Below are 69,987 nucleotides of genomic sequence, written 5' to 3'. Positions count from 1 at the left end.
CAAAAATTTGACTAACATAAAGCAAGAACTTTTCCAATAAGGCACCTCTAAGAAGCTCATAACAAGAAACGGAAAACAGGGGAAAAAAAAAGCCAATGGCTTACATCTAAACTGGTTGATTTGATCGATTCCAAAATCTTGACATCACAGAGATCCACATTAGTCCCCTGCTTCAGTTGTTCTAGAAGAGCTGGTGGAACTAAAGACAGGGTGGGGAAAGAAAACAAAAGGTAATGTATTAACATATCAACAATTTGTATGCGAGAACAGCATGAACAAATACAATTACTCAAACAAAATCAGGTCCCCTATTTACTGGATTCCGTTCTCAGTTCTTATGCCCAGAATAATGTATTTCTCCATTTAGTTTGATGAGGCATGCGGAATGAAAAGAAATGTTCCAACTCATCAACATTTTACTCTCTATGTCAGACTAGCCTTACAAATTTTATTAAACTCAAAGTATTGACAACAATCTTAGAACCCTACCACGGTAACTCCTGAATTCGTCCAATTGGGGACTGAGCAGTATTGCACAGGTTATAATGTCTTACATGCAGTATATTATATGAGCACAGACCTAGCATCATGGCAATACTGCTAAACCCCTTACCATATAATTATCCTACATACGCTCTTCTTGATCAGGTTTTCTAGCAAAGCTGAGAAAAATTGCCTAAATCTCTAATAAGAATACTCCTAAGACCAAATAAGGTAAATAATTGATCTTGAATGAACACAAGATTGAATATGTAAATATGACTTATAAAATTTGTCAATATAGTGTTTATACAAGTCTATGATCTCCTACCTGTCACTTCAGAAGTTGAGTCATCTGAATTTCCTTGTGTCCCTTCTCCATTTTGAGTACCCTGTTGTCCGTATCTCTTGAATGATTGATTACGATCAATTTTTCTTAAATATTCTATCTCCAACAACTCCCCTCCTGTCTTTGTTTCATTTTTAGTGTTCCCTTCCCAAAAACCAAAATCAAATGAAGTTTTGAGTGCACTGAGGCACCGCATAACTGGCACCAAAGATCCCTGCAAATGATCTCAAACCATCAATTGATTGACAGATGCTGATACTACACACTGGTACTGGTCAATCCAGCCAGCACAATTCTGCATAAAACCAGTACTTAACAGTAGACTTGGTCAGAAAGATCAGCACAATATGGTTTATAATGAACAGAACATGATCAGTTGGTAGATAAACTTTCTATTCAAACCCACAACCCTGCATGCAACTAATCTAAAGCCAAGTTGGCCACCAGATGCTTTGCTGCAATTTTAGAAGATGTTAACAAAGGGAAGAGGATGCTTATTTTTAATGTACCAGGTTACACGAGCTTCATGAATTTAGACCGAAATAACCAATGACAGGATGCACGAGATAAATTTAAAAATAAAATAGTAAAATAAAATTTAGATAAAATACCTGCTCTAGGTCCAGAAGCTCAAACGGAGGGAATCCTAACTCCTCCACAGCCACCAGAAACCTTTTGACATTTGCAAAACCAGGGTCTGAACTCCCTCCCTAAAGCAGGACAAAAGCCGTTCATATGAGGAAGATAGCATATAAGACCATATAGGTCAACTTAAAGAAATGAAATATTTTGACAATCATAAAGCAGTAAAACATTATACAACAGCATGTTTACAAGCCAAAGAAAGAAAGAAAGAAAAAACAGTAATCCTACCATTTCAACTGAACCAGGACACAGCTTATTTAAAATTCTGCATAAAACAGTGCCATCAATTAAGCAGGCTCTGATTTCCTCCTCAGAAGCATCCGTCGGCAATCTTAAATAAGGAACGATATAATTTAACCATTCCACCAGAGCTAATATCTCGTTACCTAAGCAAAATAAAGTTCAAAGGTAAATCATGGAGAAGCAGGATCTCAAAATGGAACCAGTAGCAAGCACATACTCCAGAGAGAGGAAAAGAGTATTACCATCAATTGTGCTGCCGGAGCTTTCCACTAGTTTAGCATCTTTACTATAAGTCCCATTTGAGATTTCGCATCTCCCATTTCCATCTTTCTGTGATTCTGACCCCTCATTTTCATCTTTTTGCAGCTCTGACCCCCCATTTCCATTTCTTTGTGACTCTGACTGGATGCTCATCATAAAATCTGTAGGAATGCCTTGTTCCTCGTTATCAATCACAGACGCAGAGCTACAAGGACAAAACGAATATACATTAGTCAATGAATCTACATTATGAGTAAGGAACAAAACCTCAAGAGTGAAGACAAACACAATAAGGAAGTTTGTTATTGAGAGAGAACATGCAGGCTTGCGCATGTGTGCTGCACGCCTATTATATAAGCATCAAAAGCACCATGCCACACTTGAAAAGCCATTAGTTCATAACTTCATGCCATTATACGCATTAGAGCATTGGCATTCAAACTAAGTAATCAAAGCATTTAATCCGTATCAAAATCAAGCTTATACCAAATACAGCCATTTATTAATTGCTGCCATATTCAACCAATACAGTAAGTATTCCATTACTCATTCATTCTCGTCCTCGGCAACATTACCTATATACCATTTATGAACACATTTCAGCTACATCCTACTGCAATTGGCTTCACCTAAGCCTCCAAATGTACTCTTTTTAGCTTCCTGAGGTTCCGTAAATTAAATAAAACACGAAAAGAGAAAAGATCCTTTTCTTCAGATACACTTCATCTAAGAAGAAACTCACACTACTTCTGCTCCTTCTCCTTCTCTTCCAAACTCAAAAAACTACTAATAATTCTTTACTCTCTTTTTTCCTACCTTACCTGACCTCCTTTCTACCTTATCCAAGCCTCAATCTTCACAAACCTAAATCATCAACCTTCCGAAAAATCGGAAAAAAAAAATCCTAACCACCGCAAAACTGACACAAACCAGCTCAAATCCTCCTAAGTTTTCCGATTCAACACAATTTCAAGCTGCATTGCCAATTCCTCAGCGGAATTCACAGACGCGGAGACGGAGAGAGGCAAATCGGCAACCAGATCGGGAAACATAAACCCTAGCTTTCTAACAACACACACAACCACACACAACCAAAATGCAGGGAAGAATTTACTGACCTGGTTTTGAAACAACACAAGCAACCAGAGAAGGAGCTTCGGGGTGGCCGGAGGAATCGAAATTCCTCCGAAATGTTGGAAATGCCGGACTTATCAAGACCCGATCCGTTGTAACGAAATTTCACAACGAAGATTAAATGTTTTATTTTCTCGCTGGAGTTCGGTTTTTTGTCCAATCTGTGAGGGTTTCGAAAATAGGGGGAGTGAAAGGAAAGATGTGACGTTGTTAGTTGGGAATTGGCCTTGGGGGAGTGAATATTGTTTTTTTTTTTTTTGGTTATTTTGGTTTGGGAAATAGGGGCTTGGAGTTTTGGGTATTTACGGATTCGTCCCTCCTCTGGTTTCGGAGTGTAGTTCCCGCCTTGTTATTTTTGTCTTTGTTGTTAGCTTCCGCCTTCCGGATTTTGATTTTGAATTCAATAATTCCAAAATTAGGCTTCTCCGGCCAACCAATACCAGTGTGGGACGCATTTAATTGGCTGTTAAATTGGGAAAAGTGTGTGACCCTCACCACGGGTTAACGGGTACGGCCAGCGAGTGGATGTGGACGTGCTGTGACGTCAGCAGTTCAGCGTAATGACGGCAATGATTTATTCCTTTCTTAGAAATTAATTCTTGACTGGCTCATTAACTCATTATTATAGTCCTATGAAGAAGACAGAAGACAGTAGGGTTTTCGTTAAAACTTCAGTGAAATTGAAACGGTTTCAAGCTTTGATCATTTTGTTGTTATTTTTGTTATGAGTTTTTTTTTTTTTTTTTTTAAGTTTTAAGGCACTTGTTTTTCTTTGATTTGTGATCTTGTTATTTTGCTCACATTGTTGGTTTATAGTTGATAATAACTATTTGGGCTAAAGATTGTTTAGTATCCTGTGGTTTGAACCCAACTTTGATTCAGTCCCTCGACTTTCAATTTCATCAAAAACACTCTTGCATTATCAAATCTCATCTAATAGCTTGGTCATTCCGTCAATTGGAGCCCTTGACTCGCTGACGATGCATGCCATGTCAGATCATGTGGGCCCCACCTATCTGGAAAAATTTCAAAACTACCCCTACCTCTCTCCCCGCTCCAGAAAAACTCTGCTTGCCCCTGCCCAAGCCCAGGCCACAGAGAGAGAACCACCACCTCTTCTGCAATGGCCGCCACTCCGTCTCCGACCTCCTGCTATCCCAAACGTCGAACGTTCTCTACACCTGCATCTCCACCCTCATACCCATAAGACTTGACTCCTCCAACTTCACCATCTGGAAGTTTCTGATGACCTCTATATTCAAAGCTCACAATCTCCTAGGCTATGTTAACGACTCCATCATGTCGTTGGAAAAGTTCATCTCGAACGACGCCGGAGAATCGACGGTCGCGATCAACCCGAGCTACGAGACCTGGATGGCGCACAATGTCTTCGTGATGGTGTTGATCCACGCCACTCTCTCTAACTCAGCTCTCTCCCACATCATTGGCTGCGACACGGCCAGAGAGCTCTAGTTGAAGCTGGAGGAGAATTGCTCGTCTCTGTTGAACTTCCACATCATCGGCCCCAACCCCAGAAAGCCTATCGAGCCCTCCCACCTTTCCTCCCCACAACAACCCCTCTTCCCTACGCCGCAGCAACCCCAACCAGCCTCCTCCGCCGAAAGCCCCAACCTTTCTCCCAAACCCGACCCGACCCCCAATTTCAGCTTCATGGACGAGAGCGGGAACCCGCTTTTGGTGATCCGGGCCATGATTGCAGTTCGATTTCTGGAGAGAGTGTCGTTTATGCTGGTGGAGTAATCAGAGCTGCAAAAGCAGCTCGAGACCAACGCCAAGGCCTCGCGGGAAGGGAAGGAAGTGCTACGCGAGGTGGGAGAAGAGAACGGGGGGATTCTAGCGTTGGAGATGGCATGGATGGTGGGAATAACAATGGAGGAGGGTTTGTGGGTAGAAGTGGGTCGTGGGTGGTTGGGCCGGAGCCGTACATGGGCAAGTTACCGCCATTGTTTCCAGGGATAGGTCCGAGAGGTGGAAGGATGATAGGAATGCTGAGAGGGATGATTAGGTCTCCAATGCATAGGCCTAATATAGGGAAAAATGGTGAAATAGTGGTTAGTCCCAATAGGAGAGGAAGAGATGAAGAAACTTCCACATAATTTCGAGACAAATATGCAGAAACAAAGAGAATATGCAAAGTTTCGAGCCAAAGCCGAGTTCTTCTGGAGGGGTGAGAGAGGCAGGGGCATTTTTGGAATTTGCCTGATAGGTGGGGGTCACATGATCTGACATGGCATGTCTCATCAGCGAGATAACGGATCCAATTGATAGATTATTGACGGAATAACCTATTAGATGAGATTTGATAATGCAGAGGTGTTTTTGATTAAATTGAAAGTCGAGAGACTGAATCGATGTTGGGCTTAAACCACACTAAACAGTATTTAGACCTAAATATTTTTATTTAGTGGAAGTTGGATTGTAGTCTAGCTTATTAAGTTTCCTAGGCTGCCAACTTCACAACTCACATTGTCTTGTTTTGTCACAAATATTGATATAGTGATTGATGTAGTACTTCAATGACAAGTTCAAAATATTGATATAGTCATTGTCCTTGAAAAACAAAAAATAAATAAGAAAAAAAAAAGTCTTTCTCTTAAAAACTTATTTTTGAGTCACTCAACAAAAGTTAGATCAGGCCCTAGGTTCAAATTTGTTATTGAAGTTGGCTCATTAAAAGGATAGATCATATCACAGAATAAAAAAAGTGACGCTCTCTCCAAGGGTTGTTGAGCACAGAGAAGCGCGCCGTCAATCATTGTGGAGCTCGACGGTCGTGTGGCCTTGGCATGTCGCTTTGTGTTCGTTTTTGGTAGAGATTGAAGTGTGTTTTTTGCACGGTTTCCAGTTTTGGGCTAGAATCTCTTTTGGTTTGGGTGGCCGGTTCGATCTGATTGGTGTGGGGAGCAGAGTTGATCTGCAAATATGAGATACAGATCGAGGTTGTGCGGGTCTGGATGAGCTTCTACCGTATTCCAACCGATACGGCACCAAACTTGATACTCTCTGACGTTTCTTCACAGGAGGTGTGGTCAAGGAGAGACAGAGGCCGAGGAGCAGGCAAGCTTGATCGAATCTGTGATGCGGTGGTGGACAGGGCGGCTACCAGAGACGGAGGCCGAGGCTTAGGCTAAGGCGGTCTGGCAACTGAAGCCTAGGGTTTCTTTCTACCTTGTTGGTTTGGGTTTGGGCTTAGGCCTTCGGGCTTGGGCTCAAGCTTGGGTTGCTAGGCTTAAATCTATGGGAGTTAGCTCTTTTTAAAAAAATTTGTCATTGGGGTTAAGCTTATGTGAGAGTGAATGGACTTCTATGAGTCTTTTATGACGTTTTTGGTTTCTTGCTTGTACCATAATTGCGTGATTGGCAAGAGATGACTAGTTGAATGATTTCCTTTCCGTAAGGAGCGAGGTTTATTCGTTCTTAGATAGGCTTGCTTAAAAGCGAGCGTCCCTGAAATTTTAATTATCTGCTTTAGCTTATATAGGTTTGTTCGGATTTTTTTGCCGAGTCTTACTTATGTAAGTTATGATAAACTCTAGCATTTGGCTGTTGATGTAATGAATTCAACTTCTATTTAAAAAATTAAAAAAAATTAAGGGAAAATGTCCATTTACCCAAATTTGAGATACACTAACCCCACTTACCCAAACATCTTATAAGATTGCCCACTTACTCAACAAATTATTTATTTTTTTGCCATAATACTCAATTAAGTTTTTTTTATTGTTTTTTGTTTATTTTTGAGACAATTTTGCCCTCCTCTCTTTGTCACTTAGAGAGATAAGTCATTAGAGACTTCACGTGACTCTGGTTACAGATAGCCGGACCCCGGTCAAAGATCGCCGGAAACCTCGCCTAATATCCCTAAAGAAGTCCTCGGAGAATATTATTTCCCCCAAATAATATGTTTATTGCCCTAAACCCGCATTCAAAATGAGGACTTGGATATTTGTGTTGCAGTACTACCACCCAGAAACGATTCAAAATGATAGAACAATTGCAGAACAAAGCTTGGTACTGGGTTTTTCTGCTTGTGAACACAAAGGAGGAGAAGCCATAACAACACAATTGACTAACGCAAGCCTCAGCTAATAATCTTGTCAAATCACTGCGAAATACCATGGGAAGGGTGTCAGGACCCGTGGTCTTGGATTACGCAAGCTCCTCTGACCCGATTTACCGGGCAAGCTCTTCCACATACAGCTCTGATGATTCTAGAAGGCTACGTTGAAGGTGGAGACGACGAGGTGCTTAAATGCTCGTCGCGGAGGTCGTAGTAGGTCAAGGAACCGAGTTCGGGTTTGAACTAAACGTCGAAGTCCATAACTGAAATCGGATTTTGGAGGGTAGAGAGAAAGAGAGAGAGAAAGAGTGTGTGTGGCGCTAACGTAATTTTATAATTAAGTTGAGCCTAAATGTGTCTTTTCGCACTTAAATGGGGGTGAATGGGAACACTAATATTTTAGTGGGGTAAGTGGGTTTGGGTTTGTGTTTGTGTTGACTCAAATTTGGGCTTTTAGTCAAAACCCCAAAATTAAAAGGAAAAGGGGGGGGGGGGGCAAAAGGCCCAAGTAGACTAGCCCAAACGTATAATTTTGTTTGGATAAAGCCCAAATATATAATTTCCTAAATGCACCCAGCAAAATTCTAAGTATACCCAGTAACCCATCAAATTTTAGATTTTTATTAAAATTTCTAAATACACCCAGCCATTTTCCCCATAATACCCTCAATCTCTCATCTTCACAAACCCAACAAACTCTTCTAAATACTCCCAACCACTCTTATTTGTTCGTGATTTGTGTATTACCCATAAAGAAAGATGGAGAAAGAACTAACATATGGAGAAAGAACAAATGTATGACCTATGTGGTGGGAATCGAAATGGATAACTAGTTTGACTCCCCTTAATGAAGCCAAGTATAGGTTTAAGCTTATTATGTATAATTTAGGGCTGGGCGCGGTGCGGTTCGGGTCGGTTTGGACCTGAAACCGCAACCACACCGCATTATTCGGTAGGTCCATTTTACAAACCGCAACCGCATTTATATTGTTTGGACTGCATTTTCGGTTGCACCATTTTATCGGTGCGGTACGGTTCGGTTTGCACCCAAAACCGCATATTAAAACATGTAACCAATACCTGGAAATTTAAAAACCTGTAGACTTGAAAAAATAAGTGGTGCGAAAGAGAGGTAAAATTGACAGGCTAATACAAAGCATTTCCCAAAGTTCAAATTAACCAAATGCTGAATCTAAGAATGGGAGTGATCAAACTATCAAAGTGCCAAATTACAGACCATTCCTCAAGTCTAAATTTCTGCATTGCAGAAACTGAGAAAATAAAATGGCAGTCCAACAAGCAAGCAAATGCCAAACAAAACACTTCAAAATTCCTCCAAGCAATCCAGCTCCTTCACTTCATTCCTCAGTGTCACTATCAGCACCTCCATCTATCCATCAAATTTCGAAAAAATTTCGCAAACTGCAGACACTAATTTTAGATATGTGAGTTCTGTAACAGAAAAAATTGAAACTCAATCAAGTGAATCAACAACAAAACTGCAGTTCAGTACTAAAAATAAGAAAGCAACAAAGTAGCAAACTAGTTGAACACAAAGAACTTAATCAACAACTTAATAGGGGACGACATTCTTTGCTTGAGAAAAGAAATTGGCCAGATACATACATCGTAGGGGACGTATTCAGTCCTTGTTTAATTATGGGACAAGCAGTTCAGAGAAAGGATGTCCTTGTTTAATTATGGGACCAGCATATATGAAATATATAAATCTTCTTAGTTATAGATATAATCTATTGGTATATGGATTGTTCTTGTTAATTTCAGAGCTAGTGATCATGCACATCTTAACTAATCAACCCACGCACTGAATATATTGTCTTCTTTTTATAATGCAGGACACATGCATGTGCAGGTGATCAATAATCAGTAAGATCAACACTTTAATATTGCACGAAGTAGTTCCCAGATATATATAAATACGCATATAAAGTTGTATATGAACTTCGATCCAGAAGAACAGCAGGCTTTTTAAACCTACGATGTATGTATCTGGCCACTTTCTTTTCTCTGCTATTAAGATGTATGTATCTTTCGTTCGTCATCACACTCCCATAGTCTCAGACTCTCATCAAGCTGAAAAACAAGGACTGAAAAACCAAGGACTGAATTCGTCATCACACTCCCATAATTAAACACAAAGACTGAAACCAAAACAAACAAAAAAATCGAGGGAGACAGAGAAGAGAGAAGGGAACTCGATCCTTACCGGTGATTGGCTTCACCCAGTGAGAAGCACCGACAGCTGCTGTCGTGTGAACTCGAAGAAGCTTGCACCAAGCTGCTGTCGTGTGAGAGATGAGAGAAACTAGGAGCTGCTGTCCTGTGAGAGATGAGGTATGGCTGGGAGCTGCCGTCGTGTGAGAGATGAGAGAAACTGGGAGCGGCCGAGAGATGGAGATGGAGAGAGAAGAGAACAAAGCAAAAACGCAAAAATGAAGGAAGCGGCTGAGAGATGGAGAGAGAAGAGAACGCACAAAGCTAGGGTTAGTACCAAATAATATAAAAAATTATTAAAAATAATTATATAAATATATATCGGTTCGGTTCGGTAAATGCAGGCGGTTCGAAGTCGTAAACCGAACCCGCACCGCATATAAGCGGTTCGGTGCGGTTCTCTTCAAAAACGACGTCGTTTTGAACCGGTTCGGTTACCGAACCGGATTTTCCGGTGCGGTTCGGTCGGTAACCGCTTCTCTGCTAGTTTCTGCCCAGTCCTAGTATAATTTGACTTATTTTTGATTTGGAGTTCTTCACTAGCCTAAGAACAATCTTGTTATAGTAAATACCCTTCCTTTTTCTAAACAAACCTCACAATGTACAAGATACATAACCCTTGTGAGTTATGAAGCTTTGTCTCCTTCAATACTGTTGTGTCATCATCAAGATCATTGGAATCGTCAACTTCGTAGGAGATCAATGGAGAATCAAATAAGTCCTTCATTTCTGTACATTTATTAAATCCAATACTTTATAAGAGAGGAAGATAAGTATGAGCGAGCAAGTTGGGGGAAACTGGGGACACTTGAATTATAACAATTTCTCTTTGTTTTTTCAAGTTTCTCTCACCAAAAATCCAAGTCCAGAGCTATGTTTTGTATGCATACTTACCAGCATGCTAAAATAGGAATGTAAAAGCTCTTTCCATTCGGGAGTAATTAAGGAAAAGAAAGCTCTTTTAATTCTTGAGTAATCAATGGGCGAAGAAGAGTTTTGTTGGGTTTATGAAGACTGTTAAAGGAAAAACATATTATGTGTCTTCTTCAAAGTGACTGACGGAGAGGGAATCAAGGAATCAGCGATTACCATCAATCAGCATGGATTACTAATCAATCAGTATTTAATGTGATTGATATTTCCGTTATAATTCTATCCCTATATAAAGGGACTATGAAATGAAATGAGTAGACCAATTCCAATTGTATTTTACTTTTAAACGTTATCAGCACGCTTAGAGCAAATAAGCCAAGAGAAAAGAAAACTTTAGCTTTGAAAAAAAAAACCCCAAAACCCAAGAGATTTTTATTTTTTTATTTTTTTCATTTCTGCCGCCACCAATAAAAAAAATTCCTCTAGGTCGGCCCTGCCCAGACCGGCCGAGCACCCCGCCTGCGCAGATCCCACACCTACCCCAGCAACCCAGAGCTGCGCAGATCCCACACCGATCTCGTCTAGCTGCTGACTCGATCCCGCCCGCGTCTACGCTGCCACACACAACATCACCCTGCCTTCAGTTTTCGTCATCGCTGCTTCTAGCCCAGCGCCATCGGCCCCTCCAGATCCTTCTTCCAGCCCCACATATCCTTCTTCCTCCCACAAGCCTTCACCGGAGCCTCATCTGCAACACTGATCCCAACCGCTTGCGGCACCGCCTCCGCCTTGCACTAGAGCCTTACCTGCTCCCCTTCACCGGAGCCTCATCTGCAACACCGATCTACACACATGCCCAGCCTCCATCCTTCGGCCCAAAAGAAGAACAGAGAACCAAAAGAAGAAGAAGACGCGAAGAAAAAAAAGAGAGGTAGAAGAGAAAAAAAAAAAAAACTTGTGACCCGGCCCAAAGAAAAGAGCCCGGCCAACAAAAAAACAAAACAAAACAAAAACAAAAAGAAGCAAGCTTGCCGCCCAGAGAAAAAAAAAAAAAGCAATTCCTAACCGGCCCTGCGACCCATAAAAGAAAAGAAAAGAAAAAGCAGGCAACGAAAAAGAAAAAGAAAAAAACAAAGGCCCCATGGCCCACTGTTGAAAAAAGAGAGGAAGCAGCCCAGTTTTTCTCAAGCCTAAAAACATCGCTACCCACGTCTGCATCAACACGCGCGTGCGCTAGGATTGTTTTGTTTTCTCGAAATCAAGTATGTTTTTATTTTTGGCTGCCTTATTTATATTTCACTTTCCATATATGTATTATATATATTCGTGGAATCTAAAGCATGCATATTCATTTATGTCTACTATTTTTAAGCATGTTTTATACTTTATTGTTTATGTTTTTAGTATATTTTGTTATTGAGCATGTTTAGTTAGATGATTTTGATCATTTCAAGCACGCCTTGTTATTTATGTTTTATATGATTATCTTTAAGCATGATTTATAAATATGTTTAGCATGTTTTATATTTTATTGCTTATGTTTTTATCATGAAATTTAAAGCATGTTTCGTTATTTTTTTTTATTTTACTCATGATATATTATTGCTAATTATTATGTGTAGTATATAATTTGTTGTATATTTGTGAAATTTGAGCATGCCATGTAGTTTATTTTTTATATATGCATAGATTGTTGCTCAAGAAATCATAGAGCACGATGATATCGAACCACGCTCTGTTGCAAAATGTCAACAAAGAGCAAATTGGCCTAAATGGAAAGAAGCAATCCAGGCAGAATTAGATTATCTGACAAAGAGACAGGTATTTGGTCCAGTAGTGCTAACCCTACCAAGTGTAAAGCCTGTAGGACATAAATGAGTATTTGTCAGAAAGCGTAATGAGAAGAATGAAGTCCTGAGGTACAAGGCTTGCCTTGTGGCTCAAGGTTTCTCACAACTCCCTGGAATTGACTACGAGGAGACATACTTTCCCGTAATAGACGTTATAACGTTCCGCTACTTAGTTAGTTTGGTAGTTTCCGAAGGATTGGAAATTTAGCTCATGGATGTGGTTACTGCATATCTCTATGGGGATCTAGATTCAGAGATATATATGAAAGTATTTGATGGCCTTACATTACCCAAGTCAAGTGACTATAAACCACGGAGTGCTTTTGCAATTAAGTTGAAACGCTCACTTTACGGATTGCAACAATCTGGGCGGATGTGGTATATCCGTCTAAGTGACTACTTGATTGGGAAAGAATATAAGAACGATGAATTGTGCTTCTGCGTATTCATAAAGAAAACAAGTTCCTGATTTGCAATTGTAGCTGTATATGTCGATGATACGAACATAATCGGTACTTTTGATGAAATAAGAGAAACCGTGAGCTACTTGAAATCCGAATTTGAGATGAAGGATCTTGGGAAAACTCGATTCTGTTTAGGCCTTGAACTAGAACACCGAGTTTGTGGAATACTAATCCACTAGTCTGCATATGTCCAAAAGTCAGGCGATTTAACATAGACAAAGCGCATCCTAATAGCACTCCTATGATCGGTTGAAAGTTTGGATGCAAGTAAAGATCCATTTCGTCCAAAGGAAGATGATGAAAAGGTGTTGAGAGCTGAAATTCCCTATCTAAGTGCAATAGGCGCATTATTGTACTTAGCCCCCAATGTACTCGACCAAACATTGCATTCTCAGTGAACTTGTTAGCTAGATTTAGCTCAGCAACAATGCAGCGTCACTGGAATGGTATCAAGAACATTTTTCGATACCTAAAATGAACCATTGACTTTAGACTATTCTTTCCCTACAGAGAGACAACAGGAACCGCATATGGAATTGCAATCCTTAAAGAAAATGTTGATGGCTAAAATGCCACTCACTACACTAAAATGCCAAATGAAGTTTTGGTCGATTTTGCTGATGCTGGATAACTCTCTGACCCACATAAAGGTCGTTCCCAAACTAGTTATGTATTTACCATTGGGAACACTGTGATATCTTGGAGATCAACCAAGCAAACCCTTGTGACTACCTCCTCGAACCACTCATAGATCATTACTCTACATGATGTGGTTCGTGAGTGTATCTAGTTAAGAGAATAAGAGCTATCATTACACATATTTGAGGGACTAGTGGTTTGAGTTCTACCACTAAAGAGCCTACTTGCATTTATGAAGATAATGCAGCTTGCATCGAACAGATGAAGCTAGAATATATCAAGGGTGATAATACAAAACACATATCGCTAAAGTTTTCCTACAATCAGCAACAATAGACCCTCCTTAAGATTCAAGTGAATCAAGTAAGGTCTAAGGAGAATGTGGCAGATTTGTTCATCAAATCACTGCCTAAGGCTATATTTGAGAAACATGTGAAAAGCATAGGAATGCGAAGACTTTCCAAGCTCTCTTGATTAATGTAAAGATCAGGCGGAGGTGTAGACATAATGGGGAGTCTAACACACACATGTCATCCTCAAATGTAAAAAGTGCGTTGTGCTATTTTCCTTCGACTAAGGTGTATTTTTTGTCCCACAGATTTTTTATTGTTATTTGGCAAGGTTTTTAGTGAAGCAACAACTCATGCACCATTTCGTCTTTAACTTGGCACAAGGGGGAGTGCTAAAGGAAAAACATATTATGTGCCTTCGTCAAAGCGACTGACGAAGATGGAATCAAGGAATCAGCGATTACCATCAATCAACAATGATTACGGATAAATCAGTATTTAATGAAATTGATATTTCCGTTGTAATTCTATCCCTATATAAAAAGACTATGAAATGAAATGAGTAGACCAATTCCAATTGCATTTTACTTTTACAAAGACGAGGATATTGTGGGAAAAATGGCTGGGTGTATTTAGAAGTTTTAATAAAAACTAAAAAATTATAGAAAATACTTCAGTACATTCATGTATTGATACATCAAGTAGACTAGGTTCAATACAAATGTAGACTACCTCGGTACAAAGGTAGACTAACTCCATGCATGTCTACCCATGTACTGAGCTAGTCTACCTTTGTATTGAACCTAGTCTACTTGATGTATTGGTACATTAATGTACTGTAAACGATCCCAAATTTATTGGATATAACAAATTTACTGTGTATACTTAAATTTTGATATGTTTCACTACTAAATCAGATGGAATGGGGATTCTGGAATGGATTATGTTTTGTTCGAGTAGGTTGTCTTCAACTCTGTTTGATCTCTTTATCTTTCTTTTGTGGAGTGTGTGGAAACAAAGGAATACTAGAGTTTGGGAAGGTAAAGCTAGGAATGTGGGGGATGTTGGTTTATTTTCCACTTCCAGGCTACAAGATTATATCTATCATAATTCTTGTAATCTTGATCGTGGTAGAGGAGCTGATAGGGAGGTTCGTTGGTATAGTCCTCCAATTGGATGTATCAGAATAAATATAGATAGGGCATTTGTGACTGCTTCTGGAGCAGGTGCCATTGGTTTGGTCTTGCGATACAGTTCAGGAAACTTTCTTGTAAGTAAAGAAAGGCCAGTATGGGGGTCGCTCTCAGCCGGCATGCCGAACTTCTCGCGTGCAAGGAGGCATTGGAGCTTATAATTGAGCAGTCCTTGCAGCCTGCAATTGTGGAGACAGATTCTTTGGTTATTAAACAGCAGCTATCTAGTTCTGGAGTTAACTTGTCTAGACTGGGGAGTATATATGAAGACCTAGGAGTGTTGTTGGAAGCATTGCCTAATGTTCGGATAGTGCATACAAGAAGAGATGCAAATAAGGCAGCTCATCTAATAGCTGCACAAGCATCTGCTACGGGCCAAGCTCTCTTTTATTCTTCTGTTCCTTCTTTTCTTCATGAGGTTATTACTCATGAACTTTGTAATCACTAGCTACTTCTTTTTAATAAAGTTTGACACCGTTCATCTCAAAAAAAAAAAAAAAAATATATATATATATATATATGCAGTTTTTTTTTTGTTTCCAAGTCTACTACATATGAGTATCATGAATTTGATTCTCAATAATTTAGCATGCATGGAATCGAGCATTCTTATCAATCTAGTTTCAAAAATGTATTAACTATCCAAATGATATGGGCAAACAAGAGCAAGTGAAAACCGTTGAAATTTTTTTCAAGAAATCTTGTGATGTATTGTTTTGTTTCGCTCCAATTTCATCATCAGTAGTTCACAAATCTCAACAATTGGCATATGAATATTGACTTGGTCAAGTCCTCAATGACAATCAATTTCCCATTGGCATTTGAGTATGTTCAACCCAACAAGTGAAAAACAATTGAAACATTCTTTGGGTGTCATTGTATTAACTTTAATGATGATTGATGACCATGTGATTTACCGAAACTCTCACATTGAGGAATTGATGATGCTAGTGTAATATGACATTCTTTGGGTCTCGTTTTTTTTTTTTTCAACTGCAGCAATGCAATAGGTAGTCTATCTTGTATAAGAAAAAAAATAGGTAATCTCTTACCAAATATTTATCTCAATTTATTTCAGCAAAAAAAAAAGATATGTACCTTTCAAAAAAAAAGGATATGTATTTAATGAAAAGATATTGTGTATTGTGAATGAAGATAGTTTAAGAAGTTTAGAGTTGTGTTTCTAGTAAAATATTAAAATAAACAAATTAATAGATTATGTATTAAGTAAGAGATGTGTATCTATAATTTAGCAATTTGTGAATAAAATTTCTCTAAGAAAGGCCATTGATTTCGTATTTCATTTTTATTTTTCGTTTCGGCTTTAAATTTAAAGAAACCCTTCCGCAACCCTAGAACCTCACGCAATTCGAAAGCTGCCGCAAACTGTTTCTGCTCTCTCTCTCTGTCTCTCTAATGGCAACCGAAGCACCGGAGCAAGTCCCCGCCGACGAAATCAAATCGATGTCGATCGCTGACTCTGAGTCGCAAGACCAGCCCGCAAGCTCGTCCACTCCATCTGTCCCGTAAGACTCTCATCGCCTTCTTCTCTGTTCTTTCATCTTCTCTATCATTCTTGTTAACTTCAACTCATTGCGAAACTGTGTTTGTGATTATGGTGAAGATTGAGTTTGGATGAGAGGTTCAAGCTACTTAGGGGCATCGCAGAGGAGTGTATCCACGAAGAAGAGCTCAAGAATTTGCTGGCTAAGAAGGCCGATCCGATCTGCTACGACGGCTTTGAGCCCTCCGGGAGAATGCATATCGCTCAGGTAATTGAGCTTTGGAGCTTTCAGTTTACGAATGAGAATTTGTTTTGTTAAGGGATTGGAATCGAAATGTTTGTGTTTATGAGGTGCAAATGCGTTGTTGTGTAGGGAGTTTTGAAGGCAATTAATGTGAACAAGATGATTGACGGAGGCTGCAAAGTGAAGATATGGATTGCCGATTGGTTTGCGCAGCTAAACAATAAGATGGGGGGTGATTTGAAGAAGATTGAGACTGTGGGGAAGTATTTTATTGAGATATGGAGGTCTGTGGGGATGAATCTGGACAGTGGGAAAGTTGAGTTTCTGTGGTCTTCGAAGGAGATCAATGCCAGGTCACATGAGTACTGGCCGCTTGTAATGGACATTGCCAGGAAAAACAAGCTTCCGAGGATCATTAGGTATCTAAAATTTTGGATTACTATTGTACCAGATCTGGTGAATTTCGATATTTAATGTACTGTGCTTCTAATGTTCAGGTGTGGTCAAATTATGGGTCGAACGGATCATGAAGAGTTAACTGCTGCCCAGATCTTCTACCCGTGTATGCAATGTGCAGATATTTTCTTCCTGCAGGTGCTTACTATTTTACTTTTGGATTTGCATTGGGGGATATTTTTTGGCATTGCCTTGTGTTTGAGACTGAATGTAGGTTTCGCTTCATCACTTTCTGAATGTTTTATGGATTAGGAAGAAGTCATGCTGGTTTTAGGGAGTAAAACATATGTTAGTTCCACTTATTGGACGATATTTCAGTATATGCACTTCAGTTCTTGCACTCATTTTTAAAAGCTTACATAAATCAATAAAAACTGCAAAGGGCAAGAAGCTCATAAAGCCAATTAGAGGAGGCCAACTTGGCTGTCTGACATGGTACTGAATTATCTATTAGCTAGTTATTTGTTTTTCTGATCTGACATCTGAACATAGCACTTATATAAGGAACACTGCTTGGTATTTGTTATACGGCTCAAATATAAACCATTATATGATTTTCGGAGCTTTAAAGGTAGGATTAACCTACTCTTAGGTTCACCCCTGGTAACATATCTTGAACAACTAATCCAGCAGGTATTAGACTTCCAGTTTGCTAACTTGGTTTTATAGGAGAACTGTTGTTAATAAAACTAAAAGGGAGATGCTTAGTTTAATGAGATATGTCGAGTTGTCCACTCATACACACTGTATACAGTGTTCAGATTCTCTTGTGTAATTTGTTCATTTCTTCGAGTATTGTTGTCCTACCATCTATTTAGTCCTCACTAGGGTTTGGATTGCCACAACCACCTACATTAGCGTGGAATTAGTATTAACATTGCAAGTTTGTGCTGCTTCAAGACTAAGTGTGATTCATTATATTCTATTATTTTCTGATCTTCCATGTATTTTTATGCTTTGATTTTCCAGTCTTAGCATATAACAGTGTTCATCAAATAACAGATAGATGTTTTCTTTGACATAAAAAGAAGAGGAACATATTTATATTGAAATTTAACCAACACTGATGATATGTGAAATCTTTTTTCTTATATAGGCTGACATCTGTCAACTCGGTATGGATCAACGTAAAGTGAATGTGCTTGCACGAGAGTACTGTGATGACATCAAGAAGAAAAACAAGCCCATTATCTTGTCACACCGTAACATCCTAATTCTGTTACAGCTATTGCAATGATGATTTGCTCATGATGAGTAAAAGTAGCAACATGTTTTTTGTTATTATATGCTGTTATATCAGAGTAGTAAGTAGTAACATGTTTTATGCTGTTATATCAGAGTAGTAAGTAGTAACATGTTTTTTGTTATTTTGCTCATGATGATTTGCAGATATGCTACCTGGTTTACAGCAAGGGCAGGACAAAATGTCAAAAAGTGATCTATCCTCCTCCATATTTATGGAAGATGAAGAGGTGGGTTGGTACTAATGTTTACTAAACTTGCATTTTCAGGCAAGTTAGAGTTAATTAACCTCTACTAGTTGCCAATGAAATGGAATGGAAAATATTTATGATTTAAATTTTGGTAGCTATTCTTGTATGCCACTTGAAATGGATTAATTTTAATAATTCAATTTTTGATATTTGTTACTGAATTCTAGGCGGAAGTGAATACAAAGATTAAGAAGGCTTACTGCCCTCCAGAAAAGGTTGAAGGCAATCCCTGTTTGGAATACGTACAGTACCTCATTTTTCCTTGGTTTCATGAGTTCACCGTAGAGCGCAGTGAAAAGAACGGTGGAGATAGGTAAGTCACAGGCTCAAATTAGTTTTAGTCTGGTGGAAGTTCCCCTACCAAATTCAATTTCCCTCACATTCTGCTGAGAGTGCCGTTTTTAAAAACCTATGGTTGTCTTGAGCTATCTTCCATAGTGATATTTTCCTGGATTGGTAACAAATGCTCTGTTTGTGCCATATTCTTCAGGACTTTCACAAAGTTTCAAAATTTAAGTGATGCTTATGCAAAAGGTGAGGTGCATCCTGGAGACCTCAAACCATCTTTGGCAAAAGCATTGAACAGAATACTGGAGGTAGGTTCATATGTTTATGTCATGTGCACTTCAATTTTTCTTTCTCCTGAATTCAGGTTCCAATGCCATACTCTCAAAAAAGTATTGTAGTTTATTTATTAAAAAAAATAATAAAAAACTATCTGATATAGGATCCTTCTCACTAAAAAAAAAAAAAATAAATAAAGAAAACAAAGTTGATCGTTCATTTAAGAGTTTACGCCCTCATTTGTAGGATCAAGATCTTTTGCTATTACAATATATAGTTGACCTGTTGTGTCTGTGTGCACTTGCTAAGGAGCTGAGCAATTTGTACGTGTGCCTTCTTGTTTATTTCTGCTAGGGTTAACTTTGTTTTTCCTTTGTACAGCCTGTACGATCCCATTTCAAGAACGACAAAGCTGCCAAACAGCTATTACAAAGTGTAAAGGTACATTTAGGTTTTACCTTTGGATTAAATATAATGTGCTTGGTACATAATTCTAAATTATAAAATCTGATGTTGCGTCGATATCAGTTTATTGATTGGAAGAAAAAATAAACCTTGTTTTTCTTTGGTTTTGTAGAATTATAGAGTCACCAGGTGATGACAGTAATGGAGCTAGGACTTCTCACCGCGCTCACTTGCAATAGTGGGGTGTAAAGACCCGTGTCTTCAGAGAAGGGGAATTCTTTCCTTTGTGCTCATCTTGAAGCGTTTTTGGTTCAGGGTTTATTGACATTGTAGGGAAAATATACTCTCAGAGAAAAGAATCAATATCCTGTGCTTTTAATTTGATTTCCGTTTCATATACTGAACAAATGACATGTTAACGGAATTTCACATATATCAAACTTTTCTAGTTTCATAGTTTGGTATTTGCTTTTTCTTTTCTTCCAAAGAAGTGTCCAACTGTGTCTGGTGAATAAAGAAAATCTTGGTATCATGTTCAAAAAATAAATAAAAATCTTGGTATAAATATGTGATGTTCCAATTCTTTGTATCTTCTGAAAATTCTTAGTTCAAGAATCAAGTTCTTTGTGTTATTTGAAATTTCGTAGTTCAAGAATCCCTACTTGTTTGAAGGGGCGTGAGCCAATGCTATTGAATCTTTCACATTAGTAATGAGTTTTATACCGGGTGTTATCATTATATAACACAAGAAAGGGAACCAACTCTTGCAAGATAAGACTCCTAGAATGGTTTTATTACATGTTCATGACCTTGAGTATGTATGATTCCAAAGTTGAATGAATCGTTAGAAGTACGTCCCAATTATTATGTATTAACTATTAACTGTTATCAATTGCCACTAATGAAATCATGAACCCCTCAAATTCTCTAGGAGCCTCTTCACTTACCCAAGCACTTAACGTTTCTAGAACACCAAATGCCTCCTCCCTCTATATAAACTCTTGCTTCAGTTTGTTCCTCTACCCATCTCTCTCTCTCTCTCTCTCTCTCTCTCTCTCTCTCTCTATCACAACTTGAAAAATAAAAGAATGGCTTCCAGTTCCAAGCTCTTCCTTCTCATAGCTCTTTTGGCCAAGACCATGCCATTCATGGCCAGTTTTGGTCCTTTAATGAATAACCCGCGAATTGGGTCGTACCCCCGGAACCTTGCAACCAGGTTGAATCTGGTTGGAGAATCATCAAACTGCTGGGACTCTCTGCTTCAGCTCCATGCATGTAGTGGCGAAGTTATCTTGTTTTTCTTCAATGGTGAGACTTACTTGGGCCATACCTGTTGTGAAGCCATTCGGATGATTGAGCATCAGTGTTGGCCTGCCTTGCTCGGCACGCTAGGGTTTACCACGCAAGAGACGGATGTACTCAAAGGTTATTGCGACAAAGCCGATCAAATTCATTCTCCTCCGTCTCCACCATCCCCAGCCACCCTCATTTGATGTTACTTGAAGAATTTGATTTTGTTCGTTTGAAATCATCACTCTATGTTCACTCTTGCTAGCTATGCACTATACTTATGTACTAGGGTGTGTTTGGTTTAAGTTATGCCTAGGATTGAAATGAAACAATAATTTTACCTGAGCTTCAAAGTCTATGCAAACCATTCTAAATACATGTAGTTGTCTAATTTCTATTGTAAATCCTAATTCGTTTCTCAATTCCTCTCTTTCACTACTTGAACTAAACCAAATGGTTGACCACTACATTATGATAATTAATCTGGTAATCCCTTACATATGGGAAAAGAAAGTAAGAAACTATTCATTTTCATTATATTCTTGAACAATCATATCCGAATACAATCTAAATAATAAGATATAGCCTATAGGTTTCAATTTGATACTCTGATTATGACCTGAATTCAAATTCTGGCAGATTGACCAAACCGCTTAACTATATAATACAGATTGGTTGGGTTCCAAACTCCTTTAAAAAAAAAATTAATAATATAATAAAAGGGGAAAAATTAAAATGGAAATCATTTAATTCAAAAGCTTGAGATGGGATTTGAAGTAAATCAAAGCAGTCAAAATACCCAAACTACAGCCATGTATCGAACTCTAGAAACATCAAAAAGAACTTAGAAAACCAATTTACTAAACGTCACAAATTAAAAGTACTTAGAAACACTGAAAAGTACATAGAAAACCAACTTATTAGACATCGCAAAAGTACTTGGCAACATTGAAAGTACTTAGAAAACCAACTTTAGACAATTTGAAAAAGGCATTCTAACCATAGTCAATTAAGCTAGTTGCAGCTCTGATAACCAAGTTCACATACTCAATCAACTACTATCCAGGTTACCCGTCTGAGACTGAGAGCAGAAAAGATGAACTTGAACCTGCGACAGTCCCAATACAGTCCGATTTTGTCCCCATATATCTTTCAACTTTCTCCTCTTCACAAAATCCTCTCTCCACTTTCCGATCAAGACATAGCTAGTGGAGGAGCCCCGTTGTTTCAGAACAAATCGATGGTTGGTTTTTGTGTCCGAGTCATAGACAGTCACAATTAACCCCTGACACTTAACCCTATGGGGAAACTTGTCACCCAAGAAAGGGAATTCAGGGTTGTTTATCAGGTATGATGGCAACAGCAGCCTGCTCAAGTTCAAGAGATCAATCCTGGTCAGCATTTTCTTGAGTATCCAAGGGTTAGACAAACACAAATGAGTTGAAACCCCCCAACAATGCTCTTTCATTAACTGCTTACGAGTATAAAATCTCAAACGATTAGCAATCTTGGCAGCTGTGACCTCATTTCTTTGCTTGGTCAACTCATCCACCATGGTACTTGAAGATGAAGATGGAAGGAATTCATAGAACAAAGGTGTCGATGGTGCTGAAATATGGTCTTCTGGGAACGATTTAGTTGGAGGCAAAGATGACATCCTTTCTTTCTCATTTGTATAGTTCACCTGAGGAGATTTGAACTTATGATCAGTAAGTAAGTTGTGGTATGTGAGCAAAAAGAAAACAGAACGTGCACAAAACATTAATCGCACTTTTTGGATACTTCAGGAAATGCATTTTCTGCTCATTGATACATTAAATATTATTTTTATGTGTTTAACCATGACGAGTACTCTTTATCTCCTTGGCTACATGTAAACCATGTAATTTTACACCCAATTTCACATCGAGTTATTAGGTTAAATTCCATTATTTTTCTTTTCAATCTATGCCCAGTCCACATCATCGAACATTTCTTTCTGAGTAGATTGTCAAATTAATACAATTTTCATCAATTTTTTTGGTTATCATTGTACCCTTTAGTAGCTTGTAGAAAGTCATATGGAAAGAGATTAATCTATATGCCTAGTATTTTAAAAATAATGTGATTTGCGGCTTAATTCGTGCTTTGATATCAAATTTTCATTGAGGACACTTATAAATATATATATATATATATAGCTCTGTGATTTCAAACTATATAGATATTAATTCATTTCCTGTAGACCATAAGAAAGAAGTTCAAATTGTTGTTGTGTATCTATGCATTCGCGACCATATTCTCTTTCTAATTTTTGGCTTTCAAATTTTTTTTTTTTGAATCAGGGAAATATATATTCATCGCAAGCCAAAATAGACCGTTACATACCCTTCCGCTGTCATTAAACATAGACAGACAAGAAGCTAATGGTAGTACCCACAAGTGGTACGTACATATAGTCCTACTCATTATACAATCAAATACGTAGAGATAGCAGAGACCCTCATTTGGTACTACTCCAGAGGCATTAGATATACATAGAGTGCACACCAATGCTTAGTGTCCTAAATACAAGGACTTTATTGTAATTAGACAAGCTAAAAAACATAAATAGAAGCCCAACAGGCCCAGGAAAAGTCAACCCGAGGCCCAAAAAAGTTTGTCAAGCCCAGTTCTCCACCCCTCTTCTTCACTACTCCCTGCGTCGCAACCTTCCACCGCCGCAAAGCAGTCCGTCGCCGGACGACCCACTCTAGCAGCCAGCCGCCATGATGCTCCAAACACCACCACCACCACCCCGCCGTAAACACCCGGTTCACCGCCACGAAGCCACATCGCAACGGATTGGAAGCGCCCAGTCCGACCCCAAAAGAAGTCGGAGCCCAATCCCCAAGCCACCAGCGAATCTTGATGTCGGCATCACCACTGTCAGCTTGCCCGGAACTGGTGTCCTTGGTTGCCCCTCCACAGAGCGTTGATCCGGAGAACTAAGGCAACCAAACCAGCTCAAAAACTCAAGCCGACAATCCCACAGGGCTATGGACTATATTGCATTCATCACCCATCCGGCAACATCACCATGTCGGTGAGGCGACGCCAGAATGTTAGAAATCGATGCAAGTAAATCGATGAAAATTTGAAATCTAGAGTAACACAACAGATAGCAACAATAAATACTTATTAACTAAGTTTCAAAAGACAAAAGTTACCTTTAAAATAGAAAATTTAATTTACCAAAAAGCAAAATGCACATTCATTTAACTCTATAAAATCTTTGAATTCAAAAAAAATCTTTACTCCATGGTTCTAGCAATAATTATGAGTTTAATGAAAACTGCTATAATAATGGGACCAATAAAAAATCTACAATATATTAAGATATTCAAGAAGAAAGTTAATCTTACTAGTTGACTTATGCTTATCAGATTTAAATAATGGTAGTTTGTGTAACTTTTTAGAAAAAAGAAACCCAATATTTGTCTTTTTTTTTTTTATTGGAATAGACCCAATATTTGTCTTAATTGACCATAATTGGGTGTAGATTGATCCTTTTTTTTTATTGAATTTTATAAGAATTGGGTCAATAATGACTTTTTGCATTTTATTTCTTAGTTATAAGTTGGAATGGGGATCTCACCTACGCTGTTGTTTAGACCTATACATGCTTGCTCACCTAAGGGACAGTTTTAAGAGACTGTGAGTGACAAGTGAATCTCAACCACATGTATTAAATATAAAAACAGAAATTATAACAATTTAAAACTGTGCATTTATTTTCAGCCGTCAGATTCACTTGTCCCTCACAGTCCCTTAAAAACTGTCCATTGGATGGGCATGTCTTGAATACATAGATATTAAGTATAAATATGAATAAACAAGTAATAATAATATAATTCAGAATGTACAATAACTAATGAGCTTTTGTCTAATTACAATAAATTTCCTTGTATTAGGAATCAAACGAGTGTAGTTTTGGCTTGTCTATTTGCTATGTTTTTTCATAGCTTATAGGCTCGCTTTTATAGTGAGCGATAAGTTCAAAAGTTCAAATATAGTTGGTCTATTCTATATACACTGTGGCTCCTCCACGAAGCCTTGTTCTGGCCATTTTTATGTGTCAGCGGGTGAGTATGTAATGACCTTCTTGGCATGTGCTATTATCAATGGAATTACCATTATTAAAAAAAAAATGCATAGTCAAACTTGGGACTTTTAGTATTAATACCATTAGACCAACCTTGATTGTGAAGACATATACAAGTTCTTGTAAAAGAGCAACCTCTATCAAAAAAATAAAATAAATAAATAAATAACAACCACTCAGATACATAGCCGCCTCTCTCTCTCGAAGAGGAGACCTAGGGTTTTCCGTTTTCCATCTTTGCGTCTCGTCCGGCGGCTCCTGCCTGAGGCAAGCCTTTGGCCTTGTCGAGGTATGGTGAGTGCAGTCAGACGGGGTTTTTCTTGAGGCTATGGCTTGGCAGGTTTCCGTGGGAGGGTTGCTGCCCTACCGTTCGGCATGGTTTGAGGCGGAGTTCTTGACACTGAACCTCTAATGTGTGGTGGCTGTGGTGTACGGTGGTCGAGCTTCGGCGCTGGTATCCTAGACTCGTCGACGATGAGATTTGGATCTGGTAGGTCGTGATGACGATGAGCATGACGGCGCAAAGCATGCGGCACAGGAGTGGTGGCGTGGTCGTGCCGGCATGGTCGTGGGCCTTGATCGATCGGAAAGCTGCCTCATCACGTGCGTTGCAATTGTCGCGTAGAGGAGATTGGTACTGGGCTTTGGTCTGAACATGCTTATTGGGCTGGAATGGTGACTTTCTTGTGGTCTGCCTTTTTGGGCTTTTCTAATAGTTAGTTTTTACTTTCTAATAATTCCTTATTGTTTAGGAAACTATGCACTTTGGTGTCTGTTGTGGTGCCTATTTGCTATGATATTTTCATAGTTATAGGCTTACTTTTTTTAAGTGAGCGATAAGTTCGAATATAGTTTGGCCTATCCTATGTACCACAGTGGTTTCTCCACGAATCCTTGTTCTGGCCAATGTTATGTATCAGCGGGTGGGTATGTAATGGCTTTCTTGGCATGCGATATTATCAATGGAATTTCTATTATTTCAAAAAAAAAATATATATATATAAAATTGGACCAAATGGTAGTGGGTTTTAGACATGTTACATTGAAATTTAGCTTAACTTTGTTTCCAATTAAAAATAGTCAAATTGACCAAATTATAAATTTGTCCATGACTTGGGACCCCCCATAACTTAATTAGAAAAAAAATTGAAAGTAGTGTCGCATAAAGAAGATAAAAGGGGTTTTGTCCATTTACCCAATTTCTAAGGAATTCTTTCCCACTTACCCCATTAAGTTTTTTTAATTCTCTCTTACCCAATACACTCTAAGAGAGTCTTCCTTAATACCCCATTAAGAATTTTTTTTGTTTTTAATTTTTTTAATACCATTTTACCCCTCACCCCTTTGTTACTTAGAGAAAGAGATAGAGAAAATGGAAGAGAGAGAAACCATAGGAGACTTCGCCGGAGCCCGTCACCGGCCGCCGGAATCGGTCACCGATCGCAGTATTCCGGTCACCTGCTGCCGCCCACAGAAATTTGCTGAAAATCTCACCGGAAAAGTTTTTTTGCCCCCAATAGACATCTATAGCCCCCCAATAGACGCCTATTGCCCCGATAGTCTATTGCCCCCTAATAGACGTCTATTGCCCTCCAATAGACGACTATCAACCATGTATTGCCCCCCAATAGACGACTATCAGCTATGTATTGCCCCCCAATAGACGATTATCAGCCATGTATTGCCCCCCAATAGACGTTTCGATTACCGAAATGGGAACTAATTTTCCTAAAATTACACAAATAAAACTTTGATTAAAGAAAAAATAGAGGAGATTACGTCAATTCAAAACGTCTATTGTCCCCCAATAGACATCTATTGCCCCCCAATAGACATCTATTGCCCCCCAATAGACCTGTATTTCCCTTGGCATAACACCATTTTGTAGCTTGTTACTCCAATAATTTACATTTTATATCATCAAAATTTCTCATTAAAAGGCCAAAAAGAAGAATAGAGAAAAAAAAAAGAAAAAAAAAAAGAAGGACCGGCTTGATTGAGCTGTTTAGAGGTACTTGTCACCGGGGAAGGTGATGAAATTGATTTGGGCACCCTTCTCCCTTCTGTGAAGCCGTGCTCGATCTCACCGGAAAACCGCCTCAGGTGGGCTCACTGGTGAACTTTCGCCGGGGAGGGGGAGATTGATGTCGCCATCAACCCCGTCGGAGCTCCACCACCACCCCCGCCACATCTTCGCTTATTCTCAGCAGATCAGCTGGAGATGCTACTCCTCCGAAACAGAGACAGAAATCCAATTCGTCGCCGATGAAGCTGAGTCAACCAAAAGCAATCTCCAGTGTTCGTCGACCTCAACCACCGAGAACGACGAGTTTGCGCTACGACGGGCAGGGTTGGGCGAGTTCCAATCGGATTTATCCTCTAACTCCGGAGCTTCGACGGCACAGAGAGAGAGAAACCGGAGGGCAAGGACCCAGGGGAGGCAGAAGCCTTCGTCGCCGATGAGGTTGTTATGGACAGCCGAGGAGGTCGATCTCGACCATCACTCACATCCTAGCCTCCGACGACATAGTTCTGGAGAATCTCGCCGGCGTTGAAAAACCGAAGGTATTTTTTGCCGGCGTGCTGGAGAGAGAACCAGCGAGTTGGACAGAGAGTCAGAGAGAGAGGACAATGGCTGTAGTTGTAATTCTTTAATTGAGTTGAGGGCAAATTGGTCATTTAGATTTAGATTGGGTAAGTGGGAACAAAAATCTGTTGCTGGGGTAAGTGGGATAATTTTTACTCATTTTGGGGCTTTGGGTCAAGGACCCAAGATAAAAAATAATAAAATTTCAAGGAGGAATTGACCAAAAATTATGCAAACTTTTAAACTTGAATTGCATATGTTTGAAACCTAGATATCTAATGGTTATAGGGAATTAGGCTAATTTTAAGAAGTGAGGGAGGATTTTTTTTTGGGTTGTGGGGGGGGGGCGGGGGGCGTTGATGAGATTTGGATATGTAAAAAGAAAAAGGCTGGCTTTCTTAAATATTTAAGAAAGCAGAGGGGGAAATGATTACAAAGTATTTAGAAGAACCATTTTCCAAAATCTTTGAGAATTGTGACAAATATAACAAATTTCTGGCCGGCCAGCACATTTGGAAGGTATACTTATATGGTAAGACAATGAAGTGCTTCGTAGGCATGCATGCATGCAGATAGGCCTGGCAACGTGTGGGTATAGTGCGGGTACCGTGTGGGTTCTTAACTGGCCGAATTCTTAACGGGTCGACCCGGTAAGAACGCGTTAGCTTAACGGGTTTTGCGGCGGGTTATCTGTTGGAACCTGTTAAAACCCGTAAACATTTTTTTTTATTTTTATTTTTAACTTTTTATCAAAACAACTAAAACCAATTAAGACTTATGTATATAACCCCGCATTTGCCATTTTCTCTACATGAACTTTTTGGTTTTCTATTTTTTTATTTTCTATCTTTTTAGATTTTTTTATTCTTTCCTTTTTTGACAAAAATAAATTCACAAATAACAAGTATACGACTATCCAACGGTCAGATCCTCACAGATCACCTAGAGGATAATCCTTATCGATTCATATGATGATCCAACGGTCAGATCCTCATAGATCGCCCTTAGGTTCATCCTCTCAAAATTATACGAAGATCCAACAGTCAGATCACCTAGAGGATCATCTTTACCGATTTATACTATGATCCAACGGTCGGATCCTCACGGATAGCCCTTAGGTTCATCCTCTCAAAATTATACGAAGATCCAACGGTCAGATCCTCACGGATCACCTAAAGGATCATCTTTATTGATTTATACAATGATCCAACGGTCAGATCCTCATGGATCGCCCTTAGGTTCATCCTCTCAAAATTATATGAAGATCCAACGGTTAGATAGTCCTAGATCGCCCTTAGAATCATCTTCACAAAATTATATGACGATCCAACGGTCGGATCCTCACGGGTCACCTTTTGAATCATCTTTTCACAATTATACGAAGATCCAATGGTCGGATCCTCACGGATCGCCCTTAGGATCATCCTCTCAAAATTATGTGAAGATCCAATGGTTGAATCGTCCCAGATCGCCTTTAGAATCATCCTCACAAAATTATACAACGATCCAACGGTCGAATCCTTACGGATCTCCTTTTGAATCGTCTTTTGACAATTATACGAAGATCCTACTGTCAGATCCTCATGGGGAATAAGAAAAATTATAAAAATGCTCTGGTTGAAAAAAAAAAAAAAAAAAAAAAGGGGAACCAGTATGGGTAATGGGAAATGGATTTTTGGGAAGGGTTTTGAGTTAACGGGTTCCAATAGGTTCCAACGGGTTTAGCCCGCAAAACCTGTTAATTTGCGGGTTTTTTGCGTACGAGCTTTTTTTAGCCCGGATTAATAAACGGGCGGGTTTGTGCGGGTTTGCGGATTAGGGTTTAAATGCCAGGCCTACATGCAGATAAGGTTTTCATTGGTATGAAATGCTTTGTATTCTCCCCAATTTTTACTATTGATATGAAATGCTTTGCATCCTCCCCAATTTTTACTTTTACTTCAGGTAAAAATTATACTGCCAGTGTAATGTTGAGTGGCATGTGCACCCTGGAAGTGGTTTCTCGTCTACCGCTGGGGTCCCCACATTTTGATACTGAAGATGGCTGTGCAGACTGCAGGGTACGTGCAGCAACCACAGTTTTGTGGCACTTCATCCACAAGTTAATTAAGGGAGTAAGCAGTGGATACTTTGTGGAGGACTGTAATGTTGCTAAAGCGAGTTCTCAAAATTTGACTACCAAACCCTGGATTATAGCTTGAGCGGGACCAATCTCAAGTAACAGTACAGTTAAGTGGCTCTCTTTTGCACTGTTTGTTTTGAAATCTGCCAAAATTACATTTGTACAATACTAGTAACTTATTATCAGTTGGCCATCAAACAATGTGTCGTACTCAATGACATTGGTTTATATTAGAGCAACACTCAATTTTATTGCTTATTACCAGTTTGGTCTGCTAATTTACACTATTACTCATCTTTCATGATGACCTTTTGTTTTTGGCCATCATTATTTGTTGGCATTGGCCTGCAATATTGTAATTTGATGATATTCCTAAACGGCTACACAGTGTTGGTTTTGTTTGAATTCTCTGTTCTGTAACCTCAGTCCCAATCATTGATCAAGAAAAGATAATGGGGATATTCGGCAAGAAGGGCGCATCCAGATTCTCTGCCTCTTCCACAGCAGAACAAGTTACTCAAGGAATTGATGGAACTGGTCTTACTGCCATTGTTACAGGTCATAAATATGCTACTACTCCAATAGCTTAGTATGTCCTTCTCTATTTTCGTTCTTTCTATAGATGAAAAGGCTCAAAAGCTTATGACAGATAAGTTTAGAACAAGAATTCAGCATGATTAATATGTTACTGCCGTATCTTCCCTTGTATGAATTATGTGAAAAAAAATACTAGAAAATCAGTGATTTCAAGTATTTCTGTTGATATTCTGAGTTATATATATTTCTCCTACTATGTAACACAAGACAACACCAATGTGGTCTTGAACAGCTCTCTAGCCTCTGGATGCCTCAAATATGTTTCCTTTCTTCAAAGTTAGGCCGTTAAACTTTTCGGTGTAGTCTCAAAGTTTGTTCAATTTCAGGAGCCTCAAGTGGTATTGGCGTACGTAGAGACAGCGCGTGTTCTTGCATTGCGTGGTGTTCATGTAGTAATGGCAGTAAGGAACATAGATGCTGGTACCAATGTGCAAAGAAGCAATCCTTAAAGGAATCTCCAATGCTAAGATTGATGTCATGGAGTTAGATCTCAGCTCAATGGCATCTGTAAGAAAATTTGCAGAAGAGTATAATTCCAAAGGCCTTCCATCGAATATCCTTATGTAAGATAAGCAATCCTTCCGTATTATCTAATTTCTTTCTTAAAATGATAGTTCCACGGTTCCACCAGGTCTCTTACAGTGAGAAGCTCATGTAGAAACAACTGGGAGTTGTTTAGTTAGTTTATAGCTAATATTATGAAAATAACCAGTAATATACTTCTTTCTTTGTTGGCAGTAACAATGCAGGTGTTATGGTAGATAAATTTAAGCTATCTCAAGCCAACATAGAACTCGATTTTGCAACTAATCATTTAGGTCTGTTACCTACAAATTCTCCCAAGGTTGTTTTCTAAAAGCTGCTACAATGAATCAATACAGTTGTTACTTGAACCATCCAATATATATGCAGGTCATTTTCTTCTCACAAATCTTCTGTTAATGTATCGAGAAAAAGCAGCATAGAGGGGAGAATTGTTAATGTATCATCACTTGGCCATAGATATATATACCGTGAAGGAATTCGTTTTGAAATTATTAATGACAAATTAAGGTAACACTATGCATGGCAGCATGTCTTTGAGGAATGGTCTCTACGCTTTGTGGAATGCTGGTTTAAGATTAGTAATTAAAATGTGTTTCACTTGCTAATTTACAGATACAACAACTATGTTGCTTATGCAGAATCCAAGCTTGCTAACATATTGCATGCTAATGAGCTTACAAGGCGCCTCAAGGTAGTGATTGAGTGCCTTCATATTTTAGAGATGTTTCTGAACTACTTGGTTGAATCGGTAACATTTTTTTTGAACTAATTAAACAGGAAGAAAGGGTTGAGATGACTGCTAATTCTCTTCATCATGAAACCATTCGCACTAATATTATGCATAATGATATCCATGTAAAGTGTAAGCTTCATCTGCTGTTCTTACCTGTCTGAACTGGTGTGGGTTTTCAGTTTTCACTGATTAACTTATTGTTTGGCTTGACACAGGTCTTCTTAAGGTGCTCAGGAAAATATTTATGAGCAAAACTATTCAGCAGGTACTTCTTCAGGTTTCAGAATATATGTAGCATCACTATTTTGAGTGCAATGCTGCATGGACTGATGAACCCTATTCATAATAAACTACATTATAGATAGCATCGCTCGCGATATAGGATCTACATATGTAAAGGGGTCGCACGGCTATTAGGAATGTGATACAATGTGATTCAAACGTTTATTTCTCATTGAACATGGTCGTGGAGGGAGCGGCAACCACATACTTCTTGGCACTGAATCCACAAGTTAAGGGAGTATGTGGCGAATACTATGTGGACTGTAACATCGCCAAACCGAGCTCTCAGGCAGTCAGGCAAATGATGCAGATTTGGCCACGAGACTCTGGGATTTTAGCTTGAGTTTGACCAATCTCAAGTAGTAGTGGAGGTTTAAGTCTTTTTCTGGGCCATGTTGTAGGGAGCTGTAATTCTGCACTATTTGTTATGAAATCAATAGGCAGATCACATGGTTATGCATATAGAATGAACGATTATAACCCTCTTTCTCTTCATCCTCTACAATGGAGTGTACTGTAAATTAGCATAGCAAACTCACAAACTTGGCCCATGCTTTATTCAATTCCAAGAACCGACAAAGCACTTGAATGCTTTTGGCAGAAGTACTTATCCTTGGTCCTCAATTAATGATACTACACCAGCCAACTGCCTTCCATATGTAAGAGCGGTGAGCTCATAAACGCAATTTATTATTACAATTACACATGGCTTCATCTTGCTACGAAGTTTGTCACGTCTACGAATTTACATTACCATCACCAGTGAAGATGACCCTTTTGTTTTCTTTAGCAGAGCAACATCCCAAACGCCATTGTTTAGTGATAATTACCATACCCCAATAAAACTTTGCCAATTAGAGGTCTGCTTTGGTATCTCTGATTTAGTGAGGCAGCCGGAGCTTACCCTTTTCTTGACATTAGTTGTCATTTTTCGAACAGAAAACAGTCTAGTATTTATCACTTTTATGTTGGTTTCGTAAGCAATCTAGCCCTCTCAAACCAAAAAAGCAATCTAGCTCTCTGTGTTCCAATCTCATTAGTATCATTAGTAAAATTATGGGGTTACTTAGCAGGAAAGGGCCATCTGGGTTCTCAGCCTCTTCCACAGCAGAGGAAGTTACTCGAGGGATTGATGGAACTGGTCTCACAGCCATTGTTACAGGTCATTCAAGCTCTATTTTAGTTAAACTTGCCATAGATCGTATGATGAATACTATTATTGCTTAGTTTAATTGCTATGTAATATTTGTTCTAGAAGAAGAAGCTTATTTATATATCCAAAAGATTAAAAGAGAGTAAGATAAAAAATTGAAACAAAGGATCCCATATGATTTAGATGTATAAAGAGAGATCTTGATCAGTCATTTGAAGTGCTTTCTGTAATTCTGTGATATATGGTCTAAAACTGCTTCACCTTTGGGGATGTGCAAGATGTTTGACATTTGTTTTTAATTTTCATGTCAACGGGCCTTCCTAGCTTAGAGTTTGCTTAAGTAAGGTTATTAAACGTTTCGATTTGTAATTTTTGTTTAATTTTCAGGAGCCACAAGTGGTCTTGGTTTAGAGACATCGCGCGTTCTTGCATTGCGTGGTGTCCATGTAGTTATGGCAGTAAGGAACACAAATGCAGGGGAAAATGTCAAAGAAGCAATCCTTAAAGAAATCCCCAATGCTAGAGTAGATGTTATGGAGTTAGATCTCAGCTCATTGGCATCTGTAAGAAAGTTTGCAGAAGAGTATAATTCCTTGGGCCTTTCACTGAACATCCTTATGTAAGATAAGCATATGTCATTGTCATTCATCTTCATTTTTTTGGTTTAGCAAATATCATCTTTACTATTTCAACATATCCTGCAGGTTAGGTTGTGTTTATTGACTTTATTCTACTCTATTTTCCCCTATTTTATGTTTTGTCGGACAAATTTAGACTCTAAATGTGCAACTAATATTATGTCAGATAACAACTCGACTCCAAAAACTTAAAACTGCTAGGAAATGACAACACACTAGTTAATCACCCCTGTACATGCACCGTTGTAGAGTAAAAGCACAAGTATACGTACGTACAGAAATAACATTTGGTTATTGCGAACTTTGACAATAAAGGGAATTAAATCTCTTCTTTGTTGGAAGTAACAATGCAGGGGTTATAACACCATTCAAGCTTTCTCAAGACAACATAGAGCTGCAATTTGCAACTAATCACTTAGGTGTGTTTACTTACAACTAGTCTGAAGTCATTACTTTAGGCCAGTTAATCAGTTTTCTACAGTACTTTCTTATATGAACCTTATTTGTTACTTGAACCATGCAGGGCACTTTCTTCTCACAAATCTTTTGTTGGAGACCATGAAACGCACATTGCGAGAAAGCAAGAGAGAGGGAAGAATTGTAAATTTATCGTCAATGGGCCATCAATATGTGTACCGTGAAGGAATTCGTTTTGATAAAATTAATGATGAATCAAGGTAACATAGTTACAGCACAACAGATGATTCCTTTTTAGGTCATACTTTGCTGATTTAATGAGTTAGGGTAATGCTGATCTTGCCCGATGTTTGATATGTTACGGGGCTAGACTCTCGATCTGGTATCGCACTTTCAAATAAAAAACCGCATTTTCAATGGTCAAATTGACAATCTAATTTTTCCGAAGTAGTATCTGTGTCAATTGACATTTTGTTCCTTCTACTTTCGTACAGCTACTACAGATATTTGGCTTATGGACAATCCAAGCTTGCTAATGTATTACATGCTAATGAGCTTACAAGGCGTCTGAAGGTATTGAATGTTTTCTGGTTAAGAAATGTGCTGATTTCTGAACTTGTGGTTGACTTGGAACTGAACACTAACTAAACAGGCAGAAGGAGTGGAGATCACTGCTAATTCTCTTCATCCGGGATCAATCAAGACCAATATCGTGCGCTTTGATAATGGCATTTTGCATTGTAAGCTTCATCCACTGTGCGTAGTTTAAAACTGTCACTAATTTTTTTAGTGAAATCATCTGCAGCGAAAGCTGTATGTGATCAGTTCCTATGATATGCATGGACACAAATCAGACTAGCTCATGATCATAGTTTTTTTACACTGCAATACTTGTCTGGTTTAATTTCCATTGACCACTTACTTTTCTGTGGCTTGATACAGATATTGTGAAGGTGCTGGGTGTATTTATCATTCCGTTCATAAAAACTGTTCAACAGGTACTTCTTTTAAGTTCCACATGCATACATATATGTAGTAGAGACTCTTGTATCTCTTTGTGCTAGTTCAGTTTTTCTAAGAAACATGTGCATAATAATCTCCATATTGAACATGATTGTGCAGGGTGCAGCAACCACATGCTTTGTGGCACTCCATCCACAAGTTAAGGGAGTAAGCGGCGAATATTTTGCAGACTGTAACATTGTCAAACCCAGCAATCAGGCCAAAGATGCAGATTTGGCTTCCAAACTTTGGGATTTTAGCTTGAGCATGACTAATCTCAAGTAGTATATATATGTATAAGGTCTTAATGTTAACTTGCTGCTGCACTGTTTCTCATTGAATCAAATTGTAAAGAAACTATTGCTTCTCCTCCCATGTAAGTCAAACAGAACAAAGAGATTGGGAATTTTCTGGTACTCATATATTTCTCATCTCCCGAATTGGAGTATATATACAGAAGTTACAGAGTTCTACTAGGAAACTAATTACAATAATTACAATGTGATATTCTCTCCTTAATTACATAAATATTCTCTCCTTGATTACACAATCTTAATCAATCCACAGTTACCACGATATATGGGATACCAATCCCATGACTCACGCTAACACTCCCCCTCAAGTTGGAGCATATATACAAATCATGGATGTCCAACTTGTCAAGTGAGTCATAAAACGCCTTGCTAGATATTGCCTTTGTAAGAATGTCTGCCAACTGCTCCTCACTCCTCAGTAGGTACAAAAGGAAATGAAATAATTTGACCATCCAACTTTTCCTTAATGAAATGTCTATCAATCTCCACATGCTTCGTTCTGTCATGCTGAATCGGATTATGAGCAATTTCAACAGCAGCTTTATTATCACAATATAGAGGCATCGCCTTCTTCTATTTGAACCCTAAATCTCTCATCAAGTTCCTTAACCACAACATCTCACAAACTCCACTTCAGCACTTGTTTTGTGAGTTTAACTCAGACATAGATAAGAGGTGATGAGATAGAGAGGGTATTATAGAGAATAATAGAAGGTGTAACTTGGACTGACCCAACACCTAAAACTAGAAAGGACTTACCATTTGCATTTGAGACGTGTTATAGATGGGGAAGACAAAGTGGAAAACAAAGACTTATCATAGGTCATATGGTCAGACGCACCAAAATCAATTATCCATGTATCACTACCAGTAAAGTCAGAAATATTCAAAGCAAAACCAATTTTTCCTCGATGTTCCTTAATTAGAGGAACATTACCCTTAGTATGGTCTTGACCCTCCACACCATAGAAATCAGGTTCATGCACCAACTGAATTGCCGCCTTGCTTCTTTGATTATTGTTGCCACCTTTCAACCCAGAGTTGTTGGAGTTGATTCTCAGCAATTTGGGGCATTGACTCTTGTAATGGCCAATATTTTTGCAATAGTTACAAGTCACCTGGTTGTAAAATGGAGCGGATCCCCTGTTGTAGTTCTGATTCGGTTGATACCCCTGATTCCTGGGCCAATACTGAGAATTCCCATTTTGAGGAGACAAGGAGACTGGGGAAGAAGACTTGGCCTAAACTGTCAAACTAGAGATTTCAGTGTGAAGGTTCTTCATGGCTGCCTTGTTGGTCAAATCTCCCAGTCTTCTTCTTCAAACAACAACCGAAGCTTCAAGAACAAACAGATTTAGATGGATCAAAATAGTACGGCAGAGCTACTACAAATGACAAAGACAAACTTTTTCAAAGAGTACAAACTTGACGGCAAGGTGTACTTTTAGGGTTTTTAGGGCAAAAGGGACAGAGGACGAAGACAAAGGACAAACTCTTAAAGAGTATACAAAGACAAATTTCCAGCGGAAACAAAAGAACAAAGTCCAGACGGATCTCTGGTTTGATACCAAGTCAAACAGAACAAAGAGATTGGGAATTTCTAATACTCATATATTTCTCATCTCCCAAATTGGAGTATATATACAGAAGTTACAGAGTTCTACTAGGAAACTAATTACAATAATTACAACGTGATATTCTATCCTTAATTACATAAATATTCTCTCCTTGATTACACAATCTTAATCAATCCACAGTTACCATGATAAATGGGATACCAATCCCATGACTCACGCTAACAATGTAATCGTTGTGCACTGAACATGAATGAAAGTAGAACATATATATGTTTTGTTGTTGTATGTTCTTCACAATTTACGTGTTCTGTGTAATTAAAAGTTCAAAACCTCTGAATGAATTTCCAAATCCAGCCTATCAAGTAGTCTTCCTCAGGTCAACACTCATATGGGGTAGGTTAGGTATGTATTTGACTATATATGTTGACAATGTTGTTCTATGTGATCCGTACCTATTCAATTATTATTTGTTATTGTTATTTTGTACTCAAGATGCTTTAATTAATCTATTATCAGTAACATGCATTTTGAAGTTAAGATGCTCCAAAGTGTGGGGAAGGGTATGGTATTTCGTTACTAGTTTGGAAGGTGTTACGGGGCCGAGTAATTTCGGAAGACTTTTTACAGAAACGTGGAGTGTCTCTAGCATCTAGATGTGTTCTGTTCTGCTTAGATGGTGAGTTGTTGCTCCATATTTTTTTCACATGCCCTTTTGCTGATTTCATATGGCAGAGATGGCTCTCTCTTTTTTAGTTGACTGCACGCCCAAGCTCTTTGTTGGATTTGTTGCATGCTAGAAGAGGGAATGATTGAAGTCCTCAATTGAAGGAGCTTTGGTTAAATTGTTTCTGTACGACTTTGTGGTTTCTTTGGAAAACACGTAATAAAGTCAAGTTTGAGGATTATGCTTGTTCTCCAACTCATGTTTGTCGTTTAATAATGGGGTATATGCAGGCTTCCAGTTTTCTTGCCTCTGGTTGCATGAATAATTCAGTTTTGGAGTTTTGTGTTTTAAAGTGCTTTGATGTCCCTTGTAAGCCTAGAAGAGCTCCCCGAATTGTAGAAGTGAACTGGGTTCCTCCTATCCTAGATTGCATCAAGATCAATACCGACGGGGCTTTTAATCATGATTCAAGCAAAGCTGGTTTTGGGGGAGTTTTCTGCAATTTTAGGGGTGAATTTATTGGTGCCTTTGCGTGTAATCTTGACATCCCTTGTTCAGTAGACGCAAAGGTGATGACTGTTATTAAGGCAATTGAACTAGCTTGGGTGCGGAAGTGGAAGCATATTTGGCTAGAAGTTGGCTCTTCCCTTATTCTTAATTTCATCAATTCCCCCCAGCTTGTTCCATGGAGACTTCGTGTGGCATGGGATAATTGTATGTTTCATGTCTCTCAGATGCAATTTCGTTGTTCTCATATATTCCGAGAAGGAAATCAAGTTGCAGATGCTTTAGCAAACGTAGGTTTAACTTCTTCATGTTTGGTTTATTGGGATTCAATCCCCCAATTCCTTATTGACCTTTGTCATCGGGATAAGCTTGGCTTACCTCATTTTCGTTTTCTTCACTGATATTCTTTCAGTGCTACTAGGTTTTGGATGTAGGTTGCTTTGTTTTTGGAGGGGGTTTTGTTTTGCCCCCGTCCCTATTGTTTTGACATTCTCTCTTTCTAATAAATAGAGCTCTGCTCCTTTATTAAAAAAAAAAAAAAAAAAAAAAGAGGTGTAGGGTCATCCACCCACCCTTACGCCGCACATCATCCTTCAAGTTAGGCCTAGCCATTGAGGTGTTAAAATATTAAAGGGTCCCATATTAAATTACTAGCATTTTTATTCATGCACTGCATGTGTAATAATTTTTCTTTTTAAGAAAATAAATTAAATAAAATAGTTATTGCAGAGAGAAAATAGCTAGAGAAAAAAGTGAGGACATTTCCAATAGAATACTTATTTTTTTTTAAAAAAATTGAAATTTAACTAATTTTAAGCTAAATTTGATCTCTAGTAGAATAACTAAACAAAAGCTAAATTTAACTTTAGCTAAAAGACCGAGCTATATTTAGCAAGAGAGGACAGAGAATTTAACTGAAAGTTAACTTGACATTTAGGTATTCTGCTGGAGCATAACTCAATATTTAACTAGTCATATTCCAGTTTTAGCTACTTTTAGCTATGAATATAGCTATCACTGTTGGAGATGCTTTGAAGGTTGTGGGATCATTTATTTTTAATTTTCTTAATAAAAATCTATTTTATAATTATCATATTTACCCTTAGAATTTAATTTATTCCCAAAAATTTTTAATATTTCAGAGTTAAATATGTAAAAATTTTGGTTTTGGCTAACAAAACATATTATCTTAATAATAGTATAGAAAAAGAAATAACACTATAACAGTGAAGAAAACTGTCATGTAAATAAGCTATGCGAAATAAAAAATAATAATTAAAAATGGCCCATGCAGGTCTCGAACCTGCGACCTTCGCGTTATTAGCACGACGCTCTAACCAACTGAGCTAATAGGCCAATTGATATTTATGTTTTGATTTAATGTTTTTTTTCTTCTGCATGTTACTAGCAATACAGAAAAATATAAACTAAACATATGAGAATAAACATTTATAAAAATAAACACACAGCATGAACGCAAGAGACAGACCAACACCAACTCAAAAGGAAAACAAGCAAAGCATTTTCAAGATGAATTAATGCCTCGAGCGCTCTTTTCTCAATACAATGAGTGGAAATCTTAAGCTTGTGAAAGTATTGGATTTTTCCAGATGCTACAATACAACTTCCCTAGTATGTGGGGAATAATCACATTACTGGAGGTACTTGAGCATACAGAATACAAAGGTGAAGCTGCTGCCAAAAGTGCATAGGTAAGCTGCAAAGCTTAAAAATCCTGGAATCTGAAACAGTGTCGTGTATGAAATACCAGTGAAGGGGAACCAGCTTCTAAAACTGCGACATATTTTGGCCTCCTATTGTGAACACAGCATAGCCTTCAGCATGAGTTTTGAAGCGAGTGAAGATAAAGACGGTGTAGGATGCTTATAAGCCTTGTTTTTTTTTTTTTTTTGGGTTACAAGGATGCTATCAGCTTTGTAGAGCTATACCATGTGGATGCAAACCAATTGTGATTACAGCACATACCTTCAGCATGAGTTTCGAACAAGTAAAGAAAAAGATGGTGCAGGATGCGTATCAGCTTTGCCAAATCTATACCACGTCGATGCACCATGGAGGGATCAACCGAATCCGAGACTGGGAAAGGCAGTTGGACATAAAAAACTTGTAGACCTACTTCGGAGTATTTTCAACAAGCAAAGATGAAGTCCTTGAAGTATAATCTGTTTAGACTCGACCTGGATGCATTGGATTTCTCTACTTGAAGGGTTGTCTAGAGAAGTTGCCAAGCTGCATTTCTAAGCTTCAACCTCTACACAAGGATTGTCAGGTAAAGGATGAGAGATGCCCTTCAAAACTGCTTAGTTTCTTGGAACTTGGACTCTCATACAAGGGCGTGCAATTGCACTTTTAGGAGGAAACTAAAAAAGTGCCAAGTAGTTGGTCACCAATTAATAGCTGGCGATTCTATTTAAGAAATGTATCTAACAAACATATGATGAAACTAAATTCCTGGTCGATATTATATTAACATATTTGTCTATTATACCATTTCTTGTTCATATTTCTGAATCCTAGTAACGTAAAATAAAACTGAACTTATATCAGTAAAAGCAAATCTTTACAATCAAAAGTTCAAAACTCCTTACAAGCATACAAAGTCTATATTTGAAGGCACTTTGAGCTGCCGAAAATGAGCCCTTACTTGTTCTTCTCTTCTCATTGCATCCTTCCTTTTTGGTATTCTATAAAGCCAATTCCGGGCAGGATCGATAACAATTTGTTCCAAGTTGATCGCAGTTTTTGTCAAGTACTTGACAATTTCATCTTCGCGCGTGCTGCCATCATAACCTACCAATTTCACGGCCTTGAGATCTGCATGGGAGCATTTGGCAGCTTTCTTATTCTTAAAGTGGCATTTTTTTCGATTTGATATTGAGTAGTGCAACTGTAACAAGAGACCAAATTAGTATGAGCAAGAGACCAAATTAGTATAAGCATGCAACAGGAGCCACAAGTTCATCAAGTCTATCAAAAGGAAGATATCCCCTAGAATGAGAAAGAATACATATATAGGCAAAACAGTATAGCTACAGACTACAGTATAGCTACAGACTAAAGACACTGAAACTCATAATCAATGTAAAGAACAAGACCTACCTAGTTAAGTTGAAAATTTGGTTTTACATCCAAGTGTTCCATTACAAAGGAATTTCATCTCTAAAAGGGGAAAAATTAATCTTCATTTAAGGATGCTTCTGCTCAAGGGAAACTATTACAAATAGTGGGAACACAAAAGTACAAAACTAACCTAAATAGCGTTTGATGCAAGGTCAAAGGGTGCATTCAATTTACACAAGGGCATTTAATCTAGATAAAGAAACAAAAATTCAACAAAATATCACAACCAAACAATAAGCACACATTTGAGAAAAATCTAAAATTCTCTCATCTTGTTTCATTCACAACATTCCAAAACATCAATAAATCTCATAAACAAGATCAAAAGTAACAATGTATACATACATGTATCACAAGCCTTTCAACACAAGGAGATGATTTCAAGAAGGAAGCCAATTGCATTAGTGCCTCATCATCTTTAAAGGATAATCCCAAAAGCTTGAGATTTGGTAACATGGGAACCATATAACTCTCCCTGTAGTACTGAAATGCAAACTAAAGGTAAGGAACGAAGATATAATAAACAAACAGAAGACAAGAAAAAGATTAAAAGAACAATAACACATACTGACCAGTATCGTATTATTCATTTTCAGAATCTCCAGCTGAGAAACACAGGAGGAAAGGCTGGCAAAGAGAACATCAATGCTTAAAAAAGAGTAATATTCACGGTGCTCATAAATGGATACCTCAACAAGATGCGGCACATTCTCAAGACGCAAATGTATTCCCTCTCCACCATCATAAGTAAAGGAAATGACATCTGCATCAACAATCTCAATGCCTACGACGTTGCTACATCTTTGTATCACTAAGTGCTTCAATGCAATTGATGGACCGACAACTCGTAGATAAACCAATGTTGAGGAACCATACACCGAAACCCTTTCCAGAACCGGACAAGTGCGCAAAAAGTACTCGAGAACGTCTCCAGAGATGTCAACACATTCCAAGGTAAGAACCCTGAGTGACTTCAAGCCAACGCACACGCAGGGTTGATGACTTGGACCATCACGACACAAGTGCTTCCAAGCAGACTCTGCACCTTCTCTGTTGAGACCCAAAAGTTGCTGGGGAAAAGGATATCCCGGTTTGATCTTGCAATAATAGACATATTCTAACAAATTCAGCTCCAGCATTTGAACACCCTTTTTCAGTGCAAACTCAACCCACTTATCAATAGAAGTCGAAAAACTCTTGTCTAGATAAAACGAAACACGGAACTGGTCAATGCATGGGGCTCTATGCTGTTCAACCACGCTGTTGACCCACTTAGCATACCTCTTGATAAGGCCCTGGTCTCGTTCTTTCGGCTTCAGACCCTTCAAGGTGCTCAACCTTTTCTTGGTGTCAAAGTTGAGAGTCATGAGAGACGCCCACACATAATGCCATCTCCTAGACAAGATGCAAGTAGCCTGTGCTTCCTTCAGGGGCAAGAAAGACAGTATACTCACTACAATTTCATCCGGCATTCCACTGATTCTATCCACCACAGCACATGTTTTCCTTCTCTTTCTCAAATTGTAACCACCCTATGAATTTTTAACCAAACAAAATGTTACCCTAATCATAAAATCAGATACCCACTTTACTCTAGCCCATTTTACAAGTGAAAACTGCTTCGTCTATGAGAAGAAAAAAAATTGTACAAAAACATAAAAGGGAAACGATGACAACAATGAACAACGAAATGAAATGAAAAAACTGAATTTGGTAAACCCTGAGGGAAGAAATTGAGAAAGCAATACCTTGTTGCTTGGTTCCGCCATCTGGGTTTGAAGCCCTTTTCACTCTGATCGGCTCTCTCTTCGTCTACACTGCTACGGTTAGTGAGTTGGTGAGCGCTTATATATTTGGGTTGGGTTGCGTTGGGTTCGGTGAAGGCGCTACTGGAAAAGGGCGAGTGGTTTCAATTGTTTTTTGGTAAGTGCGAGTGGTTTCAATTTTGAATGGCTATTATCACGGCATAATTGGATAAATTAGCGGACCTGATTCTGGTCAGTTACTATTTTCTCCCGCATTTTAGGTTTACACTACTTTGATTTTCTTCATAATTGTTTTTTTTTTTTTGAATAATTTTTTTTTCTTTTGATGAGAGAAAAGAATAAAGAAGACCTTTCAAAAAAAAAAAAAAAGGATAAAGAAGAAAAAAGATTGAAGTGAATTTGAAAGGGCTATGATTAAGGGATTGGGAAATTAAACGATCAGATAATTAATGATCGGATATTGAAAAAATAAAAAGTAAAATAATTAATTGTTGAGCTTTGATTCAAAATTTTGAATGTGATAATTTGTTTAGCGGGTTAATTATACTTGAATGCACTTCACTATGCTTGATATGTTCTTGTATTGACTTTTGTAATTGATTTGTTAATTTAAAATAAAAAAATAAAAAATTGTAAATAAATAAAAAAACCTTAGCCCACCACATCCTTACGTTAATGAGAATCAAATTCATGACCTTTTATAATATTGGAATTATAACTTACCAACAGGTCACAACTCATTTGCAAGAAAGAAGAATTGTTGTGATGAAGGATTGGTTGACGTAATTCATATTAGGTCTCTTTTGGTCGTAGACTATTTTTACAGTGCTGGATTCATTGCTAGTGGATCTGGTTAGTGCTGTTTTTGGGGACTTGTGTTTACAAGGGGAGGAAAAAATTGTTGTAGTTGTGGTGGTTGGTGGCACTAAGCCCCAACTGGACGCATAAGTAAAGAGTTCAGAAGACCAAAATTTTGATTTTTCAGCTTTCTTATTGACCAATCTATAATATATCGTCTATAACCTCCACTCTAATATTTCTTCTGAAATATACTCACTATATTGAATCTCTTGGCCTGAGGAAGAATCAATCAATTAATTTTTACTTTTTTATAGAATTTTTTAAGTATTACTCACTCTAATTTACGAAACAATTAATTTTCAATGAGATTAAAGGGGATATTCAAACTCTGTCACCTTTTTTTATTTTATTATTCTGTCACATGCTTCGGACCGGGTTATAATAGGCCCAAATCGTTTGACCAGAAAAAAGAGAGGCCCGAATTGAGTAACTGAGCAGAAACCAGCCCAAACATTTTTATAGTCTAGTTGGGCCGGACTGCAAAAAGGCTTAAGCTTCAGTAATTTGGACACAAACACGAACAGAGACCGCGGGAAGAAGATGGAGGAAGACGGAGGAGATCAAGCTCCGCTGCCGCATCCGCCGAGCTCCGAAACCCCAATCTCCGACCCAAACCTCGATCCACCGTCCACGTGTCCCGATTCCACAGTCGCTCATACTCAGGACGACGGCTCCGACTCAAAACCTCAGCTGAACCAGACCGATCTATTCAGAGCAGTCGAAGTCGTTGAGAGGGACTCCCTCGCCATCGCGGAGAGCTTCAACTCTCTCTTCTCCTCCCTCCGCCTCGCCCTCTCCGAAGTCCGTGCCGCTTTGATTTCAATTTCTCCGTTTCAAATTTGAATCACCGTGGAATTTGAATTTTTCTGATTGTCAAATTTGTGATGTGATTGTGTAGGTTACTAGCAACTCGGTTGATCACATGCATTGCTTTGGCGACGCCGCCGGCCGGCTTCAAGAATCCGGTATGTGTTTGGAGACTTTGATCATTGTCATGAGTTTTGAGTAGTCGTTGCGAGTTGCGGTAGAGAAAAGAGAGCTTGCTAACTGATTGGATTTTTGAATTGCAGTGCTTGATGCTGCTACGAAGGGGAATCGCTACATAAATTCATGTCTGAGGTAGTGTTAAATGCTTTGATCATCTTGTTCCTATTATTTAATTGATGTGAAAACTTGAAATGGCTTTGAATGTATGTTGGTTTTGGAAGTTTTGGTGCTTGGTAAAGGTTTTCTACTGTGAAGAGTAACTAGGAACGGTGGCTTTTGAGAGAATTATACTTTTGTTTCGATATCAGATGATTGATGCATTAGGGGACTGCCTTGAATCCACACCGTACTTTTTTTATTTCGTTCATGTCCTGTTAGTATTTATCTGATTCTTAATAGATGTATGCCATCTGTAAACTTTTGCATTCTGTGTGTGTTAGTTTGGAAGATGTGAAAGTTGTCAAACTGTGTTTGCCATTAACAGTTTGGACACACATCCTTGTGATGACTGCCCACATTGCCACCACAAACTTTCTTGGCAAATCTGGTGATTCCATGTACTGATGAATGGATGCCTATGTAAAATCAAGTCCCGGTACCTATTGGGTGCGGTCTTAGTTTAGGTCAATCCTATTATTTTTTAGGCTTGAAGATGGGAGGGTAATTTACTGTCATCTAATAAAACTAACAAATGTATTTGTTTTTTGGTAGATTAAATGAAGAAATGAAGGGTGTTGATAGTCTAGCCCTGCAGCTGTATCCTTAACATTTGTTTCTGTGTATGCCTATAAATGTGCTTATGCTTTTGGCCTTCCACCTTGCTATTTATTTATGCTTAAATCTTGGATGGATCCTACTCTGTTTCGATGGATGCTCAGTGGGTTAGAAACTGTTGCTAGTTGAGAAAAGTTGCTTACCAACCCCTGGATGCGAACACAGTTATGAGTTTGGAATCCACTGGAATGCTATACCTCTAGATTGTGGAATGTTTTACTTTTGTGATGTTGGTATTGTTGATCTGGATTCCTTAATCCACATTCGTCCAGAAAACTCTTGAGAAGAAATGTTGATGCTCTAGACTCTGGAGTTAACAGGCTCCTTCGCCTTCCATGATGTCGACCTGCCCGACTCGCTACCTCAATTATGGATGTGGGATCTTCTCTTCCAACATATTTGCTAATTTGTGATTGTTTCGTGGAAATCATGGTCATTGTCAGGTCATGTTTGGATTTTCATGAAACATTTTCTGCGCTCATAAACTAGTTGTCCAGTCAGTGCAAATCATTTGACAATCTTGTAGGTGTAGAATGTTGAGAGCATTTGGGGATTGTTTCTGTGGTAAACAGGTATTACGTTTATATTCTTTGTTGCTGCTTGGAATCGAACATTTTAGTGGTTGTCTTTCCCAAGTTGCAGTTACCCTTAATTGCCTAAAATTTTGGTTGCTGTACTGTTACTGTATAATTTCCTAGGGTGAACTGCAATTTGGAAACTTCCGTTTTTCCACTTGTGGGGTAAATCGTAAATACATAGGGTTTGAATGTAGGTGGCCAATTGATTCTTCTTTCTAGTTTTACTTTGTTTATTCTTTGTAACTCAAACTCTTTCTGGTTTTCCCTAGTTTTGTGCTGGGGTGAATATTTAGGTACTAGAGTTTGATAGCTAAGTTTAAATGATGAATTGGAGATGTAATGATCTATTGGATACCAAAGTGATCTGGGATATATGGTTCTTCTAATCATATACAGCAACAATATATTTATGCTAATTGATTGCATCCTTAGATACACATCTTCCGATTTCATGCATGGTTCAAACACCTGCTTGGTTTAATTTGTTAAACATCGCAAATCTCTATAACTTCAGTAGTGATAGGGTGAGAGAAGGTAAACAAGTTTTATGAACAGATAAGTAAAGGCTAGTTAGAGGACCAATTCAAGCTAGAGGCCTACAGAATTCTGAGCGAGTTAAAAGTAGTTAAGAACATAGTTAGCAAATAGTACATAATACTCATCCAATGGTTGACAGAAGGATGAAGGAGTAGTCATGTTGTGCATTACCCTCGACTAACGTAAATCTACCTAGCTGGTGTATTAACCTCTACTCATGGCGCCATTGACTAGCTCGGATGGGAAAAAACATCTCGTATGGCATCATTTATCACATTGGCTGCTGACGCCGCTCTATGAGCCTCGTAAGCAGTGGCTTGCAAGCTCCCCATCGTTTTGTTAGCCTCGAATTCCCAAAATCTTAGGGCCGGCTCTGGACAATCGCTCACTGTAATTCTTACGAGGGTCCCGGAATGATTGAATGAAATGTCACGAGTCAGTGCGAGTGTATACACACCATACACACCTTCAATGCATCAATTATGTATCTAGCTATAGCTTGCATGTATAGGAAAGATTTCTGTATTTTGTCGACATTGATGATTCTCTGTAGTCGACAAAAACTCGAACTCAGCCAAGTGGGAGGAAATGGAATATATGTCGAGTAGAAAAACTCAAAAACCACTACTGTCTTTGCAAAACAAAACAAAAAAGTGACTTCCGTACACGATGGTCAGCCATACATACACGTACACAGTATATGATGATGAGCACTCGACTAGCTAATAATTTAGCTTAAAGCAAAAGGGGAGAAAGGGAAAGGACTTCTATCTCTGGAATATGGTCCTTACAACCAAAGTGCCTCTACATACTTGGCATTCCACTTTTGGCGTTGTTCTATCGCTTGCGTTTGTTTTTAGAATCTGAGTTAACCCTTGACTCTTGATTTTCAGTTGATCATTTGCCTTGTGTTCAGGAAAAAATCTATGGTTTTTTTTTTCCGGTTTGAGGATGCATCTGCTTCATTGAATCATGGATGTGATCTCTGAAGGAGATACGGTACGCTTCTCGTTCTCAGGGTTTTGATTCTATGTCTCCCCGAATTCCCAATATACTTAAACAAGGCAACTGTATGTATCGGACCATATCCAATTTTCTAGTCTAGACTCTCAGAGTTGTTCTTGGACATAGATCTCTTCATGTGACTGTGTAAATAGAAGGCTTCATTTTTATGGTTCGCTTCCGGGCCATATATCAGGCCGGGACGAGCATTCCGTAGACCATGAACTCGAACGTTTCAGGTTCCAACTCACTTGCATGCAGCTAATTTGATAGGTTTCACATGCAGGTAAAGTAAACATGAACACCTAGCTGGCTTGTAGCTAGGCACAATATATGAGGAATTAAGGTATGCCACCAAACGTCCAAACGGGTATTTGTGTCCAAAACCCTACTCTGACATTGACAATTACCACCATGCATGTGTGTGTCTATATATATATATAGAGGCCCGATCACAGGCGGATGTCCGCATTTTCGTTTAAGTGCGGACGTTGACGCAGCAGGTGGTTCCAGACGGCGACTGCGGCGTGGGGCTAGCCGGAGGCGTCCCAAACCTCTTCTGGGCAGCGATCGAGGTCGGAGGAGGTTGGGGTTGTCGTTTTCTGGGCAGCCACCTCACCTGCAACTGCAGGTTCTGTGCAGCGCTGCAGAACGGTCGCCAGCGACTCCACCCAACCGCAGACCAGCGTCGCAAACCCCCGGCGTCCATCCGGCAAGCCGCGCCGCGCCGTCGCAGCTCGATCGAGGCCGGAGCAGCGACGTTCGCACTTTTTCTGGGTTGCGGACGTCCACTCTCGAACGGCTCCGTGTGCATATATATATATATATCCGGCCTCGATGGCGCAGCGACCGCGCGACCTGGCTTGCTGGAGGGAGGCCAGGGGTCGTACGGAGGGATCTGCGGTCTGGTGGAGTCGCCAGAGACTGGTTTTGCGGTGCTGCACAGAATCTGCAGTTGCAAGTGCGGTGGCTGCCCAGAAACCGGCAAGCCCAACCTCTTCTGACCTCGAACGGTGCCCAGAAAGGTCCGGGACGCCTCCAGCCTCCCTCCTGCAAGCCCCGCACCGCCGTAGCCTCCTGCTGCGTACACTTCAGCACTTGAACGGGCCTGTATATATATATATATATATATATATATATATATATATATATATATATAAGTCTTTCTTAACTAAGAACATCCTTACCTAAACTTAGGTACGGATTTTCAGTTTTAGGCTTCATTTTTATGGTTCGCTTCCGAACCATATATCAGGCCGGGGCGAGCATTCCGTGGACCATGAACTCAGGTTTCGACTCACTTGCATGCAGCTAATTTGATACGTTTCCCATGCAGGTAAAGTAAACATGAACATCTAGCTAGCTTGTACGCTCAATATATGAGGAATCAAGGTATGCCACCAAACGTCCAAACGGGTACTTGTGTCCAAAACCCTACTCTGACATTGACAATTACCAACATGCATGTGTGTGTCTATATATATTGTTCCTTCTTGGTTAAGGCATCCTTACCTAAGTTTAGGTAGGGATTTTCAGTTTTTGGCCACTTTTCGTTTATATATTCACATCTTAACCGTTCAGTTTTTAGGTCCTAATGTATAGATGATGTATGCAAAATTTTAGTCAAATTAATTATAGTTAAGACATTCAAAACTGCAATTTACAACAATATACACGAACGGTTCCGGTTCGACAGTTTCGGTTCGTTCGTGTAAATTGCAGGTTTGGATGCCTTAATGATCATCAATTTGGCTGAAATTTTGCAGAGATGATCTATACATTAGGGCCTAAACACTGAACGGTTAAAATGTGAATATGTGATCGAAAAGTGACCAAAAACTGAAAATCCGTTCCATAAGCTTAGATAAGGATACCCTTACCCTTACCTAAGAAAAATCCTATATATATATATATGCAAAGTATTTTATTTGGTCATAGAGAAAAAGTGATATGCCTAGATAAAGGCCGGGTTGTAAAACCATCTAGACCATTCCAGGAAAGTAGAGAAGCTGCAGGATGATTGCTATTTAACAGACACAAAGGACAATCAATCGGGATCCAGCTCGAATGCAGCATATGCATACAGCTAGTCAATGAATTCCAAAACATGCATCATTGAGTTTGTGAATTTTGACTTTGTCTATAAAAATAATACACCTATGTCACATATTTGTAACTGTTATATATATGTAACAAATTTACATATATAATCACTGATATGCATTTTGTATCATGTGTATAGGGAATTAGGGATGAATAAGTTGCTACCCGGGTCTTGTCCAGATATATATATATATATATATATATATTTTTTTTTACCAGACGCGTCACAGTACTACAAGTTTCAAGTTCAAAATTTATTGTAGGGAGAAATATCACTTTAGTCATCGATCTATGGGTTGCTCGACACTTCAGTTATCCAACTTTTAAAAACTTCATTTTGGTCATCGAACTATATCACCGTATATCACTTTAGTCATTCCGTCAGTTTTCTCCATTTTCTCTGTTAACTCTAGGGGTATTTTGGAGATGAAATGTTTTACCCGCCATTTTTATAACTTAATCCAATTTTCCCCGCCTAAACATAAAACTTCATCCAATTTTGCCAACTTTTCCCTCCTTTTATTCATGCATTCATCATCAGTAATCAAAGCATACGATAGAGAAAAATAATCGAGTCAGAGAATGATTCAAAGTGAGGGAACATAAGAGGAAGAAAAATATTGATTTAATAAATCGAGGAATTATAAAAGGTGGGAAAAGTTGGCAAAATTGGATGAAGTTTTATGTTTAGGCGGGAAAAGTTGGATTAAGTTATAAAAATAGCAAGTAAACCTTTAAATCTCCAAAATACCCTTGGAGTTAACAGAGAAAACAGATGGAATGACCAAAGTGATATGCGATGATAGAGTTAGATGACCAAAATGAAGTTTTTAAAAGTTGGATGACCAAAGTGTCGATTGAGTCATAGTTCAATGACCAAAGTGATATTTCTGCCTTTATTGTAATGATGGGTTTCAAGATTTATACATGGTTTCTAAATGTTCTTTTGCTAACGCTGTTACGCAGATGAATATATAGGTAATTTGTGCTTACTAAATGTCTTTTGTTCTATATATCACCAAATGAGTTAGTTAAATTATTATGTAGTGGCTCTTTCGAATGTGTACTCGGAATAAATTATTTATTTTTAATTTTGTCTTTATGAATGAAACAAACCGTCATTCCCTTAAAAAATAATGATATACACCATATCTACATATAATTTCCACGCAATACATATACGTGTGTGTGTGTTTTGACACGCACCAAAAATATTACTTAAAAAGTCATTTTACAATATTATAAATTAGATATATATATATATACACACACACACTAGTCTTTTTCCACACATGTTCTGAATGTGCAAGTATTTTTTTTATTTTTTTTTAGAAAGAAAAAAAGATAATAGATTAAAACCGTTATTATAGAGAGAAGTTAGTGGAAAATAAAAGTGGATGCTTGATTTTTTTAATAAAAATATAATTTGTAATTGTCATAATTGCAATTGTGATTTAATTAATTCTAAAAAAAATAATATTTTAGGGTCATTTCTATCAAATTTTTTAGTTTTTGCTAACAAAGTCTTTTCTCTTAATAATAGTATAATAGTGGGTAGTTATGCTTATATGAGTGGGTAGTTTTAGGATTTTTTTTAATTAATATTTTTTATTTTATTTTGGTTATTATGTTTTGACACTTTTGTCCATAATGAATAAAATGTTATCCATTATATTTTAATCTTTGAGGGTTGAAAAAGTAAAAAAAAAATCAATTTTAGCTAACAAAACATTTTTTCTTAATAATAATATGGATATATATATGCGTGTGTACATGTATAGCCATTGCAATAATTTTTTTTTTTCGTAGTGACACAGCCAAATAGATTCTAGAAGAATAGATAGGTAGAGACTAGATTCGTATGGTCTGCGTTAGTTGGAATGTTAAGATCATGAGCGATCCAGATGACGTTTAGCAAGAAAACTGGTGTTGAACACTTTTTAGTATATCTCTCTCAATTAGAAAATCCAAAACCACGTAATGAAAACGTAACAAATCTTGCATTAATTGTACTTACCGGTATTGATGAGCAAGAGTTGAAAAGGATTCAACAACTCCCATTGACATATACGTCAAATAAAACAAAGTCCAATTTTTACAATCAAATTATTCAATGTGTGAGCAATTTTCAACCACTATTGGGCAGCATCCAAACACTGTCAATTTTTGCAATAATACGGCCAATAGAACTATATATAAGGGTCCCCAAAATCTCCGTTGAACCTTAAAATTTTCCATCCGCAGTTCCACACCTCACGCTCATGGTCCTCATCTTTATCGGCAGGGACACTTGTCCTTTAATAGTAAGTCTCATTTGAATTACTCTTGGTATGGTAATTACGTGTAGTAAGGGACCGGTACAAAATTTTCTAGGTTGAGGCCCAATCCATCTAGATTTGTACTTGAGGTCGGGTTCGGCTGCACTTGAATTTTGAAACCCTGAATTTTTGTTTCTTCTAACAACCGTAATATGCGGTGCAAAGCGGATAAGAGGTTAGTAGCTGACATCATAACTTCTTCAACTATACACACACATGGTCCTTCTAGTAAGAGATATTTTTTATGGCTATTTTAAGGGATCGTTTATTAAATTAACTTTTCGATCACATATTAGCGTCTCGACTGTTCAATTTTTGAGGTTTATATCTGTAAATTTTCAGCCAAATTGTTCATCGTTAAAGCATTCAAAATTGTGATTTACAATTATAAACATGAACGGTTCAGGTTGGACATATTTGATTCGTCAATTGATTTGATCTAGTTCACGATCCTTAAGGATCATCAATTTGGTTAAAAATTTACATAGGTGATTTATCGATACAGTCTTAAGAACTAAACAGTCGAAATGCCGATATGTAATCGAGAAAATGAGTCTCGTAAAGAATCCCTTAAATTGGTCAAAAACTTGTTCCCTTAGTGTGTGTGTGTGACACACATATATTTTGCATGATTTTTTTTTTTTATATACAAAATTGAGATATTCTATTTGATACTCCAGATTTGCTCGCTTGAAAACTCACTTTTACCCTTCTCAAAAAGTAAGAAAAAAAAATCTCACATGACCTCAACCAATTGATTCAATCTTTCCGGATTCCCTTTTGAGTGCAGCCCTATTCATTCTTCTTTTCTCCTTTCCTCCATCTCAGCCTTAAGCATGCATAATCCAACATAGAACAAGTTGTCTTGGCATATTTTTGGGTAAATTATGATGGTGAAAAGAAGATATATAACATTATATCTTATCATTGCTAAGAAAGGAAGAAAAGAATGGAATCTAGCTATAGAAATTGTGTTTGTCTAATCTGCTCCCAAGATTCAAAAGGACAAAGAATCATCTGGGCAGATTTTACTTCCACAAAAACAAAATCAATTATGATTTGATGACACGTATCAATAAGAACTTGACAGAAGCAATAATTCATTGACTAACAATGTGTTGAGCACCTTCAATTGTATTAGAAAGTTAGAAGATGCAATCAATGGTAGCTGGGTTTAGTTACCCTTTTTATTTATTATTTTTCTTAAGAACAAATTTGAAGGGTAATTTTGGGAGTTAGAGGAGAATATGTTGAAGGGATGTCAAATTAGAAACTGTGGAGATCCCAATAAGAATTCTAAAAAAAAATTATGTATTGAAAATGTAATGTCAAAACTCGTTAATTACAAAAGAGATAAACAAGTAAATTCACCTGAGAATTAACTAAAAAGTTTTTTATTTTTGACCAAAAAACAATGAGTTTTATTCATCAAATATGATTTAGATAATATAATTGGGTATCTGAAATAATAGTCGGAGTTGAAGTGAACCACTCGGTCTGAACTTTGAATAGAAAATTCAAAACCAACCTATAAGCAACTAAAGAGTTATGGGTACATCCATGCTGTATAGTATCTACGTACAATTAGTTTTCTTTGAAAAAATATATGTTGAAGTGTTTTTTCTAGAAAAAACTTATAAAAACAAATTCATAAAGAAGAAAGAAAACAAACAAACAAACAAACGAGCTTGGTAAGAGTCTCCCAAGTATAACGGCACATGTCGGTAAATCGGAAAATACCTAATTCCAAACCTAACGGAGCCAATTAAGAGTAAGTTCACTCGTTGAGGTTGGCAGATCAATAATATTCACTCATTTTTGCCTTTCATTTCTACTCTTTTTCTTGACATGTTAAATACTGTTCACAAAAGGTCACTATGCGTCAATTTCTTGACTTGCCAACTTACATTCGGTGATATTTTGTGAACAGTATCTGACACGTTAAGAAAAAGAGTAGAAATGAAATATAAAAAATAATAAATAGTATTGACCTGACAACCTCAACGGATAGACTTATTCTAACGATTAAATTAATGGATCCGTCGGGCTTCCACCGATACACGTCAGCAGAAACACCGCCGGGCTCCAATTGAAATTTGAAAAGGACTCGTCGGCCGCCGTCGGGGAATGGCTTGACTGGTTGGTAGCTAACTACCCCGAGAGCGCAAATAGATTTTCTGTACAATTAATGGTCCTGGGCCCGCAATACTGAAAATCTCCTCCCTCATTTGCCCTTTGTCTCTTCCCCTTTTTATGATGATTTGACAGTCTGATTTTCATGAGTCGGCTAAATGTTGTTGGGCGGCTTCTGAGCCATGATGAGCCTCTGAGTATTTTACTTTTGCTTTCTTAGCAAGCAAAGGAAAAACGGAATTCTCTTGGCAACTAAAATTTTGTCGAAATGGTTATTGAATTTAACTGATCGGTAATGAGTTGAATGTAAGACAGTGTTGAAGGTGAATGACCAAAATGAAATTTTCGAACAGTCAATAAGTTATGTATTGAATATGTCAAATTTCAATGACATTATAACTTTAACCAAAATATATATATATATATTTTACTTTATATTTAATTTTCAACCAAAATAGTAATGCAACTAATAATGTGATCGAGAAAAGAACTTTTACCATCCAATCCAATTTTTAGTTTTACTTGTTAAAAAAAAAATTTAGTTATATATTTTTAGAAGATTTTAGTAAGACTTAATTTAAAAATGACAGTTTTAAATTGGTGTGTATGTATACAGGGTGTGTGTGTGTATTGATCTTATGTATCGTAATTAAAGGTACTTCCTCTAGTTAGTGGAATCAAATTCTCTCATCATGGAGGAAGCTTTCTTTTGTTTTTTTGGTGTGTTCTGTGATTCTCATTTTACAAGTTGAGAGATGAAAATCGCTGAGGTCTTGACCCTGCAGGATAAAGTCCAAAATCCACCTTCACAGGAATGACAGAACTCAGAGTTGGACACATTTCCAATGGAAATGCGCAAACACGTGGATCACGCAGACTGCTCAATGCCCTAGGAGGAGGGCAAAACATGTCACATGGAAACCCAGGAATTTGGAATCACTTCACCAGAGGGGTCATCCTATTCTATTCTTTTTTCGATTGAAAATCCTATTCTATTCTTATTGTGTGCCACTCCATCGAACTCTTTTTCATGATTTAAATAAAAAAAGAAAAATGATTTGTGGCCTCAATGAGGCCTAAGATTTGTGGGCTCAATATTAGGTGTCATGTCATGTCACCTACACACATTATCTATTTGTCAAATCATGCCATGTAATTATTGAGAAAAATACAATTTTAGCCTTCCAAAATCTAATGACTCCAAGTTATTTTGATTTTTTTTTTCTAAAAGAAAAAATTATTTTGTCTTTTTTTTTTCTTTTCATTACACTCATGCTTAGATTTAAATAACAATGTCAAGAATAGAAAAAATTTCATGTAATTCAATCAATAGATTTTCATTTACATTTGATCAATAGATTTGCATAATACATGTATATGAGTTCAACCTTTGTTGCGTTTCTGTAAATTTTGAAAATATAATGTGAAAAATACATAGTTATATCATTATATATGTTCTTATGTTCATTCTTTTCTCTTTATGTAGCTAGGGTTTAAACGTTATATTTTAGTTTATTATTTTCTGTTTGTTTATTTTCCTTATATTTAGATTGTAGATGATAATTAATGAATGCTACTAACATGAATTTTTTTTCTTACCTCTTCATTTAGACATATGTATTTTCCAAATTCAATTTATTAATGCTATTTTTTTGGATGAAATTAATCAATAAAGTTATTACCTATTTCTTGAAACCTAATTCAATATATTTATGCTATTTGGAAAGAAAAATTATAGGAAAGAATTTAAATAAATGAAGAAAAATATTGGTTAAAGAATTTGTAGACATATCTCTTAAATTAATGCATAATTAATAGCTGATTTTTTTTTGTCACCTAATTAAATTCATTAATGTAATTCATTCACCCCTAACATCTAAAAGGAAATATAAAAGGGTGAAGTTGGTGTTGCAATAGTATGATGTGGCAAGATATATTATGTGAAATTGAAAATAAAATTAGTATTTGCTTACATGGCATGACACCTAGGATTTGAGGCCATAAATCTTAGGCCTCATTGAGGCCCTATATCATTGCCCAATAAATAATCATTGGTAAAGTGAGAAGGCAAAACTAAATGGTAAGAGTCACTCTAATAACATTATTTCAATTATTTTATTTTATTTAAAAATGTTCCTAAAAGCTTATCTTGCTAATTATTTTTGAAAACTTACTCCAACAATATTATTTGAAATTTTGCAAATTTATATACTTTATTGGTTATGATTTATTAATGAAAAAAAACTATTAAATATGAAGTAATTAATCACATTTACAACTAAAAAGGAAGTGATTAATTACATGACACAATTATATTGGTTATTGATAAATTTAAGTGATTTCCCAAAGTAGAGATTGTGATAGGAATTTTGTTGGACTCAAGATTAAAAAAAAAAATCTTTATATTCTATGTAAAAATAATGTTTAATTAGCAACGGGCTTGCTATTTTACCACTCGGATCAATCAAATGTGTTTGGCTAATAAATCTTTAACTTTGGTCTCCAAAGTTAAAAACTTTAGCAAACTTGATGATATCAATCACCTAGCTAATTTGTGTTCAAAATCACATGCAATTTTAAAGTATTTAGTTATTCAAATATATGTATATGTAAAATATTAATCGATATCTTTTCATAGATGGATTATGGATAGAAAATATTTGTGACGTAACTGTAGGTTGAGAATTTACACTTCTACTTTTAGTCTATACTATTTTCCAAGCAAAAACTTCTTTACATACTTATGCTAAATTGTCAATCGAATGACTTCTGTATGATTTCTAATCACTACTCGTGCATGAAACATCATCAAGTGAGGTCGTCATTGCAAATATAGAGTGATACAATTTCAACAATTCATAATTGTTAATAATTAATCCTGTAAGGTAGTGCAATCAAATACAAGTGTTGAGGAACATGTGTATTCCCACTAGCTCTATAATCTAGCCAGCTAGCTTTTTTGTTTGTTTGCTAGTCCTTTAATTCATGAATCCTACCCATTTAGACCATTAAACATATGCTTTCAAATAAAATAAAATAAAAATAAAAATAAAACCAAAATGGATAATAAAATAAAAAAAGTCTTGTAAATAATAATAAAAAGGATGGTGGATATATATTATACATGTATATGATCGAGTAGTTGTGTTCTCAAACCCCAAACCCAAAATAGTAGTACTTGTGCTAAAGAAGGATCATGCATTACTTATGTATTGTTAAGCAGTTATTTAATAATTGAATATCATGGATATCCTATACTTATCACCCATTTTGTAAACCCTCTCTCTCTCTCTCTCTATATATATATATATATGTGCTAGTAACATATATATGTATGTTGATCATGACTTCATTCAAGAGGTAATAGAAGGCTCCAAATAAGCAAATTGACATGTACGATCAACAATTTTCTAACAATTAGGTACTAGATTGTATGACAAGTTATATGTCTACATTATTGATAACACGAGAAAATCAAAATGAGAAAATCATGGGTGCCATAGGAAATAAAAAGGATCAGGTGTACATGTCATTGTAGTGTTAAAGAAAACATTGTAAAATCGCTTGATAATACCGGCTATACCGGTGGTTGCGATAGGCCAAATCATCGACCGATCAAACCAGACTGAAGTTGATGTCAGTGCGATTTTCCGGTGGTTGTCCTAGTGTGCTATATTTTTCTCATATAGTAAGCAGAACATCTCTGGCTAGTTATTACTTATTACTTAGGGAAAATTTCACAAATGGTCACTCAACCATGACTCACTGAAGTTTCAAATATATCACTTTGGTCACTCAACTATTACATTGTCAATCACTTAAGTCACTTTGTTAATTTTTTTCATTAAAAAAATTATAAAAAATACTTTTTGGGTTTGGGTGACGTAAGTGATTTACAGTGTAATAGTTGAGTGACCAAAGTGATATATTTGAAACTTCAGTGACCAAAGTGTCGAATGAGTCATAGTTAAGTGACCAATTGTGAAATTCTTCCTATTACTTAACGTTTCATTACGTGTGAAGTTAGTGAGCAAACGCATGACGTGGCATTACCTTACCAAACGAAATGACTTCATTCAAACCCAATATATTGGAACTTGAATACCTCAGAGAAATATCATATAATAACTAATCCACATCCTGAGTCTGACCTGAGAAGATTAATTAATAAAATGAATATGAACCTCATGGCTTATGCTGGTGTTTTTCTTGACAAGATCAAAAAAGTAGTTGAAGATTTGAAGCACGCAGACTTAAACTAAATTAATCCAATTACCAAAAAATATTTGAACAGAATACCAAGATCTATGACAACACTTTCTAGAGAAATTTAAATATTTTACATTACATGTTTGACAATACGATAGACTATATGATAAAATTCTGATAAAGTAAATATATACAAAGATGAAAGTTATTACTATACATCACCATTATTCTACTTTGACCGCAGGTTTATAAGTGAAATTAAACAAGTAACATCAGGATGGAGTACATCATTTGAATATTAAATAAACAGAAAAAAAGAACATGTTGTTGGGAATAAGATCATTTTAAAATTAATTATGATGTTAATTGATTACCAAAACAAGCAATACTATATGGGTGGAAGTGATACTATTCTGATCTTCAACTTAATCCTGTCATCCAGATGCGGCCAGTGATAATAGTTTGATTTATGGAAAAAAGAACGATTTCAAAGAAAAGAAACTAAAGATTAAGTAAATTAAGATATGTAAATTTGTGACGAAATTTTGTCAAAAATAAAGGAGATCAAAATGAATACAAATATACAATTACAATAATACATGCATCCAGAACAATAGCATGTATACTATTCTCTAACCAAACTCTATGTCCTCTTAATCAGGCTCGGACTTGAAATTTTGAGGCTTGAGGCGAAAAATAAAAATGGGCCTACATTTTTTATAGAAAATAAAAAAAATAGCCAAAAAAGATATTGACAAAAACAAAAATTGAAAAGAAAAATAAATACACAACATAAATGAGATTTAAACCTAGTTTAGGAGTAACATAAAGGAAATGGTTAAATACTGTTTACTCCATGAACTTTTACCTAAAAAACACTTCAATCTCTGTTATTCTAATTTCACACGTTTACTCCTTGTACTCTCAATTTTGGACCAATAGGTCAATTCTGTTACTCCCCATCAAAAAATTTCGTTGTATCATTGACGTGACAGAGTTTTTAGGTAAAATGTCCATTCTACCCTCGTTTTCTTTTTATTTAATTTAATTAATTATTGTATTTTTTTTTCGGAAAATGATTTTTTTTGTCTCTTCATCTATTTGATTCCTCCTTCCTCAGATCTCTCTCTATCTTTTCCTCATTCTCAGAAAAGGCAGCAGCAGCTTCCCTTCAACTTCTTCCAACCCAACACGACTAAGAATTCCAATTCCTAAACCTCAATTTTCCCTCAAAATTAACCCACTGCAGCGAAGCCCAATTCATTTCAGGGATGAGGCTGTGAATTAGGATCAGTCAATTTGGTGGGGTTGAGTCGATTTGGTGGAGTCAGGTGAGCCTCAAACAATCAAACTCATCTCTCAATTCAAAACCAAGAAGCTCACCTTAAATTCCCAAACTTTATCAGTCCCCGACCATGGCATACCTCTATAGGAAGAGAAATGATTCCGTCGCTGCTTCACCTTCGTCACCGTCGGAATTGGAGGCAACGTCGGAGTTGCGGGAATCGATGTGATCGACAAAGGGGTTGAAGTTGTGATGGGTGCACCAGCGGGTGAGTAGGGGCGGGTCGGGTTGGTTTGGTGGCTCTGGGTCGCTAGGTGGGTGAGGAGTCTCGGCTTTAAGGTGTCGATGACAGAGACGATGACTTTGCCGCTGAAGCCACGGGCAATTTGGATCTGGGCTTGGAAATGCAGAGCAATTCGAAGTTAAGATCTTGGCGATGGAGGAGTAGGAGTGGAGAAAAGGACTATGGTGATTGAGTAGAGGAGAGAAGGGTTTGGGTAAGAGATTCCGGCGCAGCAGCATGGTGACAAGTGATGGACGAAGAGAGAGAGGAAGAAGAGAAGGAAGAGGGTAAAATCAGAAAGCTCTGATGTCGACCCTTAAAAAAAAAAGAATAAATGGAAAAAAGCAAAAAAAAAAAAAAAGAAATTAATTAATTAATTAATTAATTTAAAAAATAAAGTGATGGTATAATAGTTATTTTATCGCCGAAAAACTGCCACGTCAGCACTTTAACAAGATTTTTGGACGGAGGGTAACGGCGAAATTTTGGAGTACATGGACTAAACGTGTGAAATTATAAGGACAAAGACTGAAGTGTTTTTTGGGTAAAAGTTCAGGGAGTAAACAATATTTAACCTCAAAGGAAATGAATACAACTTGCCAACTAAATCAATCTCATTGTTTGGTAAAAGACTTACATTTTATTTACTTAATAATTTTTTAAATACCCTTAGAAAAAAAAAATTAGGCTCCGACGAGCCACCGGGCCTCATGTCAGGTCCGGCTCTGCTCTCAAGCAATACTAGCCAAGAGCTAGTGCTTGATTGTGATTTCGGTCAAACAACACAATTAAATTCGCAACATAGAATTGAATGAATATATACGGTTATAACAACTAACAACCTGACAATCCTCCACAATAATTCAGGCCACACTTGGTAGAATCCTCCTAGTTTCGGGACAATGATAACTTCCTAGCTAAGCATTTCATAAAAATAAGTTTAAGAAGAGTTCACTTGGATAGTATTTGTATTTCTTATTTTTTTTCATAGTGAATTAAAGGTAGTTAGGTAATTACTGGGCATGATGTTATTCTAGCTAGTTTTTCTTTTCTTCTCTTTTGGTGAAATACTTGTTCTAGTGTTTCCTTTTTGAGGGATATCAAGTAACATGTAATGCTGATGATTGGGTAAATGGAAAATCGTGCCGGAAGCAATGGAGTCTGCAGAAAAGAAACACACAAAGACAAAATGGGCAGAGGGTAAAACATACCGTCCCCATAGATGAGCAAAGCAACCAGAATCTGAAAAAGTGAAAAACAAAGGACATCAGACTCATAGTGTAATAGAGGGGCTTCATAACAAGACGATCAACGTCTTTCATCAAAACAAGACGATCAACATCTGGGTCATCAGTCATGCATAAATCCCAATCTTATCAGATCCTCACAGGAGATGGATTCACAAAGGCAATAATTCATATTCAGATCAGTTCGTAGCTCTGCAAATGTACGTCGTTGAGTACGTATTTCACTATTACCAGTTTTAAGTGGGACTGTAGGAGAATCAAAGCTGAAAGCTCAGGTATTATGTTTGTTTCTGACGTATATTTTCTTCAATATTTTCACTAAAGAAAAATCTGATATACGGCCAGAAAAAAGAACAGAATTTGACAGATTGGACGTCAGGATTATAATGGTTTGTTATGAGATCTGGGGTTTTTGTTTTCTTAAGTGAGCTCTACGAAATTTTTTATTTATTTATTTTTATTTAAAAAAAACTAAAATATGTTCTTATAATCATTAGGGAAAGAAAAAGAAACCTGCGATGTAAATTGCAAATGATGGTAGATACCTTATGTCCAGGAAAATGATGGTTGATATCTTCTTTTCTATTTTTTGTCAGTAATGGTCGATATCTGCATGTGCAGCATGTTGGAGAAAGAACTAGTAAATTGTTAAATTAATTTAAGCGAAATAATTGTTTTCCTTTTAAGAAGATTAATCGAATTGTATAATGTTTGAAAATATACAGATATCAATATGGAGTACTATCATAACACGATCAGAATATTATGCGGGGGAAAATCCTCAAATGATATATGAACTATGGTCAAATACACATTTTGGTACCTAAACTTTCAAAACTACTCTCGTAGTACCTGAACTATTGCTCCGTTTCTCCATATGATACTTCCATCCAATTTATCGTTAACTTTGCCTATTAATTTTTATTTTTTTTAGAGATGAATGTCATCCTACAAGAATGAGCCACGTAGGCAAAATTAACGGCAAATTGGATGGAAGTACCATATGGAGAAACAACGCAATAGTTTAGGTATCATCAAGGTATTTTTGAAAGTTTAGGTACCAAAATGTGCATTAGACAATAATTCAGGTACCACATGAGGATTCTTCTCTATTATGTGAGTTGCTAATAATATGAAAGAATTATACACATTAATAGTATTCAACTTAAATTGCATTATCAAACAACCAAGGCAAAAAAAAAAAAAAACCCTAGTTTGAGCTGTCAACTCTCTCTCTAAAAACTTAGAGTTAGGGTTTCGGTTTCAGTGCTTCTCATTGTCAACGAGATGTCTTCTGTTGATGCAATGGCTGCTAGACTAGCCTCCTCTCTTGCTATCGCTGAAGGCAAGAGGCAGATTGATTTGCGACTTAAGCAGGGAAAGGGTTTGCGACAGGCAAACGTATTCTTGGTGGGCAAGCTCCTCACCGCTCGGGATTTCAAGGTCCAGTCCTTCATGGGGATGTTTCGCAACGCCTGGAGGGTTAATGGTTCACTGCAGGTGGAGGAAGCAGAAGGACAGAGAGTGCTATTCACGCTGTCGGATCCGTCTGATCGAGTTCGAATATGGCGGGGTGCCCCATGGGGATATAACCACGCGTCGGTGGCTCTAGCTTTGTATGATGGTATCATGCCGGTGGAGAAAGTGTCCCTAGCTATGGCATCATATTGGATAACTCTTCTGGGAATACCACCAGCGTTTCGATCTGAACGTGTCATGACTATGATCGGCTACACGCTGGGGGATTTTCAGGAGATTGATAAGACTGCTAAGAAGACTGGGAAACTCCGGATTAGGGTTGAGATACCTTTGCATAAACCATTGCCTTTCAAGCGGTGGTACTTGGTGGAAGATGCGGTCGAGTTTCGCTGCCAATTCCGTTATGACAAGCTTTTCGGAAGATGCTCTGTATGTGGATTAGTCACGCACGTGGGTTTGCCATGCTCCGGGCCGACATTGGATGAAGACGATGATGAAGCCGAGAGAATTGTTTTGGGATCCCAGAACACGGTGTAGGAGAGGAGTGGTGGGGGCTCGCCGGGAGTTTGGGCGGGGTCAACATCGGGGCATGCTAGTGGTAGTGGGCTCAATACTGGTGTAAGAGCTAGGGTTACCACCCCGTGTCCACCATTGATATTTCGGACTCCAGATCCTGGTCCGAGTGGGGAACCATGTTTGAATGTTTTGTTTCCAAAGCAGAAGCGACATGTTGTGGTACGCGAACTCCAGGGGACAACGGACACTCCAGAACCCCTCACTGGCAAGCGTCGAGCCAGAGAAGAAAGCCTGACTATCTCTCCTAAGAAACTGAAATTGAGCTTGGCGATAGGTAAGAGAAATCTCACTCTTGATTCTGAAAATCTGGGATTGGACCCTATACAGGAGGGGCCTCATTCTGGGAGTATGAAGCGGAAGAGAGGACGACATTCTGGTAGTAGAAATAAGGCGTCGTCTGATGGCAAGAAGCAGACCTCAAAACAGGGTAAGGGTAAGGCGAAGAATAAGTCCCCAACGAAGAAACAATCTGTGGGGAAACACTCCAACCCGAAAGGGATGGAGTTGGCTCTTTTTTAATTTATGTTATTTGGGGTCAAGCCTATGTGAGAGTATATGGACTTCTATGAGCCTTCTATGACGTTTCTAGTTTCTTGCTTGTACCACAATTGCGTGCCTGACAAGGAAGGGCTAGTTGAATGATTTCCTTTCCGTAGAGGGCGAGGTTTATACATTCTTAGATAGGCTTGCTTAAAAGCGAGCGTCCCAGAAATTTTAATGATCTACTCTAGCTTAGATAGTTTAGTTCGGATTTTGCCGAGTTTTGCTTTTGTAAGTTATGGTAGACTCTAGCCTATTGGCTGTTGATCTAATGAATTCAACTTCTATTTCAAAAAAAAAAGGTATTCAACTTAAAAGTTAAAATATTGGAAGTTGCAAATAAATTGTGGTTCTTTGAAAGATGCAGATATATCATTATCAACATAAAAAATAAAAAAAATGATGTATCATGAACCAAATGAGTTGACATATTCAATCTATATGACAACGGCGCACACAATGTAAAAACTTTCCTTATTTATATCATACTAATTATCGTTTCGTAAAAGCAAAAATCTTATAAATAATCACAGTTGTGCAACCCCTCTTCTCTGCAACCAAGGTCAACACTAGAGTGACCCTTTCTTTCTTCCAATGAAGTGTCTCTTAGTAAATTTTTTCTGCTGTAAAATAACCTCTTACGCAAAAAAAAAAAAAAAAAAAAAAAAAATCTCTGGCCAACTTTTTGGGTAAAAGGCTTAAAAGCATCCTGAATTGGTCATTTTATTTTCTTTTGAAGGCTTTCTTATAGAAAATTGGTAGCTAGATTAATTTTGGAGTTCTGAGATGCGCCCAGCCGATGAAGTTAGCCAGCTCAACAATATGTTCCATCACATGCTTTAAATCCAAAGGGCAAATTTGGAAACAAGTTTTGGATTAATTCCTCGCAACACTCCAACATCTGCTTCCGGCACACCACCAATGAGCGCACGTGCAATAAGGAAATATGGTTAATTGTCATAGGAACAGGAATAAATGTTGATTAACATCCTTCTTTTCTAACTTTTTTAGTCATCAAGTATGTAATACTGGCCGAATCTTTCATCATTCCTTGCCTTAATAGTTGAGTGATATTCTGATTTGCTAAACGTCTAATATTGGTTCCTACAGATGTCAATATTCAACAAAGCTTACCTTTGCAGTACTTACCAATCAGTTTAATTAATTTGTGTTGTGCCGACGAGGTATATTTGAATATTTGATTGGTTTGACAAAAGTTGCTACTATATAGAAGGAAATATTCTCTAGATCATTCTTAAACTTAAAATGTCAGGATATTTTTATTTTTAGCATGTAGCTTAATACTGTAAATCATTCATTCTCTAGTTACATACACACATATGATCATCAGTCAATTAATTTGAGTGTTGAAAAATCTTTAACTAGTACACACCAGCTCCTTTGTCCGTATTTTTTGATTTTATAGATGTATCAAGAATAATATTGGAACTCGCGTCTTTATTTATGATTTTAAAATTGGTTTGCTTGTACGCCAGGTTACTTTTTTTGAGCAACTCAAAGATTGCATTTCTAAAAGGAAATTAAAATCCAAAATGCCATGTCCTAATTTGCTGTTCAGCTGTTCCCACTCCCCATTGGAAGCTGGTGTGGACTTGGCAAAAAATTTAATTGTCTGGCCTTACTAAAGAAAGAAAGAGAAGAATAAGTAAACAGAAAGAAATTTCCAACCAAAAAAAAGAAAGAAAAAGAGAGAAAAGAGAAAGAAATACAAACAGTAAAGGCAGAACAATAATTAGCCTTGTTTTCTTGTTTATTAATATTTCTTGCACAGTGCCACCATTGAAAGCACATACAGACGACTGAGAGCAGCCAGTGCTTGCTTGAGCTTTGTTTCATGTGACCCTTGTCACTGTACCACGTCTGTTTTCTCCTCCTCTACACTTCTCTCTGCATTTCCATGCAGCTTGGAGAAAACGTTTGATATAAAAATTCGACAGGAATCTTTCTCATGCCATTCTGTGATTTATCAGTACACACACTGCTTGCTTTGCTTGGATTGATAAAAAAATCCAAGAAAACGTCAATGCACTGAAGCTGGGAAAGTTTCCTGGAATGTGTGCATTGGAATCGTGCCTGTTTTGTGTTTCAAGTCCCTTTCACAAGCTAGTTTCCTTGAGTTATTGAGCTAGTTTCCTTGAGTTATTTGAGCGAAGAGAAACAGAACCCAATTTGGGGAATCTTGGTTTTTGGTTCTTGTTGGGCCCAAGTGTTTCAATTTTTTGGGGGCATCAGAAAACCCAGATCTTTCATTGGTTTTCGTTAACTTGTATATTATGTATGAATGTGTTAAGAGCTCCAAAATTTCTGGTGTTCACCCCAAGTCTTGCCACCATTAAAGAGCTAGCACTTATCCTTCTTGGGTTTCGTAACAGAATAGCTTTCTTGAGCAAAAATTCAAGTGGCTCATTTATTAGATTGAAACTAAGATATTGTTTCTTGTAGGTTTTTCTTGTTATTTTAGTGTATTCCTTTTCTACTGGTCCAGTGTTATTGATTCCAGCAGTCTTTAGATACCAGCTTTTGGGGTTTGGATTTTGATAAATATAGGCATCAGCTGCTTCTCTTTCTTCTCCAAATTTCTCACAGAAGTTGCTCATCTTGAAGCTGTGTCTCTGTTTCACTAACAAGACCACTCTGGTCCTTGGTCCCAGTTCTGAGTCAAACCATATGGGTTTTTGCTAAAGATACCAAGTATTATATATGAATTTGAGCTGGAAAGCTACTACTTTCTAGGCTCTTTAGTGGAATTCTTTTGTTTAAGAATAGAAACCAAAGATTTGGTTGTGGTGCCCAGAAATGAAGAATCAAGCAAGAGTCCATCTGCATCTGTTCTGATTCAGTGTAAAGCCTCCTGTTTCAATTTTGCAAAGTCAAAGTTTGGTGCTTCAAAATGGGTACTAGGCTCCAGAACCAGGAGAGAGTGCCAGAGAATCTGAGAAAACAGCTTGCAATTGCTGTGAGAAGTATCCAGTGGAGCTACGCAATCTTCTGGTCCATTTCACCAAGACAGCCAGGGTATTCATTTTTTTTTCGTCTTTTGCTCTGTTTCGGTTAGTCGAATTTTCATGAACTGTTTATCTTGGTCTCAAGAAAAGAAAAGGACAAAATTTTTGTCAGACGTTCTTGCAAATTGTATTGCTGTCTGTGTGGTGGTGCTTTATTTTTCTTAATTTTCTGCAACTTGAACCGCTTGAGATTCCCAGAATTTCTATAATGGGGGTGGTCATCCGGATTCAGGCACGTGTTGGTTTGGTTTTCAAGTGTAGTTTTGGTCCCCAACCTTTTCTCACTCACAGTTCCAAAAACCCTTCTGTGCTCCTGCATTTGCATTAGCAGCAGCGTGTTTGGAAATTCGGAAATTGAAACTCATGTTGGTCTTGTAATTGGACTAATCCCTTCACAAAAGTAGAGGCGTTTAGTGTTTACTTTCTTTGACATTCTACCAGATGAGGAAAAAGAGTAGTATTTTTTTGTTTTCACTGTTTGATTATATAGTTCTTCTAGTATCTCATGGCATTGTCCTTGTTTGCATGTATGTTACTTTACAGGGTCTTGGAGTGGGGTGATGGGTACTACAATGGAGATATTAAGACAAGAAAAACAGTTCAAGCCATAGAACTTGATGCTGATCAAATGGGTTTGCAGAGGAGTGAACACTTGAGAGAACTTTACGAGTCCCTCTCAGCTGGTGAAGCAAGCCCACAAGCTAGAAGGCCTTCAGCAGCATTATCTCCTGAAGATCTTGCTGATACAGAGTGGTATTACTTGGTTTGCATGTCTTTCGTCTTCAACATTGGCCAAGGGTAATTTCTTTCCTCACAATTCTTATATCAGTTGATCAACCATAATATACATTTCAGTCTTCTTATAACATCATTAATTATTTCTTTCCCCAAACTTCTTCAGGTTGCCAGGACGAACGTTAGCGAATGGCCAACCAATCTGGCTATGCAATGCTCATTATGCAGATAGTAAAGTGTTTAGTCGCTCTCTACTAGCAAAGGTAGCTTCACTGCTTCTTGGTTCATATAACTATCATTGAATGAATTCTGGTTTGTACAAGTATCCTTGCTTTGACTGAATTCTGGTTCTGTTCTCTCTGTTCTTCATTCCTTGCCTGGATTTGTAAACAATGTTGACCTCAGAGCGCATCCATTCAGGTATTACTACCAACTCATCCGCACTAATATAAACGTAGTATACATCCAAAATGTTTTGTATGGGGGAAGCTTGAAACTACTGATGTTTACTTATATAAGTTCTCCTTTCACTTTATTGAATTAATCCAAGTTCTATTTTGCAAATATGAGAGTGATCGGTGATTCAGTGTACAAAGTCTTATCTCTTAAAGCTAACCATGCTTTCTGATGTTTTGCTTTCCAGACTGTGGTATGCTTTCCTTTTATGGGAGGTGTGATAGAGCTGGGTGTGACTGAGCTGGTAGGTACTCTTTGTTTTAGAATATGACTTCGATATATTCAATTAGAAGGTCATATTCGTACCCATTCAATTCCACTATTTACTTTGCAAGTTGTTTTTGAAGGTTCTGGAGGACCCCGGTCTCATTCAACACGTTAAAACATCATTTTTGGAGGTTCCATACCCCCTATGTTTGAACACAACCAATCCTAGTGCAGGAAGCTACAGAAATGACAATGATCTTACCAGCTCTGCGCTTGATCAGGATGTTATCGACACCAAATTCATTCCAATTGTAAGATGTGAAGAAATAGATGTGACTTACAGTTCAAATGGGTTCGGGCCAAATCAACCAGCTGAAGATTCATTCATGGTTGAAGGGATGAATGGGGCAGCTTCCCAAGTACAGAGCTGGCAGTATATGGATGATGAGTTAAGTAACTACGTACATCATTCCATGGATTCGAGTGATTGCATATCTCAAACATTGGTATATCCTGAAAAGATTGTCTCCGGTCCTAAGGGTGAAAAGGTTGTCTCTGATCATTTTCTGCAAGATCATAAAGAGTGCAATTCCACAAAACAAGTCTCTTTGGCACCTGAAAGCAATGACTTGCATTACCAGAGTGTTCTTTCTTCCCTTCTAAAGAGCTCACACCAATTGATTTTGGGGCCACACTTTCAAAATGGTCGTCAGGAATCCAGCTTTGTGAGTTGGAAGAAAGGAGGATCTGTAAAATGCCGAAAACAACGAGTTGGAAGCCCGCAATACTTGTTGAAGAAGATTTTGTTTGAAGTTCCGAAGATGCATGTAATTTGTGTTCTTGAGTCCCCAGAAGATAATGGTGATCGAAATGGAGTTTGGAGACCAGAAGCTGGTGAAAGTCTTATGAACCATGTATTATCTGAGAGGAAGCGAAGGGAAAAACTAAATGAAAGGTTTTCCATTTTGAAATCTCTGGTGCCTTCAATTCAAAAGGTCGGTAAAACTGCATAATCTGATATTTGCTTACAGACATTATTAACTGCAAAATTAATTGTTTTGTTTTCACTCTCTTTGCACAGGATGACAAAGTAGCCATACTTGATGAAGCAATAGAGTATTTGAAAGATCTTGAGAAAAGAGTTGAAGAGTTGGAAACGTCCCAGGAGTCAACAGATTTAGAGGCAACAATAAAGAGGAAACCCCAAGATAATAGTGAGAAAACATCTGACAGCTGTTGCAACGACAAAAGGAGTAATGGGAAGAAACCATTAGTTTACAAGAGGAAGGCCTGTGACATTGATGAAACAGAACCAGAAATCAACTATGTTGCGTCTAAGAACAGTTCGAGTGATAATGTAAAGGTGAGCATGAACAACAAGGGTGCTCTAATTGAGATGAGGTTTCCTTGGAGGGAGGGAGTGTTGCTAGAAATCATGGATGTCACAAGCAGTCTCCACTTAGATACTCACTCAGTTGAATCATCCACCACAGATGGGATTCTTTTTCTGACTATTCAATCAAGGGTAGGAACTCATAGTTACATCCTCAGCATATTTTCTTTAGTGCTTTAAGAAAATTTGTATTGTTCAGTATATGCTATTACTAGTTATTGACCATCAGTTTCTTCTTAATCTGCAGTTTAAGGGGTCTAGTATTGCATCAGCTGGGACGATAGAGCAAGCACTTCAGAGAATCGCTAGGAACTGTTGAAGCTGGTGTTCTAGTGATGCCATAGAGGGTTATTTGATTTTCTCATGTACAATTGTGCAAAGGATGTTTAGATTGTC

General features: G+C 37.6%; 6 protein-coding genes, 1 non-coding gene and 1 pseudogene across 9 annotated transcripts in view; 5 read left to right on the top strand and 3 right to left on the bottom strand.

Moving 5' to 3' along the window:
- Positions 1 to 3,447, bottom strand: part of LOC112180725 (kinesin-like protein KIN-14J) — a 9,275-nt gene extending 5,828 nt beyond the window's left edge. Inside the window, exons 1-6 of the mRNA XM_024319282.2 lie at positions 3,097 to 3,447; positions 1,960 to 2,183; positions 1,703 to 1,860; positions 1,441 to 1,539; positions 812 to 1,043; positions 105 to 199 (exon numbers count right to left, since the gene is read on the bottom strand). Of these exons, the coding sequence (XP_024175050.1) occupies positions 105 to 199; positions 812 to 1,043; positions 1,441 to 1,539; positions 1,703 to 1,860; positions 1,960 to 2,134 (759 nt within the window). The 5' untranslated portion in view covers positions 2,135 to 2,183; positions 3,097 to 3,447. The remainder of the gene's footprint in view (positions 1 to 104; positions 200 to 811; positions 1,044 to 1,440; positions 1,540 to 1,702; positions 1,861 to 1,959; positions 2,184 to 3,096) is intronic.
- Positions 3,448 to 16,041: 12,594 nt separating this feature from the next.
- LOC112180780 (tyrosine--tRNA ligase 1, cytoplasmic) lies at positions 16,042 to 19,863 on the top strand. The gene is made up of 10 exons (XM_024319343.2): positions 16,042 to 16,263; positions 16,362 to 16,509; positions 16,615 to 16,904; positions 16,983 to 17,079; positions 18,038 to 18,143; positions 18,331 to 18,413; positions 18,602 to 18,747; positions 18,925 to 19,030; positions 19,380 to 19,439; positions 19,576 to 19,863. Exons 1-10 carry the CDS (start codon positions 16,154 to 16,156, stop codon positions 19,594 to 19,596), a joined length of 1,167 nt encoding a protein of 388 aa, XP_024175111.1. The 5' UTR covers positions 16,042 to 16,153; the 3' UTR covers positions 19,597 to 19,863.
- Positions 19,864 to 29,977: 10,114 nt separating this feature from the next.
- Positions 29,978 to 32,046, top strand: LOC112175602 (annotated as a pseudogene).
- Positions 32,047 to 32,379: 333 nt separating this feature from the next.
- On the top strand, positions 32,380 to 35,378 carry LOC112175600 (short-chain dehydrogenase TIC 32, chloroplastic). Of its 2 annotated transcripts, none has more exons than XM_024313299.2 (8): positions 32,380 to 32,845; positions 33,224 to 33,455; positions 33,790 to 33,893; positions 33,998 to 34,151; positions 34,386 to 34,464; positions 34,544 to 34,631; positions 34,834 to 34,889; positions 35,014 to 35,378. In XM_024313299.2, exons 1-8 carry the CDS (start codon positions 32,740 to 32,742, stop codon positions 35,176 to 35,178), a joined length of 984 nt encoding a protein of 327 aa, XP_024169067.1. In that variant the 5' UTR covers positions 32,380 to 32,739; the 3' UTR covers positions 35,179 to 35,378. The 2 variants fall into 2 exon arrangements, with proteins under 2 accessions (XP_024169067.1, XP_024169069.1); XM_024313301.2 differs by having other exon boundaries at positions 32,385 to 32,845; positions 33,817 to 33,893.
- A 3,859-nt stretch (positions 35,379 to 39,237) lies between these two features.
- Positions 39,238 to 39,311, bottom strand: TRNAI-AAU. Its single transcript has one exon. It is a non-coding gene; the product is annotated as a tRNA-Ile (tRNA).
- A 1,105-nt stretch (positions 39,312 to 40,416) lies between these two features.
- LOC112178579 (F-box/LRR-repeat protein At3g26922) lies at positions 40,417 to 43,044 on the bottom strand. Of its 2 annotated transcripts, none has more exons than XM_040509836.1 (4): positions 42,845 to 43,044; positions 41,669 to 42,659; positions 41,442 to 41,579; positions 40,417 to 40,863 (listed from the first exon to the last, which is right to left on the bottom strand). In XM_040509836.1, exons 2-4 carry the CDS (start codon positions 42,566 to 42,568, stop codon positions 40,561 to 40,563), a joined length of 1,341 nt encoding a protein of 446 aa, XP_040365770.1. In that variant the 5' UTR covers positions 42,569 to 42,659; positions 42,845 to 43,044; the 3' UTR covers positions 40,417 to 40,560. The 2 variants fall into 2 exon arrangements, with proteins under 2 accessions (XP_040365770.1, XP_024172495.1); XM_024316727.2 differs by having other exon boundaries at positions 41,669 to 42,628; positions 42,845 to 43,043.
- A 1,168-nt stretch (positions 43,045 to 44,212) lies between these two features.
- Positions 44,213 to 46,229, top strand: LOC112178784. The gene is made up of 5 exons (XM_024317004.2): positions 44,213 to 44,524; positions 44,622 to 44,688; positions 44,794 to 44,842; positions 45,422 to 45,466; positions 45,757 to 46,229. Exons 1-5 carry the CDS (start codon positions 44,264 to 44,266, stop codon positions 45,821 to 45,823), a joined length of 489 nt encoding a protein of 162 aa, XP_024172772.1. The 5' UTR covers positions 44,213 to 44,263; the 3' UTR covers positions 45,824 to 46,229.
- Positions 46,230 to 65,568: 19,339 nt separating this feature from the next.
- Positions 65,569 to 69,987, top strand: part of LOC112180015 (transcription factor EGL1) — a 4,621-nt gene continuing 202 nt past the window's right edge. The window contains exons 1-8 of the mRNA XM_024318505.2: positions 65,569 to 66,810; positions 67,344 to 67,598; positions 67,702 to 67,798; positions 67,941 to 67,955; positions 68,179 to 68,235; positions 68,339 to 69,193; positions 69,280 to 69,723; positions 69,839 to 69,987. The exon at positions 69,839 to 69,987 is cut by the window's right edge and continues 202 nt beyond it. Coding sequence (XP_024174273.1) covers positions 66,686 to 66,810; positions 67,344 to 67,598; positions 67,702 to 67,798; positions 67,941 to 67,955; positions 68,179 to 68,235; positions 68,339 to 69,193; positions 69,280 to 69,723; positions 69,839 to 69,910 — 1,920 coding nt within the window. The 5' untranslated portion in view covers positions 65,569 to 66,685 and the 3' untranslated portion in view covers positions 69,911 to 69,987. The remainder of the gene's footprint in view (positions 66,811 to 67,343; positions 67,599 to 67,701; positions 67,799 to 67,940; positions 67,956 to 68,178; positions 68,236 to 68,338; positions 69,194 to 69,279; positions 69,724 to 69,838) is intronic.

Source organism: Rosa chinensis, chromosome 7 (assembly GCF_002994745.2).
Source record: "Rosa chinensis cultivar Old Blush chromosome 7, RchiOBHm-V2, whole genome shotgun sequence".
Classification (NCBI taxonomy): Eukaryota; Viridiplantae; Streptophyta; class Magnoliopsida; order Rosales; family Rosaceae; genus Rosa; species Rosa chinensis.
This window is presented reverse-complemented; position numbering and strand designations above follow the sequence as displayed.

Bases quoted from the DNA above. Each gene is read 5' to 3' on its own strand.
- LOC112175600 (XM_024313299.2), top strand. From the start codon at position 32,740: ATGGGGTTACTTAGCAGGAAAGGGCCATCTGGGTTCTCAGCCTCTTCC. The intron at 34,632-34,833 runs GTAAGCTTCATC...GGCTTGATACAG, and splicing joins TGATAATGGCATTTTGCATT to ATATTGTGAAGGTGCTGGGT. The intron at 34,890-35,013 runs GTACTTCTTTTA...ATGATTGTGCAG, and splicing joins TCATAAAAACTGTTCAACAG to GGTGCAGCAACCACATGCTT.
- LOC112178784 (XM_024317004.2), top strand. From the start codon at position 44,264: ATGGAGGAAGACGGAGGAGATCAAGCTCCGCTGCCGCATCCGCCGAGC. The intron at 44,843-45,421 runs GTAGTGTTAAAT...GTTTTTTGGTAG, and splicing joins TACATAAATTCATGTCTGAG to ATTAAATGAAGAAATGAAGG. The intron at 45,467-45,756 runs GTATCCTTAACA...ACATTCGTCCAG, and splicing joins GATAGTCTAGCCCTGCAGCT to AAAACTCTTGAGAAGAAATG.
- LOC112180780 (XM_024319343.2), top strand. From the start codon at position 16,154: ATGGCAACCGAAGCACCGGAGCAAGTCCCCGCCGACGAAATCAAATCG. The intron at 16,510-16,614 runs GTAATTGAGCTT...GTTGTTGTGTAG, and splicing joins GGAGAATGCATATCGCTCAG to GGAGTTTTGAAGGCAATTAA. The intron at 18,144-18,330 runs GTAACATCCTAA...GATGATTTGCAG, and splicing joins GCCCATTATCTTGTCACACC to ATATGCTACCTGGTTTACAG.
- LOC112178579 (XM_024316727.2), bottom strand. From the start codon at position 42,865: ATGGCGGAACCAAGCAACAAG. The intron at 42,629-42,844 runs GTATTGCTTTCT...AAAAATTCATAG, and splicing joins TGGCGGAACCAAGCAACAAG to GGTGGTTACAATTTGAGAAA. The intron at 40,864-41,441 runs GTATGTATACAT...CTCTTGTTACAG, and splicing joins TTGAAAGGCTTGTGATACAT to TTGCACTACTCAATATCAAA.